Source organism: Dryas octopetala, chromosome 7, assembly GCF_963921425.1.
Source record: "Dryas octopetala chromosome 7, drDryOcto1.1, whole genome shotgun sequence".
Classification (NCBI taxonomy): Eukaryota; Viridiplantae; Streptophyta; class Magnoliopsida; order Rosales; family Rosaceae; genus Dryas; species Dryas octopetala.
Genome location: NC_141372.1, coordinates 17,043,717 through 17,115,805, shown reverse-complemented (window position 1 = coordinate 17,115,805; position 72,089 = coordinate 17,043,717). Strand labels below are relative to the sequence as shown.

General features: G+C 40.4%; 2 protein-coding genes across 2 annotated transcripts; one reads left to right on the top strand and one right to left on the bottom strand.

Annotated features, from left to right (window-relative positions):
* The first annotated feature begins 35,951 nt into the window (after positions 1-35,951).
* On the top strand, positions 35,952-40,513 carry LOC147280149 (exocyst complex component SEC5C-like). Its single transcript, XM_086252140.1, has 6 exons — positions 35,952-36,237; positions 36,596-36,673; positions 36,790-36,846; positions 37,124-37,273; positions 37,658-37,780; positions 40,493-40,513. Exons 1-6 carry the CDS (start codon positions 36,181-36,183, stop codon positions 40,511-40,513), a joined length of 486 nt encoding a protein of 161 aa, XP_086108266.1. The 5' UTR covers positions 35,952-36,180.
* A 2,679-nt stretch (positions 40,514-43,192) lies between these two features.
* LOC147280148 (uncharacterized) lies at positions 43,193-61,754 on the bottom strand. Its single transcript, XM_086252139.1, has 3 exons — positions 60,311-61,754; positions 56,329-57,742; positions 43,193-45,200 (listed from the first exon to the last, which is right to left on the bottom strand). The coding sequence occupies exons 1-3, from the start codon at positions 61,752-61,754 to the stop codon at positions 43,193-43,195; spliced, it is 4,866 nt and encodes a 1,621-aa protein (XP_086108265.1).
* Between the last annotated feature and the right edge of the window lie 10,335 nt (positions 61,755-72,089).

Sequence of the window (72,089 nt, the reverse complement as noted above, 5' to 3'; positions counted from 1 at the left end):
AAAGAATCTTCTAGAGAGAGAAAAAAATTCTAGAAAAATCTGATTTTTTAAACCCAATTTGTCCAATTTTACGAAATTGCCCCTCACTTCAAACGCCCATATCTTTCAAACTGTAACTCGGATCGACACGTGCTACGTGTCTATGAAATCGTGGGATGGAAACCTATCTAATGGACCCAAAGTCAAAATCGAAAGCCCATTTATTTTAAAAGTCAACTTTGTGTTAAGCTTAAATTAAAACAAAAAGAAATAAATCAAAACCCTTTTTATTTTCCAAATAAAATCTCAAATCTTTAAAATACAATTCAACATCCTTTAAAACTTCTTAAAACCATAATTGAATAAAAATTTAAATTTCTAGTGAAAAGAGGGTCGGGTCGTTACAACCTTCCCCCCTTACAAAAATTTCGTCCTCGAAATTTTGTACAAGTACGAAAGATATGGGAATTCCAAACTCGTAACTCCTAATCAAGTTCTTCAATTTGTCCCTCCAAGTACATTCCATCCGTGAAACTTGGCTGAGGAAAAAAAATCTCTCCTTATGTAGTACCTAACTTCTTTGATCCCCACAAATTCGAAGTGAGTTGTCACTATGTCGATATCCAAAGGAAACCTAAATTCTTACTCTAAGCTGTCTTAAGTCCTATCGATCTTGCTAACCCCTCTGCTGCCCACGTGTTAACGTGACCACTCTAAGTCTCATAGCGCTTCCGCTGCGCCACTCTGATTAACTCTTTGAGCTCTAACCATAGCCTATAATATTCAAAATAAAACCTGCTCACACCCTCAAGAATCGTTAATGACCATATCTTCCACACCATTCCTTACTTATTCATGGAAAAAAATAAGTTCTGATCGTGATTTAAGGAGTCACCCTTAAGCTCCCATCATTTTCTTAGAAATTTGCGATGTATTTAGATCCGTTTCGACTCCCATTACCCAGACTTCCATCACATGATGCATAAGTTTCCAAAATTGTCTAATTCCTCATTACGATCCATAAGTCATCATCAATCCATCGAGAAATCACATGCCCCAAGTTAAGAAAGCTAAATTAGTGGAATTACAACAAGTTCAAGCCTACTCTTTTAAATAAAAACATCACTTCATATGTCATGGCTTTGTGATGTCCTTCCCCTTCTAATATCAACCCTTACTTAAATCCAATACTTGGATCTCTTGCTTTCCATATGCCTACCACCTTCTAATTTCTCCTATCATCCCTTTAAGTCACGTCTCTCTCTACTCAAATTCCTTCATTGTCCTCACTAGACTTCCAAAATAAAAACAATTCATTTATCCCTTAATCATTATTATAATATCTTTATCCTAATACACAAGCATTTATCCTTCGTCATCCTAATTGTAAACCATCAAAGTTTAACTAAGCTTCACTGTGTCACATCTTCGATACTTAATCTCTAGGGAAATCTATAATTCTAATAACGTTAAATTCTATAAAATTCCAACTTGATTTCCTCGAATGCGCTTCAAGCGAAATACTGACACATATAACAATATGCTCTCAATTCCGCAGTTACTGATTATCAAAAAGAAATTCTTACGAGTACGACCCAAGTTGTAATACAAGCATACCGCAAACGTAACACTCACGTTAAGCGTATTAAATCTACCCCCATAAACTTACCACACTCTACTTTGAGGTCGGCCACGTCGAGAAGCCATATCTATACTAGCGGAGGAAAACCTTTTTGTACACTGAAGGATGCACAGGAGGGGTGGAGTCTACAGGAGACTTAAAACCCAATGCTCTGATACCAAGTTGACAGGACCGCCCCCGAGTTCCACCCAGAAACCCGAAGGGGTCCTGTGGGAATCCAAAATCAAGGAAAATCCTACTGAAAATTTGGCAGAACCTCCCCTGAAAATGGACTAACCCAAAATTTCAGAACCTGTAAAAAAACACTTCTAAAACATCAACCACCTCTACCACAACAAAAAAATAATGTCTCAGACCCACAACAAGTAATACAATTCTAATCAGAGCATATCTAATCCACTATACACTCATATCTCATTAGTTTATTTATTACAAGGAAAACCTTGATCCTATTATACCAATAAGCTGGAGATGAATAACTCAAATCCCTCGACGTGGTACGATTCGACCTCAGTGATCGCTATTACCTGGGGGAAACGTAAAAATAACACGTGAGAAAACTCTCAGTGAGTGGACAAAATAAACTTCAAAACCTTTCATTTGAAAACCACTTTACAAAACTGCTCGGGCTGAAAAATATCCAATTTGAACTGAAAATGAATATCAATTGAAAACATCTTTGTAATGAACTCTTTCACAACTTAACAAACCTTACATCATGAACATAATTCCAACAAAAAGTTTCTATATAACAATTTCAACTTGAAATTCCTTTTAATCATAGAAAATAATGGGAAGTAATAGAAATGCTGTATCTTATAAAATTTCTAGCTAAAACCTCTTTTGCGTCTTGAACTGATAGAAAATAACTAAAAATATTTTTATCTAATAAACTTTTTAATAAAAACGTTAGCCATATAAGCACCCAATTTACAGGCTCCACCTTGGTACCGTACAAGACCGACGCACCAAGTGGATTGTCCACATAACCTTCCACCCGCACCGTCGCAACGCCGTCATGCGAGTGGACTTAGGGTGTCCCTTGTACCGTCGCAACGCCGTCATACAAGTGGACTTAGGGTGGCCCTTGTACCGTCGAATCGCCGTCGTACAATAAGCCAAAATGTCGTACGTGCATGTAGATTGCCCTTCCACCCGCACCGTCGCAACGCCGTCATGCGAGTGGACTTAGGGTGTCCCTTGTACCGTCGTAACGCCGTCATACAAGAGGACTTACGGTGGCTCTTGTACCGTCGAATCGCCGTCGTACAATAAGCCAATGTGTGGTACGTGCACGTAGACTACCCCCAAAGGGCGAGGCATCCCGGCACACGGCCCAAAGCCTATGTGTGTGCCGTGATGGGTCCCAAAGACCTATCTGTATCTGTACATGTGGATGAGGGTACTTATATGGCGATTGAAAATCGCTCTACCACTTTCTAAAACCATTCTTGTAAATAAATAAAGTCAACGATTTCTTACGCTTTTCACAAATCCTCAGATCATGCAATTAATAAATTGTCTCAAAATAATATAGTTCTTTAAGACCATGAAATCAAATATCAAGCCCAAACATTATAAATTTATATGCTCATCTAATAAATCCAATTAAATGAAAACTCCCGATGGTTGACGCTAAAACCAAATTTAAGATTTTATCTTCCGCATAAACATAAATCTCAATAGATTAAATTGGAAAACAATCATTCGAAAACCATAAACCTTTTAATATCAAAATCAAATTTACCATTCAACAAATCCAAATGAAGCACAAGGCAACAAATAAGAATTTATATCATGAAATTTCATAGAACGTTTATAAAACAAGGTTCACTCACTGTCTGCTCCGAACTATACCGAAACCTTTCCGAAATTGATTCCTTTAGTCTCAATCCTCGTCAATTCCTTCCCATGGTCTAAATCCTATACTTAGCTTCCTCTAACATAGAGCATCAAATCACACAAACAAATCAACAATTATTTAACGGTACTCTACATTAAAAGTCCAATACGTTTCACTCACAATTTAACTACGTAAAAGAACGAAATACCCTTCACGGTGCCATTGCTCGGATACCAAATCCGGCAGCATAACGGCATCGGGAATGAGATTTCCCGAGCCCATGTACCTGTTAAGACCAGACAACCAACAATATACAATAGATTCTTTAACTAACTGTTAAACCACCGAAACGAGCGGCCAACCACCACACACGGTGGCTGCCGGGCCATAAACAACACACAAAAATAACCCCAAAATAGTCACCGAACCTAGAATTAAGCTGCTAGGACCCTAAGGAAGTTGAAAAATACGAAAAACCATCCAACCCGCCGCCACGAGTGGCGGAGCCGACGGTGGCAGCGGCGGCACAAGTCTAGGAATACCCTAATTCAACTCCAAATAATCCTAATTGCATAATAAAACCTTCAATTGCACAAAAATAATTCAATTTCAAGTCCAATTTCAAGAAATTCGAAATATAACAAACACCCTAAAATCAAATTTTAAATCTCTCAGAATTGGATAAACACCTTAGGGGAAAGATAGCCCATACCTCTAGGATCATTTTTGACAACTGGACCGACGGCCAAATCTCGCCGGAAATGGCCGAAAACGGCGGCGGAAACCGGCGGCTGAATTGGCTTCCCGAGCTCATTGCTCCGTCGTGGAGCATCGTCTGAACAAACGGAGCCCATAGTTGGACTCGCCGGGGTGAGAGGAAGAGGACCCAATAGGTCTGGAGTCCCGTCGTCGCCGGAAAATGAGATCGCCGGCGGTGAGCTGTGTTTTCTCTCGGCCGTTCCTGCGCGTGGAAGAGCTCGCCGGTGCAAGGAAGACTCGAGGGAGGATGGCCGGCGGCTAGGGGTCACGTCAGTGGCCTTCGGCCGTCGTGGGTTGGCCGGCGAAGGTGAGTTCTCACCGGAGCTGGCTGTGCGCAGGGAGAGGGAAGAGAAGGCTGAGAGGGAATCGGGGAGAGAGAGATAAAAAGGGGAGAGAAAGAATCTTCTAGAGAGAGAAAAAAATTCTAGAAAAATCTGATTTTTTAAACCCAATTTGTCCAATTTTACGAAATTGCCCCTCACTTCAAACGCCCATATCTTTCAAACTGTAACTCGGATCGACACGTGCTACGTGTCTATGAAATCGTGGGATGGAAACCTATCTAATGGACCCAAAGTCAAAATCGAAAGCCCATTTATTTTAAAAGTCAACTTTGTGTTAAGCTTAAATTAAAACAAAAAGAAATAAATCAAAACCCTTTTTATTTTCCAAATAAAATCTCAAATCTTTAAAATACAATTCAACATCCTTTAAAACTTCTTAAAACCATAATTGAATAAAAATTTAAATTTCTAGTGAAAAGAGGGTCGGGTCGTTACAACCTTCCCCCCTTACAAAAATTTCGTCCTCGAAATTTTGTACAAGTACGAAAGATATGGGAATTCCAAACTCGTAACTCCTAATCAAGTTCTTCAATTTGTCCCTCCAAGTACATTCCATCCGTGAAACTTGGCTGAGGAAAAAAAATCTCTCCTTATGTAGTACCTAACTTCTTTGATCCCCACAAATTCGAAGTGAGTTGTCACTATGTCGATATCCAAAGGAAACCTAAATTCTTACTCTAAGCTGTCTTAAGTCCTATCGATCTTGCTAACCCCTCTGCTGCCCACGTGTTAACGTGACCACTCTAAGTCTCATAGCGCTTCCGCTGCGCCACTCTGATTAACTCTTTGAGCTCTAACCATAGCCTATAATATTCAAAATAAAACCTGCTCACACCCTCAAGAATCGTTAATGACCATATCTTCCACACCATTCCTTACTTATTCATGGAAAAAAATAAGTTCTGATCGTGATTTAAGGAGTCACCCTTAAGCTCCCATCATTTTCTTAGAAATTTGCGATGTATTTAGATCCGTTTCGACTCCCATTACCCAGACTTCCATCACATGATGCATAAGTTTCCAAAATTGTCTAATTCCTCATTACGATCCATAAGTCATCATCAATCCATCGAGAAATCACATGCCCCAAGTTAAGAAAGCTAAATTAGTGGAATTACAACAAGTTCAAGCCTACTCTTTTAAATAAAAACATCACTTCATATGTCATGGCTTTGTGATGTCCTTCCCCTTCTAATATCAACCCTTACTTAAATCCAATACTTGGATCTCTTGCTTTCCATATGCCTACCACCTTCTAATTTCTCCTATCATCCCTTTAAGTCACGTCTCTCTCTACTCAAATTCCTTCATTGTCCTCACTAGACTTCCAAAATAAAAACAATTCATTTATCCCTTAATCATTATTATAATATCTTTATCCTAATACACAAGCATTTATCCTTCGTCATCCTAATTGTAAACCATCAAAGTTTAACTAAGCTTCACTGTGTCACATCTTCGATACTTAATCTCTAGGGAAATCTATAATTCTAATAACGTTAAATTCTATAAAATTCCAACTTGATTTCCTCGAATGCGCTTCAAGCGAAATACTGACACATATAACAATATGCTCTCAATTCCGCAGTTACTGATTATCAAAAAGAAATTCTTACGAGTACGACCCAAGTTGTAATACAAGCATACCGCAAACGTAACACTCACGTTAAGCGTATTAAATCTACCCCCATAAACTTACCACACTCTACTTTGAGGTCGGCCACGTCGAGAAGCCATATCTATACTAGCGGAGGAAAACCTTTTTGTACACTGAAGGATGCACAGGAGGGGTGGAGTCTACAGGAGACTTAAAACCCAATGCTCTGATACCAAGTTGACAGGACCGCCCCCGAGTTCCACCCAGAAACCCGAAGGGGTCCTGTGGGAATCCAAAATCAAGGAAAATCCTACTGAAAATTTGGCAGAACCTCCCCTGAAAATGGACTAACCCAAAATTTCAGAACCTGTAAAAAAACACTTCTAAAACATCAACCACCTCTACCACAACAAAAAAATAATGTCTCAGACCCACAACAAGTAATACAATTCTAATCAGAGCATATCTAATCCACTATACACTCATATCTCATTAGTTTATTTATTACAAGGAAAACCTTGATCCTATTATACCAATAAGCTGGAGATGAATAACTCAAATCCCTCGACGTGGTACGATTCGACCTCAGTGATCGCTATTACCTGGGGGAAACGTAAAAATAACACGTGAGAAAACTCTCAGTGAGTGGACAAAATAAACTTCAAAACCTTTCATTTGAAAACCACTTTACAAAACTGCTCGGGCTGAAAAATATCCAATTTGAACTGAAAATGAATATCAATTGAAAACATCTTTGTAATGAACTCTTTCACAACTTAACAAACCTTACATCATGAACATAATTCCAACAAAAAGTTTCTATATAACAATTTCAACTTGAAATTCCTTTTAATCATAGAAAATAATGGGAAGTAATAGAAATGCTGTATCTTATAAAATTTCTAGCTAAAACCTCTTTTGCGTCTTGAACTGATAGAAAATAACTAAAAATATTTTTATCTAATAAACTTTTTAATAAAAACGTTAGCCATATAAGCACCCAATTTACAGGCTCCACCTTGGTACCGTACAAGACCGACGCACCAAGTGGATTGTCCACATAACCTTCCACCCGCACCGTCGCAACGCCGTCATGCGAGTGGACTTAGGGTGTCCCTTGTACCGTCGCAACGCCGTCATACAAGTGGACTTAGGGTGGCCCTTGTACCGTCGAATCGCCGTCGTACAATAAGCCAAAATGTCGTACGTGCATGTAGATTGCCCTTCCACCCGCACCGTCGCAACGCCGTCATGCAAGTGGACTTAGGGTGTCCCTTGTACCGTCGTAACGCCGTCATACAAGAGGACTTACGGTGGCTCTTGTACCGTCGAATCGCCGTCGTACAATAAGCCAATGTGTGGTACGTGCACGTAGACTACCCCCAAAGGGCGAGGCATCCCGGCACACGGCCCAAAGCCTATGTGTGTGCCGTGATGGGTCCCAAAGACCTATCTGTATCTGTACATGTGGATGAGGGTACTTATATGGCGATTGAAAATCGCTCTACCACTTTCTAAAACCATTCTTGTAAATAAATAAAGTCAACGATTTCTTACGCTTTTCACAAATCCTCAGATCATGCAATTAATAAATTGTCTCAAAATAATATAGTTCTTTAAGACCATGAAATCAAATATCAAGCCCAAACATTATAAATTTATATGCTCATCTAATAAATCCAATTAAATGAAAACTCCCGATGGTTGACGCTAAAACCAAATTTAAGATTTTATCTTCCGCATAAACATAAATCTCAATAGATTAAATTGGAAAACAATCATTCGAAAACCATAAACCTTTTAATATCAAAATCAAATTTACCATTCAACAAATCCAAATGAAGCACAAGGCAACAAATAAGAATTTATATCATGAAATTTCATAGAACGTTTATAAAACAAGGTTCACTCACTGTCTGCTCCGAACTATACCGAAACCTTTCCGAAATTGATTCCTTTAGTCTCAATCCTCGTCAATTCCTTCCCATGGTCTAAATCCTATACTTAGCTTCCTCTAACATAGAGCATCAAATCACACAAACAAATCAACAATTATTTAACGGTACTCTACATTAAAAGTCCAATACGTTTCACTCACAATTTAACTACGTAAAAGAACGAAATACCCTTCACGGTGCCATTGCTCGGATACCAAATCCGGCAGCATAACGGCATCGGGAATGAGATTTCCCGAGCCCATGTACCTGTTAAGACCAGACAACCAACAATATACAATAGATTCTTTAACTAACTGTTAAACCACCGAAACGAGCGGCCAACCACCACACACGGTGGCTGCCGGGCCATAAACAACACACAAAAATAACCCCAAAATAGTCACCGAACCTAGAATTAAGCTGCTAGGACCCTAAGGAAGTTGAAAAATACGAAAAACCATCCAACCCGCCGCCACGAGTGGCGGAGCCGACGGTGGCAGCGGCGGCACAAGTCTAGGAATACCCTAATTCAACTCCAAATAATCCTAATTGCATAATAAAACCTTCAATTGCACAAAAATAATTCAATTTCAAGTCCAATTTCAAGAAATTCGAAATATAACAAACACCCTAAAATCAAATTTTAAATCTCTCAGAATTGGATAAACACCTTAGGGGAAAGATAGCCCATACCTCTAGGATCATTTTTGACAACTGGACCGACGGCCAAATCTCGCCGGAAATGGCCGAAAACGGCGGCGGAAACCGGCGGCTGAATTGGCTTCCCGAGCTCATTGCTCCGTCGTGGAGCATCGTCTGAACAAACGGAGCCCATAGTTGGACTCGCCGGGGTGAGAGGAAGAGGACCGAGTAGGTCTGGAGTCCCATCGTCGCCGGAAAATGAGATCGCCGGCGGTGAGCTGTGTTTTCTCTCGGCCGTTAACCTGCGCGTGGAAGAGCTCGCCGGTGCAAGGAAGACTCGAGGGAGGATGGCCGAGGCTAGGGGTCACGTCAGTGGCCTTCGGCCGTCGTGGGCTGGCTGGCGAAGGTGAGTTCTCACCGGAGCTGGCTGTGCGCAGGGAGAGGGAAGAGAAGGCTGAGAGGGAATCGGGGAGAGAGAGATAAAGAGGGGAGAGAAAGAATCTTCTAGAGAGGGAAAAAAATTCTAGAAAAATCTGATTTTTTAAACCCAATTTGTCCAATTTTACGAAATTGCCCCTCACTTCAAACGCCCATATCTTTCAAACTGTAACTCGGATCGACACGTGCTATGTGTCTATGAAATCGTGGGATGGAAACCTATCTAACGGACCCAAAGTCAAAATCGAAAGCCCATTTATTTTAAAAGTCAACTTTGGGTTAAGCTTAAATTACAACAAAAAGAAATAAATCAAAACCCTTTTTATTTTCCAAATAAAATCTCAAATCTTTAAAATACAATTCAACATCCTTTAAAACTTCTTAAAACCATAATTGAATAAAAATTTAAATTTCTAGTGAAAAGAGGGTCGGGTCGTTACAATGTAAAACCATAGATAAGGGTAAACGGGTAGAATGGGTATAGCACCCCCAAACTTAGGGTTTGGTGTGGGGTAACAAAGAATACGGCTTAAAAAGGCTCAAAATTGGTTACTAAGGATAAAACAAATAATGGGTAGGCTTTTCGGCTATAGGTAAAACAAACATCGCCTAAAATCATCTTCTAAGATTTCTGTAGTTATAAACATGCTTTGCCTAGAATGAGAAGGAAGTTCTAGTTCATTGATTAAAATATATATATATATATATATACATTTCAAGCATTTGATCAAAAACAATGAAATCATACGACTTAAATGACAAGAAAAGAATAAAGTCATGTATAACACTCGCGAAATGAAGGACAAGGCTCAAAATTTTACATGGGTCACATAAGTCTATTCTAAGATGTATATGATTCACTAAATCATGCAAATCACAACTCAAGTTTTTGAAAACAAGACCTAATCACATAGAATCATAAAATAGGTTATGGAACACTATTAGAAGAAGAAGAATACATATCATAAACTCAATGCTAAACATGCTTCTCAATGACTATAAACAATCAATCAACTTGTTGGGGACTCTAAAACCACAATTAAAACAAAAAGACTCAAACTTTTTTTTTATTTGAAAATGATGTTGCAACAAGGTTCTAAGGATTCAATTCCACCATTAGGGTGGAATGAATCTTAGAGAATTGCATTTTGATATGGGTTTTGACACCCTAGGTTTAAAAGCAAAAGAAACAAAACTTTTTTTTTTAAAAAAAAACCTAGAAACCTAAAATTAATGAAATTGCCTTTCCTCCCAATTTAAATGACACATTGTCCCCAATGTGAAATAAATACTAACCAAACATGCTCATTAAAGTAAGGGAATCAAAACAATTATCCAACAAAACCAAAAACAACTAAAACTGGTTCAATGAAGCAAAGATGAAAGAAATCGTGTACTTGGATTGCAAGCATGGCTCAATGAATGCATAGCCACCATGATCCTCAAAGCATAGGCGCGGCCTCCCTGGTTTTCTCTACTCACTCCCTTGATTTTTTCAAAAACTTTGGGTTGACTCCCAAACAGCACTAAGTTTGTACGTCTTCAGCCAGACGTTGCCAAAGCGTTCAAGTTCCAGCTATGTTGCTTGTTGTATGTTTTCATAGAGCAATTATATTAAACCTTTATAACAACTCTAGGTTAACTCGCAAGTGCACGAATCGCGGAGTAGCAAAGCTTGCAAACACGAGGTCGATCCCACAGGGAATTGTACTAGTGTAATGATTACTAACTCAATTAATTTCTATTAAATCAACTCTAACTCACACACGCAAATGGGGGGTTTTGATTGGTTTTTGAGACTAGACTAAACTAACAAATAAGTAACAAAACTTTAAAATAACAAACTAAATTAATTTAGATAAAAACAATGATAAAGAAACACTAAGGGTCAGAATCCACCACTAGCATACCATTCACTTTACAATGTATATTAACAATCAATATATAAACATGTCAACAAAGTTCGTCTACTAAAAGGTTTGGTTAGTTACTTTTAGCAAGTACTCCCCTTACTGTGCATAACTAAGAGCTTCTTAGGCCTCCCTTAGTGTTGTATGTTTTCCTAGAGCAAATTAAATAACCTTTTCTGAGCTCTAGGTTAACTCGCAAGTGCACGAATCGCTAAGTAGCAAAGCTTACAAATACGAGGTCGATCCCACAGGGAATTGTACTAGTGTACGATTACTAACTCAATTAAATTCAATTAACCCAACTCTGACTCACACACGCAAATGGGGGTTTTGATTGGTTTTAAGGCTAAACTAAACAAACAGAGAAATAATCAAACTTTAAAATGATAACTGAAAGATTCAGATAAAACAATAATAAAGAAACACTAGGGGTCAGAATCCACCACTAGCATACCATTCACTCTACCATGGATATTAACAATCAATAGATAAACATGTTGACAAAGTTCGTCTACTAAAAGGTTTGGCTAGTCACTTTTAGCAATTACTCCCCTTACTGTGCATAAACTAAGAGCTTCTTGGGCCTTCCTTAGCCAGTTAACTTGCATGTTCCCTAGTTCTAAGCTAAGGCAGTTGTTACCCATGCAAGAGTCGTTACGATCTGTGAGAGTGACAAACACATAGCGCATGGCTCCAAATTAATGTACTGTATGTCATCTATGATCTCTTTTCTCATGAATATTATCTTAGGATACCCACTTGTTGCCTATTGAAACTATCATCCTTTCGAGCTTATTTAGTTTCACAACATATATCTAGATGCATGCAACCTAAGGTGATCAGTCAAAGATGCGAAACAAATAGATTCAATTTAAACAGAGATCCAAGATTTGTCAACATATAAACAATCAAAATATTAATAATCTATAGTAAAAGTGAACAGCAATGCTAGGGCTTCATCCTAGCCCTAGCCCAATATTCAGCTACACATAATTAAATTCACAAATAAATAATGCATGATTAAAATAATGAAAATAAAAGAAAGGGAGAGAAATCAAGCCGGGGCAGCAAGGTGGAGGTGCGGCTGCAATGGTGGTGCGTAATGGGGCTGCTCGGCCTTGGGCTCCCCGGCGAGGAGGCTGAGGTGTTCGGCAAGGTGGCAGCAAGGTGGTGATGGCGTAGCTGCTGGAGGTGGCTGCGGCTTGGTGGCGCAACTTGGTGGTGGTGGCTGCGGCTTCACTTGATCCTCCTTCTTCAGTTCAGCACAAAATAAAAGAAAGCACACAAGAAAAGGTGGCTGCTAGGTTCGGCCACAAAAGAAAAGAAGAAGAATAAAAAGGAAGGGAGAGAAGGTGGCTGCGGCACAAGAAAAACAGGGGAGAGGGAAGCTGCTAGGGTTTGCGGCAAGAGGAGAGGAGAGAGGCTGCTAGGGCTACGAAAATTAAAAGAAATAGAAGAGAACTTCAGAACAGAACCCCTTTTCTGATTTTTAGAGATATATTTATAGAGGGAAGTGGGGCTGAGATTTCTCTTTCTCTTCAATGTGGGATAAGTGCATTCCTTGCACACCAAGGCTTATAATTTTCGGCCAAGCATGGGCCTTGGGCTGATTTGGGCTCTTTTTGGGCGTAACTCCTTTTTCAGCTCGCGGAACTGCTGCGCTACCTCCACTAAAATGGCCATATCTTGAGCTAGAAAACTCGGAATCGAAATCCGTAAAATTCCCTGCGAAGCTAACATCCGTATCTTCCCAACCATATATGGCATGCTACCTGATTCATTCTGGAGAAGTACAGAATTGCTGTCGAAATTGGTGCTCTGTTTTCCAGGTTTTTGACTTCTTTTTTCAGCTAGGATTCCTTGGGAGGCAAGAACAAGAAAGTGCAGCAGCAGCTAGGGTTAGGAGAGCATTGGGCTTGCGGCAAGGGCTTTGGCTTTGGGCTTAAGTGCCACACGCCAGCCCCCTAGGGTTTCACTTCATGGCTGCCACCTTCTAGCTTGCGCATTGGGCTTCATCTTGGGCTGGTGCATGCATGCATGTATGGCCCCTCAGATTTCGGCATTTGCATAGGCCCATGGCCCACTTGACTTGTTGACTTTTCATAGTTGACCCTTGACTATTAATTTTGACTTCCCATTTTGCCCCTCATTTCCATTTGAATTCGAATTCATTTCTTCCCTCCATTTATTCCCATGGATGTCCACCACCTTCTAGAAGCTTCAGGAACCTTGACTTTGTGGAGTTGACTTTGACCAACATTTCCTAGTGCAACTAGGATTTCTTGTAAATGAGGGATTCTTTATCCATTTCGACTTCTCGTAATGACCATATTGCCCCTGAGGTCTCCTAGTGTCATTAGGACTCCTTTCCCTAGTTGGGTTAGGTTTCCTAGTTCAACCAGGATTTCCTGTTTCAATCAGGATTTTTCATTTCTGGCTCCGCAATGATGGTTCTGGACTTGATGTTTCCTAGTGTGACTAGGAATCCTCATTCGACTAGGATTTCGGCCCCTTTCCTGGTTTGACCAGGATTTCCCTCGTTTTCCTAGTTTGACCAGGAAATGTCTAAAAATGGTCCTTTTGGCTTCTTTTCTCTTCTCTGCTCATTTTATCCTATAAAAACAAAAACAAACTAACAACACACAAAATATCGAGTTCTTGCACTCTGAGTTAGGGAGTTAGTATCATAAAATAGTGTAAAATGAGCACTCAACACACCCCCAAACTTAGATTTTGCTAGTCCTCGAGCAAAAAGAAGAATAAAGAAAAGACTCAAGACAGACTCGAAACATCCCAACACATAACTTCATAAGCACAGCCATAAATAGCATAGTCAAGCAAGATACATATAGAATTTATTCCTCAATCTCTAATAATGCTTCAATTAACATACCTTACCCTCCATGAAGTGTATAGACCATCCTTGACACAAACTCAAGTGTTAGACAAACAAGACCAAATCAGCATACACAAAATAGATTCAACTCCAATTCTCACTAAGACATACTCTCAACAATAAAACGCTCAGATATTTGGTCAATACGTGTACTCAAGTATATGTGAGAGATGATATGATAAACAAATACAAAAAGCTCACATAATAATCATGAAAGAAAGGCACAATGAAACAAAAACACTGATCTCAATAGAAGGAATTAAAATATTTGGAACAGAATCAGTAACCATAAGCTTCCCTTTTATCTAGACTCCACATAATGAACTACAATTCCTCCCAAGATCAAATAGGACTTTTATGTGGGTTGTAATGGAGGCTTAGGTTAGGATAAGGTATTGAAATGAAAGGGAGAACAAAGGGCTACAGACTATGGATTTGCACAAGGAAATCAATAGAGGCATTCTTTGCATAATTTGTACTCATAGCTCAAATTCGAACACCTTTCCACTTCCATCTTTTGAAATCGTCCCTTCCCTTTGATTTTTGATTCTTGATTTTTTTTTTTTTTTTTTTTGAAAGGGAACGACAAACACTCTTAAGCACAATTCATTTTCCTTTTACATCAAGCTACGCATAGACATTTCTTTTCAACCTCACATTTTCACCAACTCCATGCAAATTCATAGGTAAGGTAAACGGGTAGAGGAGTGAAACTTCCCCAAACTTAGGGTTTGGTATAAGGGTAAACAAAGAAAAGGTCATTAGGCTCAAAATGTTTGACTAGGGTTATATGTTGATGTGTTTTCTTAGAATAAAATAAACAATTACCTCATTCTAAGTTTACTCGCAAGTGCACGAATCGCATCAGTAGCAAAGCGTACAAGCACGAGGTCGATCCCACAGGGAATGGTTAATATACAACAAATTAGTGCAAATAATCACTAGAATAACTAAATGGGGGGTTTTGAAAGATGGAAACACACGCACACATCACCACACGCACACACACTTTATTCTATCTTGCAATGTTAATTTTCAGTTTCAAATCAGATAAGCATGCAATAACCATCCAAGGCTAATGACAGTTAATTTGAACACAACATATTAAAGTTTGACAGCTAAAAAGGTTTGGCTAGTTACTTTCTCGCCATTGTTCTCCTAATGCATAAACTAAGAGCTTCTTGGGCCTTCCTTAGCTAGTTAACCTACATGTTCCCTAGTTCAAGCTAGGGCAGCTGTTACCCATGCAGGAGTCATTAAGTTTTATGAGAACGTCAAACATGCACAACATATAAGCTTTGACTATTTCCTTATAGAGGTCGCCCAACCCCACTACCAAGAATAATCCCTTATTCCCTTGTTACTTGTGGTTTAGTGTCTTTGACTATTTCACAGCTAAACCTAACAGATAAACTAGATGCAATTACCCTAAGGTGGCCAGTCAAAGGATGCAAACAACTAGTGACGGGGGTTTTAATAGATAGTGGAAATTTAATACGTGCAAACATCAAACTAACAGACCAAGAGACGGATAAACGATTTGTTAAAGCATACGAATCCATTAATCAACCTACGACTAACATGCAAGATAGAATAACTAACCTACATAATTAAATAAAAAAAATAAAAGAAAACAGAAACTAACAAATAAACAAAGTCCCAATTCATGCTTGCTAACGGAAATCAGAAACGCAAATTAAACAAACTTAAAAGCATAAACTAAACAACTAATTAAATTCAGAACCAAAGCTATAAAAGAAATAAAGAGACAATTAAATAAATCCAGCAAATTAATTAAATAAATTCAGTAGCATAATCCAACAATAAAAGAAGAAACTAGAACAAAAATCAGAAGAGGCAAGGGGAAGAGGCTGCGGCAAGATAAGGAAGGGAAGGCACCTTGCACAAGCAATTGGCTCACGGCTATGGTGAGCTAGGGCTTGCGACTTAGGGGTGTCCCTCCTTGCAGCCACGCCACTTCTCTTTCTCTCTTTACCTTCGGCTAGCTCTCCCTAGAACAATACTAAATTCTGAAATTAAAAACCTAGAACAGAAAAATAAAACAAAGAGAGGAGAGGGATTTCGGCTGGAGGAGGAGAGAATATAATAATGTTCTCTAAAAGTCTGAATGAGGGGATTTAAATAGGAGAAGCCTTCCTTGAGAGGCAAGGAAGAGCAAGTTGCGGCTGGCTAGGGTTTGCTCTCCTAGTGCCTTGCGGCTTCAGCTAGGACTAGCTGATCAGGCCTTGGCGTGATGGGCTGCTCCCTTTTGGGCTTGAGTGGCTCACGCCTAGCCTAGCTAGGGTCCCTCCTTGGTGTTTGGGCTGGTAGTCTTGGGCTTTGGGCTTGCATGTTGGGCTTCCATGTTGGGCTTCAGTAGCTTGCACAAGATGGGCTAGGGTTTCACTCCATGGGCTTCCACCTTGGGCTTGTCACCTTGGGCTTGCGCATGGCCCCTTGTCTTGCTAGGGTTTGCATGGCATGCATGCGCATGCATGGGCTGCCATCTTCCTCCTTGCGTGTGGCTTTTGGGCTGCTAGGGTTTGGGCCCATGCATGTGCATGCATGGCCCACTTGGTTCGGCATCCCTAGGGCCCATGGGCCCTCCACTTTTGACTTCCCATTTTGCCCCTCATTTCCATTTGAATTCAAATTCATTTCTTCCCTCCATTCATTTCCATGGATTTCCACCACCTTCTGGAAGCTTCTGGAACCTTGAAAAACATTTCCTGGTGCAACTAGGATTTCTTGAGAATGAGAGATTCCTTATCCATTTCGACTTCTCGTAATGACCATATTGCCCCTGGGGTCTCCTAGTGTCACTAGGACTCCTTTCCCTAGTTGGGTTAGGTTTCCTAGTTCAACCAGGATTTCCTGTTTGAATCAGGATTTCACATTTCTGGCTCCGCAATGATGGTTCTGGACTTGATGTTTCCTAGTGTGACTAGGAATCCTCATTTGACTAGGATTTCTGCACCTTTCCTGGTTTAACCAGGAAATGTCCCAAAATGGCTTCATTTGCTTCTTTTTCTCATTTCTGCTTCATTTGACCTGAAAACACAAAAACAAGACAAGAAACACAAAATAGCGAGTTCTAACACTCTAGGTTAAGGAATTAGTATCATAAAGTGATGCAAAATGCACATTCATCATTATAACATAGGGTAGACTTTAGGCTATGGGTTAAAACAAACAAGGCCTACTATCATTTCCTAAGATTCATGTAGTTATATCCATGCTTTGAATAGATTAAGAGAGAAGTTCTAGCTCATTGATTCACAATTATATTCCTAGTACTTAATCAAAAGAAAGAATAATGAGATCACAACGACTTTATATGACAAGAAAATATTAGAGTAATGTTAACACTCAAGAATTGAAGTACAGGGCTCAAAAGCTCACTTAGGTCATACAAGTCTACTCTATTAAGTGTATGCATCTCTAAGCATGCAAGTCATCACTTAAGCTCATGAAAACAAGGCCACAAGTCCATAGAGTTGTAAAGCATGTTACGAAACAATACTAGATAAAGAAGAATACATACTATATATACAAGCTAGACATGCTCAAAATAACCATACATAATGAAATCAATTAGTTGGGGACTCAAGACTTAAAACAAACAAAAAGACTCAAAAACACTGTTGCATGCTTCTAAAGATTCGAATCCATCACTACGGTGAATGAAATCTTAAGAACAAATGCATTTTAATGTGGGTTTGATACCCTTAATTTATAACAAAAGTAAAATTTTTTTTTTTTTTTTTTTTTTTTACACACTAAAAACTAAAAATGCATTGCATTCCCCACCCCCAAACTTAAAAGAAACATTGTCCTCAATGTTTAAATGAATGACAAATGTAATGCACAATGTAATGAAAAGAGGAAGGGAAAAACATCAAATAAAACAAAACTAATGAACTGAGCAAAGAGAGGGTGAAAACGTACCTTGGCTAATGTGAAAATGGCTTGCCCACGCATATGTACAAAATCACCTCCTCGTCGTCATCCATCCCTTGGGTTGCCTCCCAAGAAGCGCTAAGTTTCACGTCTTCAGCCAGACCTAGTCTTGTACTAGAAATCAATTTTTTCTTGGTTCAGCTCAAAATCAGGTTCAAGGAAAGGCTTCACACGATGACCGTTAACCTTAAATGTGTTCCCATTCTTCGGATTCTTGAGTTCAACTGTACCATAGGGAAACACTCGAACCACCTCAAAAGGTCCAGTCCATCTCGAACGCAACTTGCTTGGGAAGAGACGTAATCTTGTATCATATAACAACACCTTCCCTCCGACGAAGAATTCTCTTGGACGTAGCTTCTTATCATGGTACCTCTTGGTCCTTTCCTTGTACAACTTAGCATTCTCATATGCGAAATGTCGTATTTCCTCCAGCTCACTAAGTTGCAACTTCCTTTTCTCACCAGCGGCATGAATATCGAAATTGAACTTCTTAATCGCCCAATATGCCTTATGCTCAAGCTCAACTGGTAAATGACAAGCTTTCCCATCTATCAGTCGAAACGGAGACATTCCAATGGGTGTCTTGTAAGCGGTACGATAAGCCCACAATGCATCATTAAGCTTGGTAGACCAATCCTTCCTATTGGCGAGCACCGTTCTTTCCAAAATGAACTTAATCTCACGATTCGAAATTTCCACTTGCCCACTCGTCTGAGGATGGTAGGGAGTAGCCACTTTATGCCTTATTCCATATTTCTTCATCACGGCCTCAAACAGCTTGTTGCAAAAATGCGACCCCCCATCACTAATGATTGCTCTCGGGGTACCAAATCGTGCAAAGATATTGGTCTTAAGGAAATTCAAGACCACTCGAGCATCATTAGTCCTACAAGCGACAGCTTCCACCCACTTAGACACATAATCAACTCCAACCAGAATGTACTCGTATCCAAAAGAAGATGGAAATGGTCCCATGAAATCTATACCCCAAACATCAAAGATCTCAACTTCCAACATAAAGTTCAGCGGCATCTGATCACGAGCAGAAATATTTCCCATCTTCTGACATCTATCGCATGTGAGGTAAAACTGATGACAGTCATGAAAAATAGTAGGCCAAAAGAAACCTGCTTGAAGAATCTTCTAAGCAGTCTTAGTTCCTCCACCATGGCCTCCACATTCTTTAGAATGACACATCTCAATGACATTCCTCTGCTCCATTTCCGGTACACATCGTCTTATCAACTGATCTGATCCATATTTGAACAAATAAGGATCATCCCACACATATTGTCTGACATCATGCAAAAACTTCTTCCTTTGGTAGTGTGTCAGATCATTGGGCAACACTCCACTTGCTAAATAATTAGCTATGTCAGCATACCATGGAGTAGTCAAGATGGCAAAGAGCTGCTCGTCCGGGAATGACTCTCGTAACGGTAGTGTGTCCTCTTCAGACTGTTCCTCATTGACGAGTCTACTCAAATGGTCTGCTACCACATTCTCACACCCTTTCTTATCCTTGATCTCAATATCAAATTCCTGTAGCAACAGAGTCCATCTAATCAACCTCGGCTTGGCGTCTTTCTTATTCAGCAGATACTTGAGAGCGGCATGATCCGTGTAGATGATGATCTTAGACCCAATCAAATAACATCTAAATTTCTCCAAGGCAAAGATCACAGCAAGCAACTCCTTCTCTGTAGTAGAATAGTTCAACTGTGCATCATTCAGAGTCCTGCTTGCATAATAAATCACATGTGGCAGCTTATCGACTCTCTGACCCAAAACTGCTCCAACAGCATAGTCACTTGCATCACACATAAGCTCAAACGGCAAGTTCCAATCGGGTGGCATAATGATCGGAGCGGAGGTGAGTAGCTTCTTCAACTTGTTAAATGCAACCAAGCAATCCTCATCAAACTCGAAATTCACCTCTTTTTGCAATAAGGTGCACAAAGGCCTAGAAATCTTAGAAAAGTCCTTAATGAACCTCCTATAGAACCCAGCATGGCCTAGGAAACTTCTTACTTCCTTAACACTCGATGGAGGCGGCAATCTTTGTATCACATCAATCTTAGCTTTATCAACTTGTATGCCCTCCTTCGAAATCACATGACCCAATACTATCCCTTGTTGGACCATAAAATGACATTTTTCCCAATTAAGCACTAGATTGGCTTCTTGACATCTTTTCAGAACTAAAGACAAATTATCCAGACATGCATCAAAAGACGAACCAAAAACAGAGAAATCATCCATAAATACCTCAATGATTCGTTCCACCATATCCGAGAAAATAGACATCATGCATCTCTGAAATGTTGCGGGCGCATTGCACAATCCGAATGGCATCCTCCTATAAGCAAACGTACCAAATGGACATGTGAAAGTGGTCTTCTCTTGATCCTCGGGTGCAATAGCAATCTGATTGTACCCACTGTACCCATCCAAAAAACAATAGTGACTATGGCCGGCCAACCTCTACAACATCTGGTCGATAAATGGCAAAGGAAAATGATCCTTCCTTGTTCCGGTGTTAAGCTTTCGATAGTCAATACAGACACGCCAATCGGTTTGCGTCCTTTGGGGAACCAACTCATTACGCTCATTCTTCACCACAGTAATACCACTTTTCTTTGGCACTACTTGAACAGGACTAACCCACTTCGAATCACTAATAGGATAAATAATACCAACATCCAACAATTTGATTACCTCATTACGCACAACTTCCTTCAGAGTTGGATTCAGTCTTCTTTGAGCATCACGAGTAGGCTTGGATTCCTCCTCAAGTAAAATTCTGTGCATACACACTGTGGGTGAAATCCCCTTGATATCGGCTATGGTCCATCCCAATGCTAACCGATTTTCCTTCAGAATTCTCAAGAGTCTTTCTTCCTCGCTTGCACTCAAATTAGCTGCAATAATCACAGGCAAAGTCTCATTTTCTCCCAAAAATGCATATTTCAAATGCTCTGGTAACGGTTTCAGCTCCAACTTAGGTGCTTGCTCAATAGAAGGGAGCGTCTTTTGATTCGTAGGCACTAACATTTCAAACTGGTTGAACCACTTATTTCTGAGAGGTCGGGTGCCTTCCAAACGTGTAGGAGTTGCTTCCACGATTTCATCTAATTCACTGGACTCCGGTGTCCCCAAAGCAACCTCCAATGTATCTTCTGCAAGACTAGTTTCGCACACTTCCTCAACCAATGGGTCCAAACTATCAATCCTCAAGCAATCATCCTCCTCCTTTGGATATTTCATTGCACCAAAAACATCAAACTCAACTGTTTCACCAAGAACAGACATTGTCAACTTCCCATTACTCACATCAATCTTGGTGTTCGCTGTGGCCATGAACGGTCTTCCCAATATGATCGGTAGCTCATTCCCTCTAATTGGGGTATCCTCCATTTCAAGAATGATGAAATCAGCGGGCATGATCAAATCTGCTACCCGAACCAGCACATCTTCAACCACACCTTTCGGAACCTTTACTGAACGATCTGCCAATTGAAGAGTAACACTAGTAGGTTTAAGATCTCCTATGCCCAACTGTGCGAAAACTGAATACGGCATCAAATTTATACTTGCTCCCAAATCCAGCAATGCCTTCTCAAACTTATGATCCCCAACCAAACATGAAATCGTAAAACTGCCAAGGTCCTTCAACTTGGGCGGCAACTTTCTTTGGAAAACAGCACTGACTTCTTCACTTAGACACACCTGCTCATGTTCTTTGAACTTCCTCTTGTGTGTGCACAATTCCTTCAAAAACTTGGCATACTTAGGAATCTGCTGAATAGCATCAAGCAAAGGAATGTTGATTTCCACTTTCTTAAACATCTCCAAAATTTCTTTAGCTTGCTCGTCCTTACTCTTCTTCCATTGACGTTGAGGAAAAGGCAATGGAGCTCTTGGAATAGAGGAAGTAATCTCGGCCTTCTTGTTAGCACGCGTAGCAATGTGCATTTCTTGCTTCTTCCTTTCCTCCTATTCCTCATCCTTAACCTTGACTTTATCCCTCTTGTACTTTTCCACTTGTTCAGGATCTAGCATCTCAACTTCATCCTCATTACTTGGATTATCCTCTTGAGTAATGCCCACTTTGTTATCAATCACTTTCCCACTTCTCAAAGTAGTGATTGCTTTGGCCCTATCCTGAATTGGAGTACCCTTTACCACTTTGTCCAAAGTTAAAGTCACTTGTTCCAATTGGGCTTCCAAATTCGAGATAGCTTTAGCTGTGACACTCAACTGCTCCTCAGTCTTATTCATAAACGTCTTAGTATCATTAGACATCGAAGTTGTACTCTGAGCAATGTAGCCATCATGTCCTCCAAATAAGTACTTCGCTGCTCAACAGGGGACTGTACACTCGGTCTAGCTTGAACTCTTTCAACCTCGAAACATGCCTCTCCATGTGATGACCTAGCTTCCTGATTTGCCATCAGAACCTGCATCATCTGCTTAAGCTCAGACATCTCAGCTTCCATAGCTGATTTCTTTTCCACTCTTTTACGTCTATTCCACTGCTGTGAACTCAACGCCAATGTGTCAAAGAGTGTCCATGCTTCCTCAAAAGTCTTCTTTTTCAGTGCTCCTCCACATGTCATATCCACCATATTACGATCTTGATCCAACAGACCCTCATAAAAGTACTCAATCTGCATCCATGGGGCAAAATTATGGTGTGGACACAAAGTCAGAAGCTCTTGGTACCTTTCCCAACTCTCATGAAACACTTCGTCCTCTGATTGTGTAAACCCTAAGATCTGCTTCCTCATGATGATAGTCTTGCTAACTGGATAGAACCTTAGAAGAAACTTAGATGCCAGTTCCTCCCATGTTCTAATAGAAGCGACCTGCAAGGAAAACAACCAATGTTTAGCTTTATCTTTAAGAGAGAATGGAAATAACCTTAACTTTCTTTGATCATCGCTCAACCCCCTCAGCTTGCCAATCTCGCATATCGCATGAAATTCCTTAAGATGCACGTAGGGATCCTCTCCTTCTAACCCATGAAATGATGGAAGAAGTTTGATTGTCCCACTTGAAAGTTCAAAATCAGCTTCCACTTGAGAGTAAGCAATGCACGTTGGTTGAGCTAGAAGTGTTGGAGACGAATAATCACTCAAAGGTATTCTCATCTGAGATGCATTCGGCTGCAAGGTCTCCTCGGCCTCCTCTTCTGATTTCTCCTCTTCGTATGCTTCTTCAGATTCACTTCCTTTCGGCGACACAAGAGTAGGCCTCATCCTTAATGGTGTCCAATTGAGTCTCGGCCTTCCCTTGTACGCACTCAACACCTTTTGGCCTTCTACGCGTGAAAGAGGAGTGATCTTCAAATTTGATTCCTCCATTGTACCTTAGAAACAAGAGAAATCAGTGAGAACCAAAAATAAAAACAGAAAATAAAACCTAACTAAAATGACTTAACTAAAGTTAATTAAACTAGCAATCAACACAAATAACAATTCCCCGGCAACGGCGCCAAAAACTTGTTGTATGTTTTCCTAGAGCAAATTAAATAACCTTTTCTGAGCTCTAGGTTAACTCGCAAGTGCACGAATCGCTAAGTAGCAAAGCTTACAAATACGAGGTCGATCCCACAGGGAATTGTACTAGTGTACGATTACTAACTCAATTAAATTCAATTAACCCAACTCTGACTCACACACGCAAATGGGGGTTTTGATTGGTTTTAAGGCTAAACTAAACAAACAGAGAAATAATCAAACTTTAAAATGATAACTGAAAGATTCAGATAAAACAATAATAAAGAAACACTAGGGGTCAGAATCCACCACTAGCATACCATTCACTCTACCATGGATATTAACAATCAATAGATAAACATGTTGACAAAGTTCGTCTACTAAAAGGTTTGGCTAGTCACTTTTAGCAATTACTCCCCTTACTGTGCATAAACTAAGAGCTTCTTGGGCCTTCCTTAGCCAGTTAACTTGCATGTTCCCTAGTTCTAAGCTAAGGCAGCTGTTACCCATGCAAGAGTCGTTACGATCTGTGAGAGTGACAAACACATAACGCATGGCTCCAAATTAATGTACTGTATGTCATCTATGATCTCTTTTCTCATGAATATTATCTTAGGATACCCACTTGTTGCCTATTGAAACTATCATCCTTTCGAGCTTATTTAGTTTCACAACATATATCTAGATGCATGCAACCTAAGGTGATCAGTCAAAGATGCGAAACAAATAGATTCAATTTAAACAGAGATCCAAGATTTGTCAACATATAAACAATCAAAATATTAATAATCCATAGTAAAAGTGAACAGCAATGCTAGGGCTTCATCCTAGCCCTAGCCCAATATTCAGCTACACATAATTAAATTCACAAATAAATAATGCATGATTAAAATAATGAAAATAAAAGAAAGGGAGAGAAATCAAGCCGGGGCAGCAAGGTGGAGGTGCGGCTGCAATGGTGGTGCGTAATGGGGCTGCTCGGCCTTGGGCTCCCCGGCGAGGAGGCTGAGGTGTTCGGCAAGGTGGCAGCAAGGTGGTGATGGCGTAGCTGCTGGAGGTGGCTGCGGCTTGGTGGCGCAACTTGGTGGTGGTGGCTGCGGCTTCACTTGATCCTCCTTCTTCAGTTCAGCACAAAATAAAAGAAAGCACACAAGAAAAGGTGGCTGCTAGGTTCGGCCACAAAAGAAAAGAAGAAGAATAAAAAGGAAGGGAGAGAAGGTGGCTGCGGCACAAGAAAAACAGGGGAGAGGGAAGCTGCTAGGGTTTGCGGCAAGAGGAGAGGAGAGAGGCTGCTAGGGCTACGAAAATTAAAAGAAATAGAAGAGAACTTCAGAACAGAACCCCTTTTCTGATTTTTAGAGATATATTTATAGAGGGAAGTGGGGCTGAGATTTCTCTTTCTCTTCAATGTGGGATAAGTGCATTCCTTGCACACCAAGGCTTATAATTTTCGGCCAAGCATGGGCCTTGGGCTGATTTGGGCTCTTTTTGGGCGTAACTCCTTTTTCAGCTCGCGGAACTGCTGCGCTACCTCCACTAAAATGGCCATATCTTGAGCTAGAAAACTCGGAATCGAAATCCGTAAAATTCCCTGCGAAGCTAACATCCGTATCTTCCCAACCATATATGGCATGCTACCTGATTCATTCTGGAGAAGTACAGAATTGCTGTCGAAATTGGTGCTCTGTTTTCCAGGTTTTTGACTTCTTTTTTCAGCTAGGATTCCTTGGGAGGCAAGAACAAGAAAGTGCAGCAGCAGCTAGGGTTAGGAGAGCATTGGGCTTGCGGCAAGGGCTTTGGCTTTGGGCTTAAGTGCCACACGCCAGCCCCCTAGGGTTTCACTTCATGGCTGCCACCTTCTAGCTTGCGCATTGGGCTTCATCTTGGGCTGGTGCATGCATGCATGTATGGCCCCTCAGATTTCGGCATTTGCATAGGCCCATGGCCCACTTGACTTGTTGACTTTTCATAGTTGACCCTTGACTATTAACTTTGACTTCCCATTTTGCCCCTCATTTCCATTTGAATTCGAATTCATTTCTTCCCTCCATTTATTCCCATGGATGTCCACCACCTTCTAGAAGCTTCAGGAACCTTGACTTTGTGGAGTTGACTTTGACCAACATTTCCTAGTGCAACTAGGATTTCTTGTAAATGAGGGATTCTTTATCCATTTCGACTTCTCGTAATGACCATATTGCCCCTGAGGTCTCCTAGTGTCATTAGGACTCCTTTCCCTAGTTGGGTTAGGTTTCCTAGTTCAACCAGGATTTCCTGTTTCAATCAGGATTTTTCATTTCTGGCTCCGCAATGATGGTTCTGGACTTGATGTTTCCTAGTGTGACTAGGAATCCTCATTCGACTAGGATTTCGGCCCCTTTCCTGGTTTGACCAGGATTTCCCTCGTTTTCCTAGTTTGACCAGGAAATGTCTAAAAATGGTCCTTTTGGCTTCTTTTCTCTTCTCTGCTCATTTTATCCTATAAAAACAAAAACAAACTAACAACACACAAAATATCGAGTTCTTGCACTCTGAGTTAGGGAGTTAGTATCATAAAATAGTGTAAAATGAGCACTCAACACTTAGCCAGTTAACTTACATGTTCCCTAAGCGGACTTTAGGCAACTGTTATCCATGCAAGAGTCATTACAATTTGTGAGAGTGACAAACATATAGAGCATAGACCCATCCGAATTGTAACCTATGAACATCTATAATCCCTTTTCTCATGAATATTATCTTAGGATATCCACTTGTTGCCTACTGAAACTATCATCCTTTTGAGCTTGTTTAGTTCCACAACATAAATCTAAATGCATGCAACCTAAGGTCATCAGTCAAAGGTGCGAAGCAAATAGAGTCAATTTAAACATAGATCCAAGATTTGTCAACATGTAACAATTGAAATATCAATAATCCATAGTAAAAGTAAACAGCATCGCTAGGGCTTCATCCTAGCCCTAGCCCAATATTTAACTACACATAATTAAATCCATAAACAAACAAAACATAATTAAGACTAGGAAAATAAAAGGGAAGGGAAGAGAGATCAAGCCACGGCAGCAGCAAGGCGGCGAGACAGCGGCATAAGATGATGGTGTGACATCAAGGAGGTGGCGTGATGCACTGCTGCTCGGCCTTGGGCTCCACGGCAAGGCTACTGAGTTGCTCGGTCAGGTGGCAGCAAGATGGAGGCGTGGTTAGGTGGTGGTGGCTGCGGCAAGACTTGCTCCTCCTCCTTCAGTTCAGTGCAAAAATAAAAAGACAAGAAGAAAGATGGCTGCTGCAGAAAAATAAAGAGAGAGAGAAAAATGGTGGTGGCTGCGTGAGAAAAGGAAAAAGAAGAAGAAGAAGCAGCCGCTATGGTTCCTAGGGCTGTGTGAGAAAAAGAAAAGAAGGAGAAGAAGCAGCCGCTAGGGTTCCTAGGGCTGCGTGAGAAAAAGAAAAGAAGGAGAGAGACAGGAAGGGTGTGTGGCAAGGAAGAGGGAGAGAGGGCTAGGGTTTCTGAAAATTGACAGGCGAGAACCCTCTCTTTGAGTTATAAGGATATATTTATAGAGGAGAGTGGGGCTGCAATTTCTATTCCTCTTCAATGTGGGATTGCTGAAACTTAACCTAACGGACCAAGGCCACACTCACTTAAGCCCATATGCATAACCCATCAGCCCCTTGCACAAATAACTAGGCCTTTAACCTTCAGCCCATGCACCAACCACTAGGCTTTAACTTAAGCCCAAGCCGCACCTCTTCATGGATGTTGCGCCCAGCCTAAGCCCAAAAGCTTGGCCGGAACTTGATCTTATCCCTTTGTGCTTTGGCCCATTATCTTCCAGAAGCTTCTAGAACCATTGACTTGTTGACTTTGATTTTTGACCACTTTTCCTTGTCCACCTAAGAATCCTTATCGACTTAGGATTTCTATCTCACTTGCAATTTCACAATTACCATTTTGCCCCTCATGACTCCTATCTTCATTAGGACACCATTTCCTACTCGGATTAGGTTTCCTAGTTCAAAAAAGATTTCCTGCTCCAACTAGGATTTATCATTTATGGCCTCGGATCGTCATGATTCCTTCTTATTCAAGCTTGATCTTTCCTTGTGAGACTAGGAATCCTAGTTTGACTGAGATTCAGCATTTTCTAGTGTGACCAGGATTTCTCCAGTTTTCCTAGTTTGACTAGGAAATGTCTAAAAATGGCTCTTTTGGCTCCTTTGCTCTTCTTTGCTCATTTTATCCTATAAGAACAAAAATAAACTAACAAAACACAAAATGTCGAGTTCTTGCACTCTGGGTTAGGGAGTTAGTATCATAAAATAGTGTAAAATGAGCACTCAATAGTATGCACCGAAATGAGGTTTTTGTGTGTTCTTAACACCAAATGTGGTCCAATCAGTTTAGAACGCTAATCCTAGCATGAGAAAGTGGTTCCCAATGTCTTTCTTGCCATCTGGGAACGTTTTGGTGTAATTAGGATGAAATTGGATCTAGTATGCAGCGAAATAACGTTTTTGAGGGTTCATAACACCAACTGTCCTTCAATAGGTCTCGAACACTAATCCTAACATAAAAAAGTCCTTTGACATGTCTTTCTTGCCAGTCGGAAACGTTTTGGTACAGTTAGAATGAAATTGGACTAAGTATGCACTGAATTGACATTTTCGTGCGTTCTTAATACCAAATGCTGTTAAAAAGTTCTAGAACGGTAATTTTAACATGAGAAAGTGCTTTGACATGACTTTCTTGCCAACCGGAAACCTTTTGGTGCAATTTGGATGGAATTGAACTAAGTATACACATAAATGACATTTTTGTATATTATTAAAACCAAATGTGGTTTAAAAGGTCTAGAACGCTAATCCTAACATGAGAAAGTGCTTCTCTATGTTTTTCTTGCCAACCGGGAACATTTTGGTGTAATTAATGTTGGGTCCTTAAATGTTTGCATTTTAGGCCCTCTATTTTCATGTATTTAGTACTTAGTCCCTATATTTTATGTTATTTATTTGTGTTTTTCTCTTTTGTAGGTGGAAAGCCCATAGGAATTAAATTGATGCAAATCAGCCCATTTTGAGCTTAAATGAATATTTGCTGTTTAAAGGGAAGGCCAAGATCAAGAGAGGGTCCAAGAGCATGACGAAATGGAAGCCCAGCCCAAACCACATAGGAAGTGGCGTGTGTGCTAAGAGAGAAGGGCTGGCCGCGCCTTGCAAGGCTCTCCTTTCCTAATTGGGCTCTAAAAAAATCAGATTTGATATTACCCTAGTTATTTCATTTTAATTCCTGATTTATTGGAGGTTCATTAAGGGGAGGAGATCAGCTACATGGAAGCCCATAAGGACCAGCTACACCTTGCGCAAGAGAGGGAAGCCCTAGGGCCTTGCGCGCACAACTTAAGCCCAAACCCTAGCTGCTGCACATCCTTCTTTCCCAAAACCCTAGCAGCCGCATTTTCCTAGCCTTTAAACCCTAGCTGCCGCACACCCTTATAAATTCATCTCTTTCTCTCATTTTGAGGTTCACACACTTGGGAAAAAAATCAGGAAATAGAGAGAGAGGGGCTGCTGGAGGCGTGAGCTTTCCTTTGGGGTGTTTTCTCTTCTTCTTTTCTTTTCTTGTAATTGTTAGATGAAAAACATGATTTCGTGGCTGTTCTTGTTTTCTAGCATGAACTAATCACGTTTTCTAGGGCCTAGGATTCAGCCCTAGGCCGAATATTCAATGGTTTAGTTATGTAATTGCTGCTTATTTATTTAATTCCATGGATTGATGATTTTGATTTCATTGTTATCATTGTTCTCTAGTTGTTTCTAATCCTTGATTGATCACCTAGGATTATTGCATCTAGAATTTAATCAATTTAGGGTGAGGACAACCAATCAATCCCTAATGTGAGTGATAAACAATCTAGGGCTTAGCAATTGGCTAAAATCTGATTGTGTGAAATCAATTTTAGATCACCTAGGGTAGACGCCATGCACTAGGGATTTAATTGCATTTATTTTCTCATATAAGCTTAATGAATTCTGTTTGTGCATTCCTATGTAGACGCCATGCATAGGTCACATATAGAGTACAAGAACTAGGGTAGATGCCATGCACTAGTTTATACATTTGGGAAATCATGCATTTCATGCTATGCCATAGGTGAATATGCGAATGCATTCATCAATAGGAATTAAAGGTTTCAGAAATTGCACCATGACATTGGATATGAGGTCTAGTGGTAAAGTCCTAGAGTCCTAGTATCATCTATCAATCTATTTTCACAAGATAACTTGCTGTTTCATACTCTTTGCTAGTCGCGCATCTTAGTTTTTGTTTAGGATTAATTTGCTGTTTTCAAGTCATACAAACTCCCTCCCATTCGTGTGTGTGTGCGTGCGGTTTATTTCAAGTGAGCAGCTGCCCTAGGCGTGACAACTTGGGCAGCCACTCGTGTCTTGTTTTCTTGTTTCTTTTTAGCACTCGGATTATCATTTAAAGATCAACAATAGTCCTCGTGGGATCGACCTTGCTTGCCATCTATATTATATATAGATTCGTGCACTGCGAGTATTAAAATTTAAAACGAACAGTTTTTGGCGCTGTTGCCGGGGACTAGATTTGATCTTTGTGACAATCTTAGTGCGTTCTTTTAGTGTTTTTATTTAGTGATTATTTGCTGTTTTCTTTTTCTTAATTTGTTTTCCCTTTGTCCTTGTTCGTGTGCCGTGAGTCATAGTTGTAGGATTGTGTTTAGTTTTTCGTTTTCAACTTGTTTTAGTTTTCTGATTTTCGTATTTATTTAATTACATAGTTTATTTATTTCAAAAAAAAAAAAAAGAGTCCGAAAATTACTTTTCTCTTGTTGTTCAATTGTGGTTCTAACGTGTTTGTCTCTTATTTTGTAGGTACTTGTGCATGTCCCAGCCAGATCCTAACAAGTCAATTGAGGACACTCATTTGGATGAGAGATTAGCCCAAATCAGGTTGTTTTGTGAAAGGAGTAAGGCGGAGTTAGTTCGAGCAGCAACACGTCTACCTTTGCCTTCCCCTACACCATCTCCTACATCTTCATCAAGCTCTCACCAATTTGAAAAAGTTATGGCTGAGGAAGACAACGTGGAACACATGGGGGATCTAGACATCCCGACCATCCCTGCTTCCCCTTCGAGCATTGCCTTGCCACCTGCTGCAAGAAATTATGAGCTCAAATCTTCTCACTTTAATATGCTACCCTCTTTTCATGGTTTACCTAGTGAAGATCTGCTAACTCACCTTAAAGATATATTTAATGCTGTGAGCTTTTTGCCCTTGACAGGTGTGAATGAGAATCAACTCAAGATGAGGGTGTTTCCTTACACTCTGAAGGATAAAGCTAAGTTTTGGCTGAATTCTTTGAAACCTGGATCACTGAGGACTTGGGAGGAAATTGAGAAGAAGTTCCTAGAAAAGTTCTTTTCATCTCAAAAGACGGATATGCTGCGAGATAACATTATGCAGTTTTCTCAACAAGATGAGTCATTCTCAGAGGCTTGGGAGAGTTTTAATACATTGCTACTTCAATGTCTACATCATGGACTTCCTTTGAACTTATTGATGCGCATATTTTATAAAGGACTAACCCTTGCGAGTAGGAATGCTGTGATTAATTTTTCAGGTGGTTCTATCAGGAATAAGACAGCCCAGGAAGCCTCTGACCTCTATGAAGAGATGGCAAGAGAAACAATGCATTCAGATACTAGAGGTAAGTGCGCTGGTGTTAATGAGGTCAGTACTTCTAATAATCTTGCATCTAATGCGCAGATCGCTCGGCTGGAACGCAAGATGGATGTCATACTTGCCCTAAATCAAAAAGCTCCATTATTGGAGGTTTGCGCCATTTGTGCTACACCTGGACATGAAACGATTTCTTGCCCTCATGGTGCCGATTTCCCTGAGTTTGTGCAAGAACAGGCCAACATGCTGAACTCATATAATCAGAGGCCCAGGAATGATCCATTCTCTCCTACTTACAACCCAGGGTGGCGGAATCATCCCAATTTCAGGTGGAGTAATAACCAGAATCAGCAGCAGCCTCAAGGTTCATTTCCACAACATCAAGCACATCAGGGCTATCAACAACAACAGCCTCAGAAGAAGTCCTTGGAAGATTTGATTGCATCCATGGCTCAGAGCACACAGTCTTTCATTCAGAAGTCAGAGACACATATGCAGAAGACTGATAGGGCCATTGCGAATCTTGAGCAACAAATGGGCCAGTTAGCTACCGCATTGAATCAAAGAGAGCCAGGGAGACTTCCAGGGCAAGTGATCATTAACCCCAAGAACAATGAGCAGGTGAATGCAATTACTCTCAGAGGGGGTAAGATAGTTGGGAAAGAGGAGAAAGAAGTTGTGGAGGAAGGTGTCGAGTCAGAAGATGCACTTGAGATCATAGCCGAACCTGTTAAGAGTAACTTAGACTCTTCTGTGCCATCTTCAGGCAACCATGTGGTAGTTCCCAAGGGTTTTCCCTTACCTCAGGTACAATCTGACCCTTCTAAGTTGACTTCTATACATGCTCCTTTTCCTAGCAGGTTGCAGAAGGCTAAGAAAGAGGACCCTCTGAAGGGTGTTATGGAGATATTCAGGAAGGTGGAGATCAATATTCCCCTTCTAGATGCGATTAAGCAAGTGCCAAGGTATGCAAAGTTCCTCAAGGACTTGTGCACGAACAAGAGAAGGTTCAAAGAGTTCGAGACAGTGAAGGTCTCGGAGGAGGTTTCAGCAGTGCTTCAGAGGAAGCTACCTCCCAAGCTCAAGGACCCAGGCAGCTTCACTATCCCTTTTATCATTGGGGATTGTAGGTTTGAGAAAGCTCTCCTTGATTTAGGTGCTTCTGTGAATTTAATGCCATTTTCTGTGTATGAGACTCTAAATTTAGGTGAGCTGAAGGCGACCTCTATGAGTATCCAGTTAGCTGATAGATCAGTTAAGTACCCCAGAGGAATTTTGGAAGATGTACTTGTGAGAGTAGATGGATTGATATTGCCGGCTGATTTCCTAGTTTTGGAAATGGAGGCCGTACCTATGTATGAGGCACAAGTACCCTTGATACTTGGTCGTCCCTTTATGGCCACTGCAGGTACAAAAATTGATGTGCAACAGGGTACACTAACTATGAATGTGCAGGGACAGACCATTGAGTTCAGAGTGTTTGAGGCACTCAAACTACCCAGTGATGAGCACGAGTGCTTTAGGGTGGATGTTATGGATTTGGTTTGTCAACAGGTGTTTAATGTGACTTGTAGCAGTGATCCGTTGGATAGAGCTTTGATTCATAGCCCTATGGCTGTGCATGAGGATGAGCAGGTTGAGAACATTTTGGCTCACTTAGAGGCCGTACCCCGCTGTTCAGGTATGTATATTTCTGCTTTTGAGCCTTTACCTGTTTCTGATACAAAACTTGTACCCTCTGTGTTGCAGGCACCTAAGCTAGAGTTGAAGGATTTGCCTGAGCATCTGAAGTATGCTTATTTGGGTGAGGGAAGCACATTACCGGTGATCATTGCTTCCAACCTCAATGCAGAGGAAGAAGAGAAATTGTTGAGAGTGCTGAGAGAGCACAAAACAGAAATTGGGTGGAGTATTACAGATATCAAGGGAATCAGTCCCTCGAGGTGTATGCACAGGATATTGTTGGAGGATGGAGCTAAGCCGACTAGAGAGGCTCAGCGTAGACTCAACCCAGTGATGAAGGAAGTTGTGCTGAAGGAGGTGCTGAAGTTGCTAGATGTGGGTATTATTTATCCCATATCAGATAGCAAATGGGTGAGTCCGGTGCAGGTGGTTCCTAAGAAGTCTGGTGTTACAGTGGTCAGAAATGATGCAAATGAGTTGGTGCCAACTCGAGTACAGACAGGGTGGCGCGTCTGCATAGACTACAGGAAACTTAGCTCAGGTACTCAGAAAGACCATTTCCCATTACCTTTTATTGATCAGATGTTGGAACGTCTTGCAGGTCATAGCCATTATTGCTTTCTAGATGGGTATTCAGGCTACAACCAGATAGCTATAGCCCCAGAGGATCAGGAGAAGACAACATTTACCTGTCCCTATGGCACTTTTGCCTACAGGCGTGTTCGTTTTAAATTTAATACTCGCAGTGCACGAATCTATATATAATATAGATGGCAAGCAAGGTCGATCCCACGAGGACTATTGTTGATCTTTAAATGATAATCCGAGTGCTAAAAAGAAACAAGAAAACAAGACACGAGTGGCTGCCCAAGTTGTCACGCCTAGGGCAGCTGCTCACTTGAAATAAACCACACGCACACACACACGAATGGGAGGGAGTTTGTATGACTTGAAAACAGTAGATTAATCCTAAATAAAAAACTAAGATGCGCGACTAGCAAAGAGTATGAAACAGCAAGTTATCTTGTGAAAATAGATTGATAGATGATACTAGGACTCTAGGACTTTACCACTAGACCTCATATTCAATGTCATGGTGCAATTTCTGAAACCTTTAATTCCTATTGATATTCAGCATTCGCATATTCACCTATGGCATAGCATGAAATGCATGATTCCCCAAATGTACAAACTAGTGCATGGCGTCTACCCTAGTTTGGTACCCTAAATGCAACCTAGGCATGGCATCTACCTAAGAACGCAGCAAGGTCCATTAACACACAAATGAGATTATGAATGCAAATAAAACCCTAAGGCATGGCGTCTACCTTAGGTGCTTTAGTATCGATTTCACACAATTAGAATTCAGCCAATTACTAAATCCTAAGTTGTTTATCACTTGTATTAGGGGCTGATTGGTTGTCCTCACCCTAAATTGATTAAATTCTAGATGCAATAATCCTAGGTGATCAATCAAGGATTAGAAACAACTAGAGAACAATGATAACAATGAAATCAAAATCATCAATCCATTGAAAATTCGGCCTAGGCCTGAATCCTAGGCCCTAGAAAACGTGATTAGTTCATGCTAGAGAACAAGAACAGCCGCGTAATCATGTTTTTCATCTAACAATTACAAGAAAAGAAGAAGAAGAAGAGAAAACATCCCAAGGAGAGCTCACGCCTCCAGCAGCCCCTCTCTCTCTATTTTCTGATTTTTTCCAAGTGTGTGAACCCCTAAAATGATAGAAAGAGATGTATATATAAGGGTGTGCAGCAGCTAGGGTTTTGGGAAGGAAGGATGTGCGGCCAGCTAGGGTTTTCAAGCTAGGAAGATGCGGATTGGGCTTGGCTTCTTGGGCTTAAGTGACTTGCGCAAGGCCCTAGGGTTTCCCTCTCTTGCGCATGGTGTAGCTGACCCCTATGGGTTTGCATGTAGCTGATTTCCTCCCCTAATGGGCCTCCAATAAATCAGGAATTAAAATGAAATAAATCAGGTTTTATCTAATCTGATTTTTAGAGCCCAATTAGGAAAGAAAAGCCTTGCAAGGTGCGGCCAGCCCTTTTCTTCTAGCAACCACGCCACTTCCTATGTGGTTTGGGCTGGGCTTCCATTTCTTCATGCTCTTGGACCCTCTCTTGATCTTGGGTTTCCCTTTAAACAGCACATATTCATTTAAGCTCAAAATGGGCTGATTTGCATCCATTTAATTCCTATGGGCTTTCCACCTACAAAAGAGAAAAACACAAATAAATAACATAAAATATAGGGACTAAGTACTAAATACATGAAGATAGAGGCCCTAAAATGCAAACATTTAAGGACCCAACAAATTCCCCCAAACTTAACCTTTGCTAGTCCCTAGCAAAACAAAACAAAACTACACTAAGACTCCAAACACAACCTAACCGTCCAACAAAAATCTCAGGTATGCTTGATCATTCATAACTCAATCAAATAGATTACATACTAGTTCCAGAGATTACCAAATGCCAACATTAACTCACAATCAACAAGGTTAAGCATCATGTGCGTAAGACAATATCAACATAGTTTTCAATCTGAACTTTCAAGCAACTTGAGTAATCACAAGCAACTAGTGTCACTTCAATTCTCACAAAGATAGTCACTCACAAAATAAAGTACTGAGATATTGGTTAAATAGTGATTCACTCAAAACGCATATGTGAGCGAGTTTATGCATACAAATTCAAATTACTCACATATTTGTAACACTACAAGAATATTGTCAATAGATATCACCTATTTTATATCAGATTTGAATGTGACTGATATTATAAAACTTATAATATCAGATAATTTTTTAGCTGATTTCTAAACTCTATTAGATATCACATGGTTTTTTTCAACTGATATATAATATTTTCATTTTTCTAAGAACTTATAAAGACATTAGTATAAATTGTTAACTGATATCTTAAAACAACACTTATAATTTTTTATCCTAACACTGATATGTAATGTATTTTTTCTGACTTAAATTTTTTTGTCCTACTCCCAAGTCCCAACACTTAGACATATACAGATATACTAAAAATTAAAAACCTAGGTCTATCTCTCAGCTCACTTCTCTCTCTCTCTCTCTCTCTCGCCGTCGCCTCCTCCTCCTGCCCCTTCTCCCTCTGGTCTCCGTCTCCTCCAACACCCAGCCAAGGACCCGATTCGAACCCTAAATGTGTCAAACCCATTTCCAGCGATCCATCGTTTCAGACTCGATCTCACTCTGAGTCTCTCAAAGCTCAGACACGCCCCCGCGTACGCCTCCCTAATCTGCTCGCTCGATCTACCCAGTCGCCAGTGGCGGCCATTGCCTTGGTCGCTCATGAAGCATCACCCCTTCTCCGACTTTGGGTTGCGGCGTCGATTGGAGGTTCGAAAAGTATGTGGGTTTCCATTCTCTGTCTTCTAATTCTGTTAGTTTAGGTTTCTAAATTTCTTCAATTTAAAGGGATTTCTTAAAGTTAGGGTATATATTCCTTAAATTTCCGAGATCATGGGGCACGATTGAGGTTAGGGAAATTACTTCCTTCGGTTTTTCTTCAATTTGAAGGTTTTAATATTTATCAGTTCCATGAATTTCCCACATCAATTTTGGGTATGAAAACGGGGTTGTGGCTTGGTTTTGGGATGGGTCTGTGGCTGGGTTTTTAGTTGATATGGGTTCAAGTTATGACATACTTTCTATCATCTCCTGTGAAACTATGGTTATTACTTAAACTGCTCTGTTTTTATCTCAGGCAAATTTGATCAGAACCGCTGCCTCAAACTATTTGTTGGATTCTTGTGTTCAATGGGGAGCAGCACCTGCTGTAAAAGTGAGAAACTAATGAATTTGGCATTTTTGTAGTTGTATTTTCTTTCCCAGTCAAAAATTTATCTAGAATGTGGTACTGTCTCCTAAGGAGTCATTTTATATGACTGTATCTTGCAGGGTGTGCGTGATGCTGCAGTAGAGTTACTGCACACTTTGGTAGCTGTACATGCAGAGGTACTTGGTGCAAGCTTAGTGTTTATATTTATGCTAACATCATTCTTAAAGCCATATTACCATGATATCATGGTAAGTTTTTTTTTTTTCCGATGAAAAATTGAAATGAAAATGATATCATGGTAAGTTGTCTGCTTGAATGAGCATGTACATATTATGTTTCTTTCCTTTTTGTTTCTGTTTTTTTATTAATTGGTTATGCATATATACAATATCATCTTCATGGCTCTAACTTTTGGTTCAATAATACTTAAAGAATGCAATGTCCTCCTAGCAGGTTTTTTCTGGTGCTAAGCCCCTATTGGACAAGACACTTGGAATTCTTGTGGAAGGTCTAATTGATACTTTTATTAGCCTGTTCCATGAAAACAAAACGAAAGAGTTTAGGTCACTTGATGCAAATGGTTTCTGTCAGCTAATGCTTGAGGTAAAAGATCATGTTCCATCCTTGAAAGTAGAAATTGTGTATCAAGTTGATGATTTAGAAGTTACAGATGGCTGTGGTGGTGAATGATAATAAATGATTGTTACTTCATATTCCTTGGGGTTCTCGATCAAAGGCTTGCTGTGAAATAGCAAGTTTTGTTCTGAATGCAACCAATTTGACAAGATCTTAATAGTTAACACCACCTATCTACCCTCCCTTCCAAACAAAACAAAAATGATATAAAAGAAAGCTAGGGTGATGATAAATAGAGAGTAAGCTTTCATGGGATTTCTCGTTGAAAGTGAATGTGTCATTACATCATAAATGATGCTATAAATATAGTTACTGAGTTCCTAAGACATTTTCTCTGTGTATGTACTGCAGCTTGAGTACTTCGAGACCATTTTGAACCCATATTTTACACCTGATGCAAGGGAGTCTCTCAAGTCTTTACAAGGGTTGCTTCTGGATAAAGCCACTGAGAGTGTGACTGAAAATGTGCCAAATGTAACCATGTCACTGTTGATGTGTTTTCTTAGAACAAAACAAACAATTACCTCATTCTAAGTTTACTCGCAAGTGCACGAATCGCATCAGTAGCAAAGCGTACAAGCACGAGGTCGATCCCACAGGGAATGGTTAATATTCAATAAATCAATGCAATTAATCACTAGAATAGCTAAATGGGGGGGTTTTGGAAGATGGAAACACACGCACACATCACCACACGCACACACACTTTATTCTATCTTGCAATGTTAATTTTCAGTTTCAAATCAGATAAGCATGCAATAACCATCCAAGGCTAATGACAGTTAATTTGAACACAACATATTAAAGTTTGACAGCTAAAAAGGTTTGGCTAGTTACTTTCTCGCCATTGTTCTCCTAATGCATAAACTAAGAGCTTCTTGGGCCTTCCTTAGCTAGTTAACCTACATGTTCCCTAGTTCAAGCTAAGGCAGCTGTTACCCATGCAGGAGTCATTAAGTTTTATGAGAACGTCAAACATGCACAACATATAAGCTTTGACTATTTCCTTATAGAGGTCGCCCAACCCCACTACCAAGAATAATCCCTTATTCCCTTGTTACTTGTGGTTTAGTGTCTTTGACTATTTCACAGCTAAACCTAACAGATAAACTAGATGCAATTACCCTAAGGTGGCCAGTCAAAGGATGCAAACAACTAGTGACGGGGGTTCTAATAGATAGTGGAAATTTAATACGCGCAAACATCAAACTAACAGACCAAGAGACGGATAAACGATTTGTTAAAGCATACGAATCCATTAATCGACCTTCGACTAACATGCAAGATAGAATAACTAACCTACATAATTAAATAAAACAAATAAAAGAAACAAAACAGCAACAAATAAATAAAATCCCAATTCATGCTTGTTAACGGAAATCAGAAACGCAAAATTAAAGAAATTAAAAGCATAAACAAATGGAACTCAGCAACATGAATTGAAAGCAATAAAGAGATAACTAAATAAAATCAGATTGCAAAGATTAAATAACAACTAACTAAAATCAGAACCAAAGCTATAAACTAATTAAATTCAGAAACTTAAATTAAATAAATTCAGAAACCAATATCCAACATTAAATCTGAAACTAGAAGGAAAAAGAAAGCAAAAACCAGAGGTGCAAGCACATGGGGGCTGCGGCAAGGAGAGAGGAAGAAGGAGGCACCTAACACAAGCAATTGGCTCACGGCAAGGTGAGCTTGGGCTTGCGGCAGCAGGTGGTTCTTCCCTCTCACTTGTCACGCCACCCTCTCTCTAAGTCTCTCTCTGAATTCGGCTCACCTTACAAGAGAAATAAAAGCTGAAAATAAAATCCTAAAACAGAAAAATAAAACTAGGAGGGGGAGAGGTTTCGGCTGAACTAGGAGGAGAAAAAGTGTGTTAAAAAGTCTGAATGGAGGGGGTTTAAATAGGAGAAGCCTTCCTTGAGAGGCAAGGAAAAGCAACTTGCGGCTGCTAGGGTTTGCTTTCCTAGTTCCTTGCGGCATCAGCTAGGGCTGGCTGCTCCTTGGGCTTGCGGCATGGGCTGCTCCCTTTGGGCTTGAGTGGCTCACGCCTAGCCTAGCTAGGGTCCCTCCTTGGCTCATGGGCTGGTAGTCTTGGGCTTTGGGCTTGCATGTTGGGCTTCCATGTTGGGCTTCAGTTGCTTGCACAAGATGGGCTAGGGTTTCACTCCATGGGCTTCCATCTTGGGCTTGTCACCTTGGGCTTGCGCATGGCCCCTTGTCTTGCTAGGGTTTGCATGGCATGCATGCGCATGCATGGCTGCCATCTACCCCCTTGCGTGTGGCTTTTGAGCTGCTAGGGTTTGGGCCCATGCATGTGCATGCATGGCCCACTTGGTTCGGCATCCCTAGGGCCCATGGGCCCTCCACTTTTGACTTCCCATTTTGCCCCTCATTTCCATTTGAATTCAAATTCATTTCTTCCCTCCATTCATTTCCATGGATGTCCACCACCTTCTGGAAGCTTCTGGAACCTTGAAAAACATTTCCTGGTGCAACTAGGATTTCTTGAAAATGAGAGATTCCTTATCCATTTCGACTTCTCGTAATGACCATATTGCCCCTGGGGTCTCCTAGTGTCACTCGGACTCCTTTCCCTAGTTGGGTTAGGTTTCCTAGTTCAACCAGGATTTCCTGTTCGAATCAGGATTTCACATTTCTGGCTTCGCAATGATGGTTCTGGACTTGATGTTTCCTAGTGTGACTAGGAATCCTCATTTGACTAGGATTTCTGCACTTTTCTTGGTTTGACCAGGATTTCACTCGTTTTCCTGGTTTGACCAGGAAATGTCCCAAAATGGCTCCATTTGCTTCTTTTTCTCATTTCTGCCTCATTTGACCTGAAAACACAAAAACAAGACAAGAAACACAAAATAGCGAGTTCTAACACTCTAGGTTAAGGAATTAGTATCATAAAGTGATGCAAAATGCACACTCATCAGTCACCCTCCAATAAAAGGGGCAGGGGACTTTCTTCTGGCAGTGGGTTCTCCTTTTGGTGTCTTGTCACCTTTGCACTTCTTTAACAAGTAGATAATATTCTCTTTGTAAATATATGTTATGTTTTCGGTACTTCTTGATTGATATTTATCTATTCTTTTTCTTTAACTGTTTTGATATTATCATCAATCACAATGCAGTCTGACTATATACAATATTTTTCTCTTTGTAATTATGCAGGTGGTAGAGTTAGGATCATGATAACATGACATATGAGGTTTGTTTTATATACCGTATCTTGCTATCATTCATTGTTAATCTGGCTTCTTCAATATTCAATCAAATTCTTTATTCCTTGGCGTGAAAGACATTACAATTAATTATTTTTTCAATAGAAGCTTAATGTACTATATGATCTTGTCTTTCTTTTATGACAATCTAGTTGTACAGGTTCTTTATGACAATCTTGTCTTCCTTTTATGACAACTTGGTTGTATTAAATAAAATAGCCTAAAGTTGTAAATTTTCATTATAATAGAAAGTATAGCACCACCTTTACGTACATGTTCCAACCACAAATTAAAGGCCGTCTCCTCTCCTCCTCTACATGTAGAAGTTAAAGCAAACTATATTTTCTTTCCTTGTGTGTATTGTTGTGATTTTGTTTTAAATCTTGGACCATTTGTTCAGTATATTAGCCAATAATATTAAAGACCATTGCATTATGCTTTTGCAGGTCTAGTGTTCATGAGAAGAGCTTATGTATATTTAGTCTCAATCAACACAACTTTAAGATGTGAATGATTCTACTCCACTAGCTAGATGAAGTTGTCAGCTTTTGTATCTTCAAATTAGTACCATCAGTAATACCTTAGTAATTCTTTATGTATTTCCTTAACTATAGAACTATTTGTTGGATATTATATTGTAATCCCTTTTTGGGTACTTTGAATGTTATTGGTGCTTAAAATATGAAATATATGGGAATGGAAGATTTTATACTTGCACAAATTTCAGGCCATTTCAAAATACAGGCACAATTGTATTTAATTCATTGATATCCTTTTTAGGTGAAAAAAAACTAATATATATCATACATTCCAAATCATTTTTAATCTAAAAACTGAAATGTTATGTCATTTTGATATCAGATTCTCTCTCAGCCTTGATATATAAACAATATTTAGATATCAGAGTATGTTTCATACCTGATATTGATATCGAGATTACATATCAGATTTTATCATATACCTGATATTGATACCAAGATTTTAAATCATATTCTACCTCAAACCTGATATTGATATCATGGTTTTATATCATATTCTACCTCAAATACGATATGTATTGATCAGAACTATTGATATTCGGATTTTATAGATATCAGTAATAATATCAAAAATGATATATAAACAATGTTTACATATCAGTTTAAAACTGATATCTAAAATGTGAACATTAGATATCACGACGCGCTATATCAGGCGGCTACCTAAATAGATATCAGTCCACGACTGATATCTATCGACATTTTTGTTGTAGTGTAAGAACGAAAGCACAAGTGAAAGAATAATGATCTCATGAAAGATACCAAATACCCGAAATCAAATCAAAATACAATATGCTTCCATCCCATCTAATCTCCACATTAAGACTACACTTCACCTAAGATCATATAGGACTTTTACATATGGGTTGTAATGGGGCTAACGGTGAAGGGTTTTAACAAGAAAGGTATGGAAAACACAAAGACTTAAGGGAACCATAGAGAATCAGGTTTTACGTTGTCATTTCATTCTTATACACTTTGGCAACAAGGCTTGCATTCTTGAATTTGCACACTTGTGATACACATGCCTACCCTTTTCATTTTTTTTTATTTTTTTTTTATTTTTATTTTTTTCTATTTTCTTTTGGGCACGGCAACATATTCAATTCCTTTTCTTTTCTTTTCCACATTATTCCCAAGCCTTGCACACAAATGAACAATTATCCTAAACCAGTTCTCTACAATCTCTTAAGTATGGGTAGATACACACAACGGAAAGGTACTTCCCCCAAACTAGGGGCTGGCACGGGTAACATGGTTAAGAAACAAAAAGGCTGACAAGGCTCAATAGGGCAACTAGGGGTATAAATGAACACAAAAAGGATGGCTAGAATGGCGCAAAAGAGACAAAGAAGGCCTAAATCATTTCCTAGGTTCCATGTAGTTACAACATGCTTCAATTAAATTGAGATGGAAGTTCTATCATTTGATTTAAAATGATGCACATTTCAAGCATTTGATCAAGTGAAAAACAATGAGATCATGTAAACTCTAGATATTCAATGAACGCATGGAGTATTAGTATATAACCCTCAAAACAGAAGAATTAAAGCTCGAATCTCACAAGGGGTATATAAGTTCACTAGAAGCCTAGATCATACAAGCATGCAATCATTTTCAGTCTAAACTATACCGGCATTGTAATCCACACAAAGATAGCTTAAATATGCTCAAAATGAGTTATATGTCAAAAGAATAATCAAAAGAACTGGTTTCATCAATTCGACCAAAGTATGCAAGATCAAAGCATTTGCAATTCATCATAGTGATGGAAAGGAACCTAAAAGACACAAAAACAAAAATATTTTTGGTATTTTTTAAAAAATTTGAACGAAAATTGTAAAACCTAAACTCTTCCCCCAAACTTAAATGAAACATTGTCCTCAATGTTTCAAGCTAAGCATGCAATGAATCACTCAAGTTAGGAAGAAAGATACTCTAACAACCTAGAAACACACCACAACCAACAAAACAAACTAAAGGAAAGCACAAGGTTAAGAACTCCCTGATGTCCATGCAAACAGCTATAGGGCATGTTTCTTCTCTCCAAATATTGGGTTGCCTCCCAATCAGCGCTAAGTTTAGAGTCTTCAGCCAGACTTGGCAGTATATCATGCTAATGGAACAGGATCCTCCAAGAGCATGTTCTCTTCCGAACGCTCCATATTAGCCTCCAAGTAATGCTTAAGCCGATGGCCATTCACCTTGAATGTATTCTTTGTCTTTGGATTGCAGACCTCCACTGCACCATAAGGGTAAACATTAGTAACAGTAAATGGACCATACCATCGAGAACGAAGTTTACCTGGAAAGAGTCTGAGGCGAGAATTGTAAAGTAAGACTTTTTGACCAACTTCGAAATGTTTACTCAAAATGGCCTTGTCATGGTAGGCCTTAGTCTTGTCTTTGTAAATCCTAGAACTCTCATAAGCCTCATTCTTGAGTTCTTCCAACTCACTCAATTGTAGCTTCCTATGGTCACCTGCCTCGTTCATCTTAAAATTGAAATGTTTAATAGCCCAATATGCTTTATGCTCTAATTCGACAGGTAAATGACATGGCTTACCAAAAACCAACCTGTACGGGGACATACCAATGGGAGTCTTATACGCTGTACAATAAGCCCATAGAGCATCTAAGAGGCGATCTGACCAATCTTTCAGGGAGGGGCTCACAGTCTTCTCCAAAATTTGCTTAATCTCCCTATTACAGATCTCAGCCTGTCCACTTGTCTGGGGGTGATAAGGTGTAGAAACCTTATGCTTGATACCATATTTGCTCAGCAAGGCCGCAAATAACCTGTTGTTGAAGTGAGATCCTCCATCACTAATAATAGCTCTGGGAGCGCCAAATCTTGCAAAAATGTGATCCTTAAGAAATTTGAGGACAACTCTAGAATCATTAGTCTTGGATGGAATTGCTTCAACCCATTTCGACACATAATCAACCGCAAGCAAGATATACAAATAACCCTTGGAAGACGGAAATGGGCCCATGAAATCAATGCCCCAGACATCAAAAATCTCAACAATAAGAATGGGGTTAAGAGGCATTTGATTTCGTGAAGAAATGTTACCCAACTTTTGGCACCTATCACAAGTGGTGCAGAATGTATAAGCATCCTTGAACAAACTAGGCCAGTAAAAACCACATTGCAACACTTTTAGAGCCGTCTTCTTTGCTCCACCATGTCCTCCACATGCATCAGAATGACAAAAAGTTAGTATAGACTGAAACTCAGATTCTGGCACACACCTTCTGATGATCTGGTCGGGGCACCACTTAAATAGATATGGATCATCCCATATATAGTACTTAGCCGTGCTGATGAGCTTCTCCTTCTGAGCTCTCTGTATATCACTTGGAAGTTCTCCTGTAACAATATAATTGACAATATCAGAGTACCAAGGAACATAAACAGACAATGAGAACAACTGCTCATCTGGGAATCGCTCATTCAGAGGGAGGATGTCCTCCTCTGCAGTAGAACTGTGCACCAATCGACTAAGGTGATCCGCCACCACATTCTCTGAGCCCTTCTTATCTTTGATCTCTAGGTCAAACTCCTGGAGCAACAAAATCCATCTAATCAGCCTGGGCTTCGCATCTTTCTTCTGTAGAAGGTACCTAAGCGCTGCATGATCAGAAAATACAATCACTTTAGTTCCAATCAGATATGACCTGAATTTTTCTAAAGCAAAAATGACAGCCAAAAGCTCCTTCTCTGTGGTGGAATAATTCAGCTGGGCATCGTTGAGAGTCCGACTGGCATAGTAGATAACATGTGGTATCTTGTTCACTCTCTGCCCTAACACAGCTCCCACAGCATAATCAGAAGCATCGCACATCAGCTCAAATGGCAAACTCCAATCAGGAGGCATAATGACTGGAGCTGATGTGAGAAGAGTCTTCAATCTGTTAAATGCGGCTAGACACTCCTCATTGAATTCAAACGGCACCTCCTTGGCCAACAATCTACTCAAAGGCCGAGCTATCTGGGAAAAATCCTTAATGAACCGCCTGTAAAAACCTGCATGACCAAGAAACGATCTCACATCCTTAACTGTCAAAGGTGGTGGAAGATTACTTACCAGATCAACCTTGGTGTTGATGTGTTTTCTTAGAACAAAATAAACAATTATCTCATTCTAAGTTTACTCGCAAGTGCACGAATCGCATCAGTAGCAAAGCGTACAAGCACGAGGTCGATCCCACAGGGAATGGTTAATAAGCAACAAATCAATGCAATCAATCACTAGAATAACTAAATGGGGGGTTTTGGAAGATGGAAACACACGCACACATCACCACATGCACACACACTTTATTCTATCTTGCAATGTTAAGTTTTCAGTTTCAAATCAGATAAGCATGCAATAACCATCCAAGGCTAATGACAGTTAATTTGAACACAACATATTAAAGTTTGACAGCTAAAAAGGTTTGGCTAGTTACTTTCTCGCCATTGTTCTCCTAATGCATAAACTAAGAGCTTCTTGGGCCTTCCTTAGCTAGTTAACCTACATGTTCCCTAGTTCAAGCTAAGGCAGCTGTTACCCATGCAGGAGTCATTAAGTTTTATGAGAACGTCAAACATGCACAACATATAAGCTTTGACTATTTCCTTATAGAGGTCGCCCAACCCCACTACCAAGAATAATCTCTTATTCCCTTGTTACTTGTGGTTTAGTGTCTTTGACTATTTCACAGCTAAACCTAACAGATAAACTAGATGCAATTACCCTAAGGTGGCCAGTCAAAGGATGCAAACAACTAGTGACGGGGGTTCTAATAGATAGTGGAAATTTAATATGCGCAAACATCAAACTAACAGACCAAGAGACGGATAAACGATTTGTTAAAGCATACGAATCCATTAATCGACCTACGACTAACATGCAAGATAGAATAACTAACCTACATAATTAAATAAAACAAATAAAAACAGAAACTAACAAATAAACAAAGTCCCAATTCATGCTTGCAAAAGGAAATCAGAAACGCAAATTAAACAAATTTAGAAACATAAACTAACAACTAATTTAAAGTGCATGAATTAAATGAAATCAGAAACGTAAAGTACACAAGATTAAATGCATGCACGAATTAAAATGAGCAACATAAAGTAATTGAAACCAAAAGACAAATTAAATAAATTCAGAAACTTAATTTAATAAATTCAGTAGCATAAACCAATAATTGAAATAGAAACTAGAAGGAAAAGAAAACAAAAATCAGAGGTGCAACAAATGGGGGCTGCGGCAAGGAGAGAGGGAGAAGGAGGCACCTAGCACAAGCAATTGGCTCACGGCAAGGTGAGCTTGGGCTTGCGGCAGCAGGTGGTACTTCCCTCTCACTTGTCACGCCACCCTCTCTCTAAACCTCTCTCTGAATTCGGCTCACCTTACAAGAATAATAAAAGTTGAAACTAAAACCCTAAAACAGAAAAATAAAACTAGGAGGGAGAGAGTGATTTCGGCTGGAGGAGGAGAGAAAAAAAGTGTTCCCAAAAGTCTGAATGGAGGGGGTTTAAATAGGAGAAGCCTTCCTTGAGAGGCAAGGAAGAGGAAGTTGCGGCTGGCTAGGGTTTGCTCTCCTAGTTCCTTGCGGCATCAGCTAGGGCTGGCTGCACCTTGGGCTTTCGGCATGGGCTGCTCCCTTTGGGCTTAAGTGGCTCACGCCTAGCCTAGCTAGGGTCCCTCCTTGGCGCATGGGCTGGTAGTCTTGGGCTTTGGGCTTGCATGTTGGGCTTCCATGTTGGGCTTCAGTTGCTTGCACAAGATGGGCTAGGGTTTCACTCCATGGGCTTCCATCTTGGGCTTGTCACCTTGGGCTTGCGCATGGCCCCTTGTCTTGCTAGGGTTTGCATGGCATGCATGGCTGCCATCTACCCCCTTGCGTGTGGCTTTTGGGCTGCTAGGGTTTGGGCCCATGCATGTGCATGCATGGCCCACTTGGTTCGTGATGAGTGTGCATTTTGCATCACTTTATGATACTAATTCCTTAACCCAGAGTGTTAGAACTCGCTATTTTGTGTTTCTTGTCTTGTTTTTGTGTTTTCAGGTCAAATGAAGCAGAAATGAGAAAAAGAAGCAAATGGAGCCATTTTGGGACATATCCTGGTCAAACCAGGAAAAGTGCAGAAATCCTAGTCAAATGAGGATTCCTAGTCACACTAGGAAACATCAAGTCCAGAACCATCATTGCGGAGCCAGAAATGTGAAATCCTGATTCGAACAGGAAATCCTGGTTGAACTAGGAAACCTAACCCAACTAGGGAAAGGAGTCCTAGTGACACTAGGAGACCCCAGGGGCAATATGGTCATTACGAGAAGTCGAAATGGATAAGGAATCTCTCATTTTTAAGAAATCCTAGTTGCACCAGGAAATGTTTTTCAAGGTTCCAGAAGCTTCCAGAAGGTGGTGGACATCCATGGAAATGAATGGAGGGAAGAAATGAATTTGAATTCAAATGGAAATGAGGGGCAAAATGGGAAGTCAAAAGTGGAAGGCCCATGGGCCCTAGGGATGCCGAACCAAGTTGGGCCATGCATGCACATGCATGGGCCCAAACCCTAGCAGCCCAAAAGCCACACGCAAGGAGGTAGATGGCAGCCATGCATGCGCATGCATGCCATGCAAACCCTAGCAAGACAAGGGGCCATGCGCAAGCCCAAGGTGACAAGCCCAAGATGGAAGCCCATGGAGTGAAACCCTAGCCCATCTTGTGCAAGCAGCTGAAGCCCAACATGGAAGCCCAAGACTATCAGCCCATGCGCCAAGGAGGGACCCTAGATAGGCTAGGCGTGAGCCACTCAAGCCCAAAGGGACCAGCCCATGCCGCAAGGCCCTAGTCAGCTAACCCTAGCTGAAGCCGCAAGGCACTAGGAGAAGGAAAACCCTATGCAGCCGCAAGTCTCTTCCTTGCCTCTCAAGGAAGTCTTCTCCTATTTAAACCTCCTCATTCAGACTTTTAGAGACACTTTTTATTCCTCCTAGGTTCAGCCGAATTCTCTCTTCTCTCTCTTAGTTTTATTTTGCTGATTTAGGTTTTTAGTTTCAGACTTTCATTCTTGTAAGGTGAGCCGAATTCAGAGAGAGGTTTAGGAAGAGGGTGGCGTGACATTGAGAGGGAAGGATCACCCGCAGCCGCAAGCCCTAGCTCACCTTGCCGTGAGCCAATTGCTTGTGCTAGGTGCCTCCTTCTTCCTCTCTCCTTGCCGCAGCCCCCATGTGCTTGCACCTCTGATTTTTGCTTTCCTTTTTCCTTCTAGTTTCAGATTTATTGTTGAATAATGGTTTCTGAATTTATTTAATTTAAGTTTCTGAATTTAATTAGTTTATAGCTTTGGTTTTATTTAATGCATGTTTCAGATTCTAATTAGTTTATATTTGTCAATCTAGTTTAGTTGTGGTTCTGATTTTAATTAGTTCATGCATTCAATCTTGTGTACTTTACGTTTCTGATTTCATTTAATTGATGCACTTTAAAGTAGTTGTTTAGTTTATGCTTCTAGGTTTATTTAAGTTGCGTTTCTGACTTCCGTTAACAATCATGAATTGGGACTTTGTTTATTTGTTGCTGTTTTGTTTCTTTTATTTGTTTTATTTAATTATGTAGGTTAGTTATTCTATCTTGCATGTCAATTGTTGGTCGATTAATGGATTCGTATGCTTTAACAAATCGTTTATCCGTCTCTTGGTCTGTTAGTTTGATGTTTGCACATATTAAATTTCCACTATCTATTAAAACCCCCGTCATTAGTTGTTTGCATCCTTTGACTGGCCACCTTAGGGTAATTGCATCTAGTTTATCTGTTAGGTTTAGCTGTGAAATAGTCAAAGACACTAAACCACAAGTAACAAGGGAATAAGGGATTATTCTTGGTAGTGGGGTTGGGCGACCTCTATAAGGAAATAGTCAAAGCTTATATGTTGTGCATGTTTGACGTTCTCATAAAACTTAATGACTCCTACATGGGTAACAGCTGCCCTAGCTTGAACTAGGGAACATGTAGGTTAACTAGCTAAGGAAGGCCCAAGAAGCTCTTAGTTTATGCATTAGGAGAACAATGGCGAGAAAGTAACTAGCCAAACCTTTTTAGCTGTCAAACTTTAATATGTTGTGTTCAAATTAACTGTCATTAGCCTTGGATGGTTATTGCATGCTTATCTGATTTGAGACTGAAAATCAACATTGCAAGATAGAATAAAGTGTGTGTGCGTGTGGTGATGTGTGTGTGTGTTTCCATCTTCCAAAACCCCCCATTTAGTTATTCTAGTGATTATTTGCACTGATTTGTTGTATATTAACCATTCCCTGTGGGATCGACCTCGTGCTTGTACGCTTTGCTACTGATGCGATTCGTGCACTTGCGAGTAAACTTAGGATGAGATAATTGTTTATTTTATACTAAGAAAACACATCAACAAGTTTTTGGCGCCGTTGCCGGGGAATGGTGTCTAATATCAATGAATTGGTGTAATTAGTCATTAGAATTAGGTTATATTAGCTAGATTTCAGTTTTTGTTAATTTTTAGTTTTTAATAAATGCCATGCCTTTATATGCATTCTTTCTACTGATTATGTGTTTTCTCTTGATTGGGTGTGTTTTATGAACCCTGAACTTGTTGCAAGGTTGGAGAGGCTTAAGGACGAAGCTTTAGGTACATCTCAAGGCAGCCCTCTACCTAGCGCATCAGATTCGAGTAGTGAGGATATTGGAAGCGTCGAAATGGCTGAAGCAAATGAGAATGTGCCGCAGCCCTTGAGTCACTTTTCAGCACCCTCGCTGTCCACTCAACAAAAGGGGAAATTGCCAAGTCAGCCCATCGTCAACCCGAAGAATGAGGAGCATGTGAATGCTATTTTGAGGACTACTCCAAGAAAAAGAGTTAGAGTGGTCAAGACTAAGGAGGTGATTGAGATCATGGATAGTGAGGAAGAGGAGGATCCAGAAATGATAGAGGAGAAAGCTGATACACGTGTGATTCCCCTCATTCCGGACATTGACATTACTAAGTTTCCAGCAACCATGAGGGAGTTGAAGTCTATTGAGAAGAAGGTTGAGGAGCAGGGGCATAGTCACAACGTTCCTAGGGAGATTTGTGGTTATCCCTTTGCATCTTTTCCAAGCAAGAAGAAGGATCCAGGCTCGTTGGTCATACCATGCAGCATAGGGGAGCATAAGATCGCCAATGCCTTAGTTGACAATGGCTCAGCTATCAATGTTATGCCGCTGGTTGTGTTCGAGAGGCTTGGATTTAAGGAGGCTGATTTGCAACCATTTGATGTGGACATTCGCTTCGCCAACTCTTCAGCCCAAAAAGCTTGTGGTATGCTTGTGGATGTTTTGGTTAAATGTCGTAAATTACTAATCCCCTCTGATTTCATAGTGCTAGATGTGCCGAGAATTCCGGGCGACGTCTCTATTATTCTTGGGAGACCATTTTTGTGCACCTCTAACATGGAGTACAAAGCATTGGAGAGCGTCATGACAATTCGGCACTACGCCAAGCGAGAGTTGTATGTGCTCACTTCCGAGATGCCAGAAAACGAGGAGGTCACTTTTTATGGAGAGGAGAAGTCCGAGATGGAGAGCTTCCTCAGTTCGATCCTAGGGAATGCCGAGAGTAGCAATGGCAAGAGGAAGAGGAAAGGACGTAAGTAAAGGAGATGGCAATGTCAGGCTGAAGACAGAAAAACAAGCGCTTATTGGGAGGCAACCCAAGTTTTTGTTTCGAATAATGGAGGAGAAGTCATTGAGGACCAAGGAGGCCGCGCCTACCCTTGGAGTGTCCACGCTTGCGTATGCAAGTAAACAGTTTCTTTATTTCGCTTCATAAGACAATTGTTTCATTTTGGTGTGTTTTTGTGATTTTGGATGTTTGCAATTTCCCGTTTCGCTTAATTTGATCATTCTTGCATTTATTTCACATACATTGAGGGCAATGTATCATTTAAGTGTGGGGGGGAAGGGCAATTGTCATTTGTTAGTGTTTTTAGGTTAGAACAAGTGTTTAGAGTGTTTTAAGTGTTTTTGAGCGTTTTTAGAAAAAAAAGAAAAAATTTCGTTTTTAGTGTTTTTAGGTTAGGAAAAAACTTTTTCTTTTGTTTTTAAACTTAGGGTGTCAAAACCCACATCAAAATGCACGTTTTCGTTAGATCTCATTCACCTTAGTGATGGATGTGATTCTTTTGAAGTGTGCGACATCGTTTTAAAAACAAAAAGTTTTTGAGTCATTTTGGTTGTTTCAGGTCGTTTTGAGTCCCCAACTAATTGATTTGAGTGTGCATGGTTGTTATGAGCATGTTTTAGTATTGTGTGTATATTTGGTGTTCTTTTCATTCTAATAGTGTTCCATAACATATCTTGCAATTCTATGTCATTTGGCCTTGTTGATATGAATTTAGGTTGTGATTAGCATTACTAATGATTATATGCATAATAGAGTAGACTTGCATGACCTAAGTGAGCTTTTGAGCCCTGTTCTTCAATTCTTGAGTGTTGCGCGCCACTCTGATTCTATCATTGTCATATGAGTCGTTGTTTTGATCTCATTGTCTTTCATTTGGTCATTTGCTTGGAATATGCATAATCTTGAATCAATGAGCTAGAACTCTCTTCTTGTGTACACAAAGCATGTGGTATATGCATAACTCTTGAGAAATGAATTTAGGCCCTGTTTGTGTACCCCATAGCCTGAAAGCCTACCCATTACATGTTTTATCCTTAGTTACCCATTTTGAGCCTTTTAAGCCGTTTTCTTGGTTACCCCATACCAAACCCTAAGTTTGGGGGTGTATACCCTCTTTTACCCGTTTTACCCTTTTTATGGTATTGCAAGTTGTTTATATGTTGATTGAGGTGGAAAAGAAGTGAAAATGCATAGCTTATACAAAAATGTGTCATAAAAGTATGTATACCGTGCCCAAAGAAAAGAAAAAGAAAAGAAATCAAAGAAAAGAGATGGGACGGTTTCAAAAGAAGAAAAAAATGAGCAAAAAGAGTTCAAAGTAAGCTATGAAGTGCAAAGAAGCAAAGTGTACCTCAGAATGTTCTAGTGATGCTTGCAATCCCATGAATTTAGACCTTTGTGTTTCCTTTTCATTTCAATACCTCATCCTAGCCTAAGCCTTCATTATAACCCTATTAAAGCCCTAGCTGATCTCAAGAGGTGTGTATTATACTTATGTGGAGTCTATTTAAGAAGGGAGCCTATGGTTATTGATTCTATTTCAAGCATTTGTATTCCTTTCATGAGATCAGTATTTCTTTCTAAAAGGTGCCTTTATTTCATGTGAGCTAATTGTTTTTGTTACATATTTCCTCTCACATATACTTTTGAGTGCACATATCAACCCAATTCTTGAGTGTTTATCATTGAGAGTATGCCATAGTGAGGATTGGAGTTGAATCTATTATGTATGTATTGATTTAGTCTTGTTTGTCTAATACTTGGATTTGTGTCAAGGATGGCCTATATGACAATAGAGGAGCGAGGTATGTTATTTGAAATGTTATTAAAATTTGGAGAATACAATTTATATGCCTTGCTTTCTTATGTGATTAATGGTTGTGCGCATGAATTCAGTTGTTGGGATGTTGGAGTCAGTTTTGAGTCTTTTCTTTCCTTTATTTGCTCGAGGACTAGCAAAATCTAAGTTTGGGGGTGTGATGAGTGTGCATTTTGCATCACTTTATGATACTAATTCCTTAACCCAGAGTGTTAGAACTCGCTATTTTGTGTTTCTTGTCTTGTTTTTGTGTTTTCAGGTCAAATGAAGCAGAAATGAGAAAAAGAAGCAAATGGAGCCATTTTGGGACATATCCTGGTCAAACCAGGAAAAGTGCAGAAATCCTAGTCAAATGAGGATTCCTAGTCACACTAGGAAACATCAAGTCCAGAACCATCATTGCGGAGCCAGAAATGTGAAATCCTGATTCGAACAGGAAATCCTGGTTGAACTAGGAAACCTAACCCAACTAGGGAAAGGAGTCCGAGTGACACTAGGAGACCCCAGGGGCAATATGGTCATTACGAGAAGTCGAAATGGATAAGGAATCTCTCATTTTTAAGAAATCCTAGTTGCACCAGGAAATGTTTTTCAAGGTTCCAGAAGCTTCCAGAAGGTGGTGGACATCCATGGAAATGAATGGAGGGAAGAAATGAATTTGAATTCAAATGGAAATGAGGGGCAAAATGGGAAGTCAAAAGTGGAAGGCCCATGGGCCCTAGGGATGCCGAACCAAGTTGGGCCATGCATGCACATGCATGGGCCCAAACCCTAGCAGCCCAAAAGCCACACGCAAGGAGGTAGATGGCAGCCATGCATGCGCATGCATGCCATGCAAACCCTAGCAAGACAAGGGGCCATGCGCAAGCCCAAGGTGACAAGCCCAAGATGGAAGCCCATGGAGTGAAACCCTAGCCCATCTTGTGCAAGCAGCTGAAGCCCAACATGGAAGCCCAAGACTATCAGCCCATGCGCCAAGGAGGGACCCCTAGATAGGCTAGGCGTGAGCCACTCAAGCCCAAAGGGACCAGCCCATGCCGCAAGGCCCTAGTCAGCTAACCCTAGCTGAAGCCGCAAGGCACTAGGAGAAGGAAAACCCTATGCAGCCGCAAGTCTCTTCCTTGCCTCTCAAGGAAGTCTTCTCCTATTTAAACCTCCTCATTCAGACTTTTAGAGACACTTTTTATTCCTCCTAGGTTCAGCCGAATTCTCTCTTCTCTCTCTTAGTTTTATTTTGCTGATTTAGGTTTTTAGTTTCAGACTTTCATTCTTGTAAGGTGAGCCGAATTCAGAGAGAGGTTTAGGAAGAGGGTGGCGTGACATTGAGAGGGAAGGATCACCCGCAGCCGCAAGCCCTAGCTCACCTTGCCGTGAGCCAATTGCTTGTGCTAGGTGCCTCCTTCTTCCTCTCTCCTTGCCGCAGCCCCCATGTGCTTGCACCTCTGATTTTTGCTTTCCTTTTTCCTTCTAGTTTCAGATTTATTGTTGAATAATGGTTTCTGAATTTATTTAATTTAAGTTTCTGAATTTAATTAGTTTATAGCTTTGGTTTTATTTAATGCATGTTTCAGATTCTAATTAGTTTATATTTGTCAATCTAGTTTAGTTGTGGTTCTGATTTTAATTAGTTCATGCATTCAATCTTGTGTACTTTACGTTTCTGATTTCATTTAATTGATGCACTTTAAAGTAGTTGTTTAGTTTATGCTTCTAGGTTTATTTAAGTTGCGTTTCTGACTTCCGTTAACAATCATGAATTGGGACTTTGTTTATTTGTTGCTGTTTTGTTTCTTTTATTTGTTTTATTTAATTATGTAGGTTAGTTATTCTATCTTGCATGTCAATTGTTGGTCGATTAATGGATTCGTATGCTTTAACAAATCGTTTATCCGTCTCTTGGTCTGTTAGTTTGATGTTTGCACATATTAAATTTCCACTATCTATTAAAACCCCCGTCACTAGTTGTTTGCATCCTTTGACTGGCCACCTTAGGGTAATTGCATCTAGTTTATCTGTTAGGTTTAGCTGTGAAATAGTCAAAGACACTAAACCACAAGTAACAAGGGAATAAGGGATTATTCTTGGTAGTGGGGTTGGGCGACCTCTATAAGGAAATAGTCAAAGCTTATATGTTGTGCATGTTTGACGTTCTCATAAAACTTAATGACTCCTACATGGGTAACAGCTGCCCTAGCTTGAACTAGGGAACATGTAGGTTAACTAGCTAAGGAAGACCCAAGAAGCTCTTAGTTTATGCATTAGGAGAACAATGGCGAGAAAGTAACTAGCCAAACCTTTTTAGCTGTCAAACTTTAATATGTTGTGTTCAAATTAACTGTCATTAGCCTTGGATGGTTATTGCATGCTTATCTGATTTGAGACTGAAAATCAACATTGCAAGATAGAATAAAGTGTGTGTGCGTGTGGTGATGTGTGTGTGTGTTTCCATCTTCCAAAACCCCCCATTTAGTTATTCTAGTGATTATTTGCACTGATTTGTTGTATATTAACCATTCCCTGTGGGATCGACCTCGTGCTTGTACGCTTTGCTACTGATGCGATTCGTGCACTTGCGAGTAAACTTAGGATGAGATAATTGTTTATTTTATACTAAGAAAACACATCAACAGTTCGGCATCCCTAGGGCCCATGGGCCCTCCACTTTTGACTTCCCATTTTGCCCCTCATTTCCATTTGAATTTAAATTCATTTCTTCCCTCCATTCATTTCCATGGATGTCCACCACCTTCTGGAAGCTTCTGGAACCTTGAAAAACATTTCCTGGTGCAACTAGGATTTCTTGAAAATGAGAGATTCCTTATCCATTTCGACTTCTCGTAATGACCATATTGCCCCTGGGGTCTCCTAGTGTCACTCGGACTCCTTTCCCTAGTTGGGTTAGGTTTCCTAGTTCAACCAGGATTTCCTGTTCGAATCAGGATTTCACATTTCTGGCTCCGCAATGATGGTTCTGGACTTGATGTTTCCTAGTGTGACTAGGAATCCTCATTTGACTAGGATTTCTGCACTTTTCCTGGTTTGACCAGGATTTCACTCGTTTTCCTGGTTTGACCAGGAATTGTCCCAAAATGGCTCCATTTGCTTCTTTTTCTCATTTCTGCTTCATTTGACCTGAAAACACAAAAACAAGACAAGAAACACAAAATAGCGAGTTCTAACACTCTAGGTTAAGGAATTAGTATCATAAAGTGATGCAAAATGCACACTCATCACTTGGCCTTATCCACCTCTATCCCTCTACTGGATATGACATGGCCAAGAACAATACCCTGTTGTACCATAAAATGGCACTTCTCCCAATTCAAAACCAAATTGCATTCCTGGCATCTTTCTAAAACCAAAGCAAGATTATGGAGGCATTTATCATAAGAAGAACCAAATACACTGAAGTCATCCATAAATACCTCTATTATATGCTCCACCATATCCGAAAAAATGCTCATCATGCATCGCTGAAAAGTACCTGGAGCATTGCACAAGCCAAAGGGCATGCGCCTGTAGGCAAAAGTGCCATAGGGACAGGTAAATGTCGTCTTCTCCTGGTCCTCTGGGGCTATAGCTATCTGGTTGTAGCCTGAATACCCATCTAGAAAGCAATAATGGCTATGACCTGCAAGACGTTCCAACATCTGATCAATAAAAGGTAATGGGAAATGGTCTTTCCGAGTACCTGAGTTAAGTTTCCTGTAGTCTATGCAGACACGCCACCCTGTCTGTACTCGAGTTGGCACCAGCTCATTTGCATCATTTCTGACCACTGTAACACCAGACTTCTTAGGAACCACTTGCACCGGACTCACCCATTTGCTATCTGATATGGGATAAATAATACCCACATCTAGCAACTTCAGCACCTCCTTCAGCACAACTTCCTTCATCACTGGGTTGAGTCTACGCTGAGCCTCTCTAGTCGGCTTGGCTCCATCCTCCAACAATATCCTGTGCATACACCTCGAGGGACTGATTCCCTTGATATCTGCAATACTCCACCCAATTGTTGTTTTGTGCTCTCTCAGCACTCTCAACAATTTCTCTTCTTCCTCTGCATTGAGGTTGGAAGCAATGATCACCGGTAATGTGCTTCCCTCACCCAAATAAGCATACTTCAGATGCTCAGGCAAATCCTTCAACTCTAGCTTAGGTGCCTGCAACACAGAGGGTACAAGTTTTGTATCAGAAACAGGTAAAGGCTCAAAAGCAGAAATATACATACCTGAACAGCGGGGTACGGCCTCTAAGTGAGCCAAAATGTTCTCAACCTCCTCATGCACAGCCATAGGGCTATGAATCAAAGCTCTATCCAACGGATCACTGCTACAAGTCACATTAAACACCTGTTGACAAACCAAATCCATAACATCCACCCTAAAGCACTCGTGCTCATCACTGGGTAGTTTGAGTGCCTCAAACACTCTGAACTCAATGGTCTGTCCCTGCACATTCATAGTTAGTGTACCCTGTTGAACATCAATTTTTGTACCTGCAGTGGCCATAAAGGGACGACCAAGTATCAAGGGTAATTGTGCCTCATACATAGGTACGGCCTCCATTTCCAAAACTAGGAAATCAGCCGGCAATATCAATCCATCTACTCTCACAAGTACATCCTCCAAAATTCCTCTGGGGTACTTAACGGATCTATCAGCTAACTGGATACTCACAGAGGTCGCCTTCAGCTCACCTAAATTCAGAGTCTCATACACAGAAAATGGCATTAAATTCACAGAAGCACCTAAATCAAGGAGAGCTTTCTCAAACCTGCGATCCCCAATGATACAAGGGATAGTGAATCTGCCTGGGTCCTTGAGCTTGGGAGGTAACTTCCTCTGAAGCACTGCTGAAACCTCCTCAGAGACCTTCACTGTCTCGAACTCCTTGAACCTTCTCTTGTTCGTGCACAAGTCCTTGAGGAACTTTGCATACCTTGGCACTTGCTTAATCGCATCTAGAAGGGGAATATTGATCTCCACCTTCCTGAATATCTCCATAACACCCTTCAGAGGGTCCTCTTTCTTAGCCTTCTGCAACCTGCTAGGAAAAGGAACATGTATAGAAATCAACTTAGAAGGGTCAGATTGTACCTGAGGTAAGGGAAAACCCTTGGGAACTACCACATGGTTGCCTGAAGATAGCACAGAAGAGTCTAAGGTACCCTTAACAGGTTCGGCTATGAACTCAGGTGCATCTTCTGATTCGACACCTTCCTCCATGATGAGTGTGCATTTTGCATCACTTTATGATACTAATTCCTTAACCTAGAGTGTTAGAACTCGCTATTTTGTGTTTCTTGTCTTGTTTTTGTGTTTTCAGGTCAAATGAAGCAGAAATGAGAAAAAGAAGCAAATGGAGCCATTTTGGGACAATTCCTGGTCAAACCAGGAAAACGAGTGAAATCCTGATTCAAACAGGAATTCCTGGTCGAACTAGGAAACCTAACCCAACTAGGGAAAGGAGTCCTAGTGACACTAGGAGACCCCAGGGGCAATATGGTCATTACGAGAAGTCGAAATGGATAAGGAATCTCTCATTTTCAAGAAATCCTAGTTGCACCAGGAAATGTTTTTCAAGGTTCCAAAAGCTTCCAGAAGGTGGTGGAAATCCATGGAAATGAATGGAGGGAAGAAATGAATTTAAATTCAAATGGAAATGAGGGGCAAAATGGGAAGTCAAAAGTGGAGGGCCCATGGGCCCTAGGGATGCCGAACCAAGTGGGCCATGCATGCACATGCATGGGCCCAAACCCTAGCAGCCCAAAAGCCACACGCAAGGAGGTAGATGGCAGCCATGCATGCGCATGCATGCCATGCAAACCCTAGCAAGATAAGGGGCCATGCGCAAGCCCAAGGTGACAAGCCCAAGGTGGAAGCCCATGGAGTGAAACCCTAGCCCATCTTGTGCAAGCTACTGAAGCCCAACATGGAAGCCCAACATGCAAGCCCAAAGCCCAAGGCTACCAGCCCATGCGCCAAGGAGGGACCCTAGCTAGGCTAGGCGTGAGCCACTTAAGCCCAAAGGGGGAAGCCCATGCCGCAAGGCCCTAGTCAGCTAACCCTAGCTGAAGCCGCAAGGCACTAGGAGAAGGAAAACCCTATGCAGCCGCAAGTCTCTTCCTTGCCTCTCAAGGAAGTCTTCTCCTATTTAAACCTCCTCATTCAGACTTTTAGAGAACACTTTTTATTCCTCCTAGGTTCAGCCGAATTCTCTCTTCTCTCTCTTAGTTTTATTTTGCTGATTTAGGTTTTTAGTTTCAGACTTTCATTCTTGTAAGGTGAGCCGAATTCAGAGAGAGGTTTAGGAAGAGGGTGGCGTGACATCAAGAGGGAAGGATCACCTGCTGCCACAAGCCCAAGCTCACCTTGCCGTGAGCCAATTGCTTGTGCTAGGTGCCTCCTCCTTCCTCCCTCCTTGCCGCAGCCCCCATTTGTTGCACCTCTGATTTTTGTTTTCCTTTTCCTTTTAGTTTCTATTGTTATTGTTGGATCATGTTACTGATTTTATTAAATTAATTTGCTGGTTTAATTCAGTTGTCTTTTTATTTATTTTATAGCTTTGGTTCTGATTTTAGTTAGTTGTTATTTAATCTTTGCAATCTGATTTTTATTTAGTTATCTCTTTATTGCTTTTAATTCATGTTGCTGATTTCCTTTTGTTTACGCTTTTAGTTTCTTTAATTTCGCGTTCCTGATTCCATTTAGTTTATGCACTTTAAATTAATTGTTTAGTTTATGTTTCTAAGTTTGTTCAGTTTGCGTTTCTGATTTCCGTTAACAATCATGAATTGGGATTTTATTTATTTGTTAGTTTCTGTTTTCTTTTATTTGTTTTATTTAATTATGTAGGTTAGTTATTCTATCTTGCATGTTAATTGTAGGTCGATTAATGGATTCGTATGTTCTAACAAATCGTTTATCCGTCTCTTGGTCTGTTAGTTTGATGTTTGCGCATATTAAATTTCCACTATCTATTAAAACCCCCGTCACTAGTTGTTTGCATCCTTTGACTGGCCACCTTAGGGTAATTGCATCTAGTTTATCCGTTAGGTTTAGCTGTGAAATAGTCAAAGACACTAAACCACAAGTAACAAGGGAATAAGGGATTATTCTTGGTAGTGGGGTTGGGCGACCTCTATAAGGAAATAGTCAAAGCTTATATGTTGTGCATGTTTGACGTTCTCATAAAACTTAATGACTCCTGCATGGGTAACAGCTGCCCTAGCTTGAACTAGGGAACATGTAGGTTAACTAGCTAAGGAAGGCCCAAGAAGCTCTTAGTTTATGCATTAGGAGAACAATGGCGAGAAAGTAACTAGCCAAACCTTTTTAGCTGTCAAACTTTAATATGTTGTGTTCAAATTAACTGTCATTAGCCTTGGATGGTTATTGCATGCTTATCTGATTTGAAACTGAAAATTAACATTGCAAGATAGAATAAAGTGTGTGTGTGTGTGTGGTGATGTGTGCGTGTGTTCCATCCTTTCAAAACCCCCCATTTAGTTATTCTAGTGATTAATTGCATTGATTTATTGTATATTAACCATTCCCTGTGGGATCGACCTCGTGCTTGTACGCTTTGCTACTGATGTGATTCGTGCACTTGCGAGTAAACTTAGAATGAGGTATTTGTTTATTTTATTCTAAGAAAACACATCAACACTCCACCACTTCTTTCTCCTCTTTCCCAACTATCTTACCCCCTCTGAGAGTAATTGCATTCACCTGCTCATTGTTCTTGGGGTTAATGATCACTTGCCCTGGAAGTCTCCCTGGCTCTCTTTGATTCAGTGCAGTAGCTAACTGGCCCATTTGTTGCTCAAGATTCGCAATGGCCCTATCAGTCTTCTGCATATGTGTCTCTGACTTCTGAATGAAAGACTGTGTGCTCTGAGCCATGGATGCAATCAAATCTTCCAAGGACTTCTTCTGAGGCTGTTGTTGTTGATAGCCCTGATGTGCCTGATGTTGTGGAAATGAACCTTGAGGCTGCTGCTGATTCTGGTTATTACTCCACCTGAAATTGGGATGATTCCGCCACCCTGGGTTGTAAGTAGGAGAGAATGGATCATTCCTGGGCCTCTGATTATATGAGTTCAGCATGTTGGCCTGTTCTTGCACAAACTCAGGGAAATCGGCACCATGAGGGCAAGAAATCGTTTCATGTCCAGGTGTAGCACAAATGGCGCAAACCTCCAATGATGGAGCTTTCTGATTTAAGGCAAGTATGACATCCATCTTGCATTCCAGCCGAGCGATCTGCGCATTAGATGCAAGATTATTAGAAGTATTGACCTCATTAACACCAGCGCACTTACCTCTAGTATCTGAATGCATTGTTTCTCTTGCCATCTCTTCATAAAGGTCAGAGGCTTCCTGGGCTGTCTTATTCCTGATAGAACCACCTGAAAAATTAATCACAGCATTCCTACTCGCAAGGGTTAGTCCTTTATAAAATATGCGCATCAATAAGTTCAAAGGAAGTCCATGATGTGGACATTGAAGTAGCAATGTATTAAAACGCTCCCAAGCCTCTGAGAATGACTCATCTTGTTGAGAAAACTGCATAATCTTATCTCGCAGCATATCCGTCTTTTGAGATGAAAAGAACTTTTCTAGGAACTTCTTCTCAATTTCATCCCAAGTCCTCAGTGATCCAGGTTTCAAAGAATTCAGCCAAAACTTAGTTTTATCCTTCAAAGTGTAAGGAAACACCCTCATCTTGAGTTGATTCTCATTCACACCTGTCAAGGGCAAAAAGCTCACAGCATTAAATATATCTTTAAGGTGAGTTAGCGGATCTTCACTAGGTAAACCATGAAAAGAGGGTAGCATATTAAAGTGAGAAGATTTGAGCTCATAATTTCTTGCAGCAGGTGGCAAGGCAATGCTCGAAGGGGAAGCAGGGATGGTCGGGATGTCTACATCCCCCATGTGTTCCACGTTGTCTTCCTCGGCCATAACTTTTTCAAATTGGTGAGAGCTTGATGAAGATGTAGGAGACGGTGTAGGGGATGGCAAAGGTAGACGTGTTGCTGCTCGAACTAGTTCTGCCTTACTCCTTTCACAAAACAATCTGATTTCAGCTAATCTCTCATCCAAATAAGTGTCCTCAATTGACTTGTTAGGATCTGGCTGGGACATGCACAAGTACCTACAAAATAAGAGAGAAACACGTTAGAACCTCAATTGAACAACAAGAGAAAAGTAATTTTCGGACTCTTTTTTTTTTAAATAAATAAACTATGTAATTAAATAAATACGAAAATCAGAAAACTAAAACAAGTTAAAAACGAAAAACTAAACACAATCCTACAACTATGACTCACGGCACACGAACAAGGGCAAAGGGAAAACAAATTAAGAAAAAGAAAACAGCAAATAATCACTAAATAAAAACACTAAAAGAACGCACTAAGATTGTCACAAAGATCAAATCTAGTCCCCGGCAACGGCGCCAAAAACTGTTCGTTTTAAATTTAATACTCGCAGTGCACGAATCCATATATAATATAGATGGCAAGCAAGGTCGATCCCACGAGGACTATTGTTGATCTTTAAATGATAATCCGAGTGCTAAAAAGAAACAAGAAAACAAGACACGAGTGGCTGCCCAAGTTGTCACGCCTAGGGCAGCTGCTCACTTGAAATAAACCACATGCACACACACACGAATGGGAGGTAGTTTGTATGACTTGAAAACAGTAAATTAATCCTAAATAAAAAACTAAGATGCGCGACTAGCAAAGAGTATGAAACAGCAAGTTATCTTGTGAAAATAGATTCATAGATGATACTAGGACTCTAGGACTTTACCACTAGACCTCATATTCAATGTCATGGTGCAATTTCTGAAATCTTTAATTCCTATTGATGAATGCATTCGCATATTCACCTATGGCATAGCATGAAATGCATGATTCCCCAAATGTACAAACTAGTGCATGGCGTCTACCCTAGTTTGGTACCCTAAATGCAACCTAGGCATGGCATCTACCTAAGAACGCAGCAAGGTCCATTAACACACAAATGAGATTATGATTGCAAATAAAACCCTAAGGCATGGCGTCTACCTTAGGTGCTTTAGTATCGATTTCACACAATTAGAATTCAGCCAATTACTAAATCCTAAGTTGTTTATCACTTGTATTAGGGGCTGATTGGTTGTCCTCACCCTAAATTGATTAAATTCTAGATGCAATAATCCTAGGTGATCAATCAAGGATTAGAAACAACTAGAGAACAATGATAACAATGAAATCAAAATCATCAATTGTTGAGTGCTCATTTTACACTATTTTATGATACTAACTCCCTAACTCAGAGTGCAAGAACTCGATATTTTATGTGTTGTTAGTTTGTTTTAGATTTTTATAGGATAAAATGAGCAAAGAGGAGAAAAGGAGCCAAAAGGACCATTTTTAGACATTTCCTAGTCAAACTAGGAAAACAAGAGAAATCCTGGTCAAACCAGGAAAGGGGCCGAAATCCTAGTCGAATGAGGATTCCTAGTCACACTAGGAAACATCAAGTTCAGAACCATCATTGCGGAGCCAGAAATGAGAAATCCCGATTGGAACAGGAAATCCTGGTTGAACTAGGAAACCTAACCCAACTAAGGAAAGGAGTCCTAGTCACACTAGGAGACCCCAGGGGCATTATGGTCATTACGAGAAGTCGAAATGGATAAGGAATCCTTCATTTACAAGAAATCCTAGTCACACTAGGAAATGTTGGTCAAAGTCAACTCTACAAAGTCAAGGTTCCAGAAGCTTCTAGAAGATGGTGAACATCCATGGGAATAAGTGGAGGGAAGAAATGAATTCGAATTCAAATGGAAATGAGGGACAAAATGGGAAGTCAAAGTTAATGGTCAAGGGTCAACTATGAAAAGTCAACAAGCCAAAGGGGCCATGGGCCTATGCAAATGCCGAAATCTGAGGGGCCATGCATGCATGCATGCACCAGCCCAAGATGAAGCCCAATGCGCAAGCTTGAAGGTGGCAGCCATGAAGTGAAACCCTAGGGGGGGCTGGCGTGTGGCACTTAAGCCCAAAGCCAAAGCCCTTGCCGCAAGCTCAATGCTCTCCTAACCCTAGCTGCTGCTGCACTTTCTTGTTCTTGCCTCCCAAGGAATCCTAGCTGAAAAAAAGAAGTCAAAACCCTGGAAAACAGAGCACCAATTTTGACAGCAATTCTGTACTTCTTCAGAATGAATCAGGTAGCTTGCCATATATGGTTGGAAAGATACGGATGTTAGCTTCGCAGGGAATTTTACGGATTTCGATTCCGAGTTTCCTAGCTCAAGATATGGCCATTTTAGTGGAGGTAGCGCAGCAGTTCCGCGAGCTGAAAAAGAAGTTACGCCCAAAAAGAGCCCAAATCAGCCCAAGGCCCATGCTTGGCCGAAAATTATAAGCCTTGGTGTGCAAGGAATGCACTTATCCCACATTGAAGAGAAAGAGAAATCTCAGCCCCACTTCCCTCTATAAATATATCTCTAAAAATCAGAAAAGGGGGCTGTTCTGAAATTTGTTTTTCTTCTCTTTTATTTTTCGAAAACCCTAGCTAGTGTTTCTTCCTTGTCCTAGCCGCAGCACCCTCTCTCTCTTGTTCATCTTGTGCCGTAGCCACCATCTCCTTCTCTCTTTTTATTTTTTCTTCTTTTCTCTTGTGGCCGAGCACCCCAGCCCCTCTCATTGTGTTTCTTTTATTGTGTGCTGAACCGAAGAAGGAGGAATCATTGAAGCCGCAGCCACCACCACTAAGTTGCGCCACCAAGCCGCAGCCACCAACGTTAGCCACGCACCACCACCTTGCTGCCACCTTGCCGAGCATCTTCACCTCTTTGCCGTGGAGCCCAAGGCCGAGCAGCAGCCCAATCACGCCATCACCTTGCAGCCGCACCTCCACTCCATCATTCGTGGCTTGATTTCTTCTTCCCTTTCTTTTATTTTCATTGTTTTAATTATGCATTATTTATTTGTGAATTTAATTATGTGTAGCTGAATATTGCGCTAGGGCTAGGATGAAGCCCTAGCATTGCTGTTCACTTTTCCTATGGATTATTAATATTTTGATTATTTACATGTTGACAAATCTTGGATCTCTGTTTAAACTGAATCTATTTGTTTCGCATCTTTGACTGATCACCTTAGGTTGCATGCATCTAGAATTATGTTGTGAAACTAAATAAGCTCGAAAGGATGATAGTTTCAATAGGCAACAAGTGGGTATCCTAAGATAATATTCATGAGAAAAGAGATCATAGATGACATACAGTACATTAATTTGGAGCCATGCGCTATGTGTTTGTCACTCTCACAGATCGTAACGACTCTTGCATGGGTAACAGCTGCCTTAGCTTAGAACTAGGGAACATGCAAGTTAACTGTCTAAGGAAGGCCGAAGAAGCTCTTAGTTTATGCACAGTAAGGGGAGTAATTGCTAAAAGTGACTAGCCAAACCTTTTAGTAGACGAACTTTGTCAATATGTTTATCTATTGATTGTTAATATCCATAGTAGAGTGAATGGTATGCGAGTGGTGGATTCTGACCCCTAGTGTTTCTTTATTATTGTTTTATCTGAATCTTTCAGTTATCATTTTAAAGTTTGATTATTTCTCTGTTTGTTTAGTTTAGCCTTAAAACCAATCAAAACCCCCATTTGCGTGTGTGAGTCAGAGTTGGGTTAATTGAATTTAATTGAGTTAGTAATCGTACGCTAGTACAATTCCCTGTGGGATCGACCTCGTATTTGTAAGCTTTGCTACTTAGCGATTCGTGCACTTGCGAGTTAACCTAGAGTTGTTAAAAAGGTTTATTATAATTGCTCTAGGAAAACATACAACAATGAGTGTGCATTTTGCATCACTTTATGATACTAATTCCTTAACCTAGAGTGTTAGAACTCGATATTTTGTGTTTCTTGTCTTGTTTTTGTGTTTTCAGGTCAAATGAAGCAGAAATGAGAAAAAGAAACAAATGGAGCCATTTTGGGACATTTCCTGGTCAAACCAGGAAAACGAGTGAAATCCTTGTCAAACCAGGAAAAGTGCAAAAATCCTAGTGGAATGAGGATTCCTAGTCACACTAGGAAACATCAAGTTCAGAACCATCATTGCAGATCCAGAAATGTGAAATCCTGATTCGAACAGGAAATCCTGGTAGAACTAAGAAACCTAACCCAACTAGGGAAAGGAGTCCTAATGACACTAGGAGACCCCAGGGGCAATATGGTCATTACGAGAAGTTGAAATGGATAAGGATTCTCACATTTTCAAGGAATCCTAGTTGCACCAGGAAATGTTGGTCAAAGTCAACTCTACAAAGTCAAGGTTCCAGAAGCTTCTAGAAGGTGGTGGACATCCATGGAAATGAATGGAGTGAAGAAATGAATTTGAATTCAAATGGAAATGAGGGGCAAAATGGGAAGTCAAAAGTCAAGGGCCCATGGGCCTTAGGGATGCCGAACCAAGAGGGGCCATGCATGCACATGCATGGGCCCAAACCCTAGCAGCCCAAAGTCCATGCGTAAGGAGCAAGATGGCAGCCCATGCATGCGATGCATGCCATGCAAACCCTAGCAGCCAAGGAGTCCCATGTGCAAGCCCAAGATGCAAGCCCAAGGTGGAAGCCCATGGAGTGAAACCCTAGCCCATCTTGTGCAAGCCACTTCAGCCCAACACATGCGAGCCCAATGCACATCAAGGTCCAAGACCAGCAGCAAGCTACAAGGAGAAGAAACCCTAGCAGCCGCATGTTTTCTCTTCCTTGCATCTCAAGGATTGAACCTCTATATATATCCCCTTAATTCAGAACCCTAGGGACCTCACTTGATACTTCTTGCACCAGCTGAATTCTCCTTGCCTCTAGTTTATTTTTCTGTTTTAGGTTTTTTTAGTTTCAGCTTTTAATTTGATTATTGTGAGGGTTAGCCGAAGGGTGAGAGAGAGAAAAGAGTGGCGTGGCTGCAAGGAAGAGCAACCCTAAGCTGCAAGCCCTAGCTCACCATAGCCGTGAGCCAATTGCTTGTGCAGGTGCCTCTCTCCCTTGTCTTGCCGCAGCTCCTCTTGTTGTTTTCCTTCACTTTTCGTTCTAGTTCTCTAGTTTATTATTGGTTTCTGAGTTTATTTAATTTATGATTCTGATTTTCTTTAGTGCATGGTTCTGATTTCAATTAGTTTATGCAATTTAATTTAGTTGTTTAGTTTATGCCTTTAGTTTTGTGTACTTTGCGTTGCTGTTTTTATTTATTTAATTTAATTATGTAGGTTAGTTATTCTATCTTGCATGTTAGTCGTAGGTCGATTAATGCATTTGCATGTTCTAACAAATCGTTTATCCGTCTCTTGGTCTGTTAGTTTGATGTTTGCATGTATTAAATTTCCACTATCTATTAGAACCCGTCACTAGTTGTTTGCATCCTTTGACTGGCCACCTTAGGGTAATTGCATCTAGTTTATTTGTTAGGTTTAGCTGTGAAATAGTCAAAGACACTAAACCACAAGTAACAAGGGAATAAGGGATTATTCTTGGTAGTGGGGTTGGGCGACCTCTATAAGGAAATAGTTAAAGCTTATATATTGTGCATGTTTGACGTTCTCATAAAACTTAATGACTCCTGCATGGGTAACAGCTGCCTTAGCTTGAACTAGGGAACATGTAGGTTAACTGGCTAAGGAAGGCCTAAGAAGCTCTTAGTTTATGCATTAGGAGAACAATTGCGAGAAAGTAACTAGCCAAACCTTTTTAGCAGTCAAACTTTAATATGTTGTGTTCAAATTAACTGTCATTAGCCCTGGATGGTTATTGCATGCTTATCTGATTTGAAACCGAAAACTTAACATTGCAAGATAGAATAAAGGGTGTGTGCGTGTGGTGATGTGTGCGTGTGTTTCCATCTTCCAAAACCCCCCATTTAGTTCTTCTAGTGATTAATTGCATTGATTTGTTGTTTATTAACCATTCCCTGTGGGATCGACCTCGTGTTTGTACGCTTTGCTACTGATGCGATTCGTGCACTTGCGAGTATACTTAGAATGAGATAATTGTTTATTTTGTTCTAAGAAAACACATCAACACTTTCTACTGCTAGAATTTGCGTTCTAGACCTATTGAACGACATTTGATGTTAAGAACTTACGAAAACTTCATTTCGGTGCATACTTGGTCTAAGTTCGTCCAAATTGCACCAAAAGTTGACCGGTTGGCAAGAAAGACATGCTGAAACATTTTCTTATGTTTGTATTATCGTTCTAGACTATTGAACCACATTATGTTTTAAGAACGCACGAAAACATCATTTTGTTGCATACTTGGTCTAATTTCGTCCAAATTGCACCAAATGGTTCCCAGTTGGCAAGAAAACCATGGGGATGCATTTTCTCATGTGTGGGATAAGCATTCTAGACCAGTTGAATCACATTACGTGTTAAGAACGCCCGAAAAGATCATTTCGATGCATACTTGTTCCAATTTCATCCAAATAGCACCAAAATGTTCCCGGTTGGCAAGAAATACATGGGGAAACACTTTCTCATGCTAGGAAAAGCATTCTAGACCTATTGAAAGAGAATTTCGACCAAATTGCACCAAATTGTTCCCAGTTGGCAAGAAAACCATAGGGATGCATTTTCTTATGTGAGGGATAAGCATTCTAGACCTATTAAATCACATTTCGTGTTAAGAAAGCACGAAAAGATCATTTCGGTGCATACTTGGTCCAATTTCATCCAAATAGCACCAAAACGTTCCCAGTTGGCAAGAAAGACAAAGGGAAATACTTTCTCATGTTAGGATAAGCGTTCTAGACCTATTGAACCAGATTTGGTTTTAGGAACATACAAAAACTTCATTTTGATGCATACTTGGTCTAAATTCGTCCAAATTGCAGCAAATCGTTCCCGGTTGGAAAGAAAGACATGGGGAAACGCTTTATAATGTTAGGATTAACGTGCTAGACCTATTGAACTACATTTGTGTTAAGAACGCACAAAAACATCATTTTGTTGCATACTTAGTCCAATTTCGTCGAAATAGCACCTAAACATTCTTGGTTGGCAAGAAAGACTGGGAGAAACACTTTCTCATGTTAGGATTAGCGTTCTAGACCTATTTAACGACATTTGATGTTAAGAACTCATGTAAACATCATTACGGTGCATAGTTGGTATGAGTTCGTTCAAATTGCACCAAAACGTGTCTGGTTGGCAAGAAAGACAGGGGGAAACACTTTCTCATGTTAGGATTAGCATTCTAGACCTATTGAACGACATTTGATGTTAAGAACTCAAGAAAACTTCATTTCGGTGCATAACTGGTCTAATTTCGTCCAAATTGCATCATATTGTTCCTAGTTGGCAAGAAATACATGGGGAAACACTTTCTCATGTTAGGATTAGCGTTCTAGACCCATTTAACCACATTTTGTTTTAAGAACGCAAAAAAATGTCATTTCATTGCATACTTGGTCAAATTTCGTCCAAATTGCACCAAATTGTTCTCGGTTGGGAAGAAAACCATGAGGATGCATTTTCTTAGGTGAGGGATTAGCATATTAGACCTATTGAATCACATTTCGTGTTAAGAACGCACGAAAACATCATTTTTGTGCATAGTTGGTCCAATTTCCTCCAAAAAGCACTAAAACATTCCCGTTTTGCAAGAAAGACATGGGGAAACACTTTCTCATGTTAGGATAAGCGTAATAGACCTATTGAACCACATTTTGTTTTAAGAACTCACGAAAACTTCATTTCGGTGCATAGTTGGTCTAATGTCGTCCAAATTGCACCAAATAGTTCCCTGTTGGCAAAAAAACCATGGGGATGCACTGTCTCATGTTATGATTAGTGTTCTAAACCTATTGAACCACATTCGGTATTAAGAACGCACGAAAACGTCATTTTGTTGTATACATGGTCCAATTTCGTCCAAATTGCACCAAATAGATACCGGTTTGCAAGAAAGACATGGGGATGCACTTCCTTATATTAGGATTAGTGTTCTAGACCTATTGAACCACATTTGGTGTTAAAAACGCACGAAAACGTCATTTCGGTGCATACATTGTCTAATTTTGACCAAATTGCACCAAATTACGTGACCAGTTTGCAAGAAAACCATGGGGATGCACTTTCACATGTTAGGATTAGCGTTCTAGACCTATTGAACCACATCGTGTTAAGAATGCACGAAAACATCATTTCGGTGCATGCTTGGTCCAATTTTGTCCAAATTGCACCAAAAAGTTCCCAGTTGGCAAGAATCACATAGGGAAATGCTTTCTTTTGTTAGGATTAGTGTTGAATGTTTTCTTAGAACAAAATAAACAATTATCTCATTCTAAGTTTACTCGCAAGTGCACGAATCGCATCAGTAGCAAAGCGTACAAGCACGAGGTCGATCCCACAGGGAATGGTTAATACACAACAAATCAATTCAATTAATCAATACAATAACTAAATGGGGGGTTTGAAGAGATGAAAACGCACGCACACTTCACCACACGCACACACCCTTTATTCTATCTTGCAATGTTAAGTTTTCAGTTTCAAATCAGATAAACATTCAATAACCATCCAAGGCTAATGACAGTTAATTTGAACACAACATATTAAAGTTTGACTGCTAAAAAGGTTTGGCTAGTTACTTTCTCGCAATTGTTCTCCTAATGCATAAACTAAGAGCTTCTTGGGCCTTCCTTAGCCAGTTAACCTACATGTTCCCTAGTTCAAGCTAAGGCAGCTGTTACCCATGCAGGAGTCATTAAGTTTTATGAGAACGTCAAACATGCACAACATATAAGTTTTGACTATTTTCTTATAGAGGTCGCCCAACCCCACTACCAAGAATAATCCCTTATTCCCTTGTTACTTGTGGTTTAGTGTCTTTGACTATTTCACAGCTAAACCTAACAATTAAACTAGATGCAATTACCCTAAGGTGGCCAGTCAAATGATGCAAACAACTAGTGACGGGTTCCAATAGATAGTGGAAATTTAATACATGCAAACATCAAACTAACAGACCAAGAGACGGATAAACGATTTGTTAAAGCATGCAAATCCAATAATCAACCTACAACTAACATGCAAGATAGAATAAATAAACCTACATAATTAAAATAGAAAAGAAAATCTGAATAATATAAATAAATTCCCAATCCATGTTGTAAATCAAATTAATTAAACAAAACAATTAAAAACTAGAATTCCAAAATAAAAACAAAGAGAACATCCTTAGAGAATGGCAGCGGCGGCGGCACAAGGTGGCAGCGGCTTGACTCCTTCCTCCTCCTTCAGTTCAGCAGAAAAATAAAGAAAGAGAGATGATGGTGGCTGCGGCAAGGGAAGAGAAATAATGGGGGCTGCTAGGGTTCCTAGGCTGCGTGAGAAAAGAAAGAGAAAGAAAGGAGGCTAGGGTGTGCGGCAAGAAGAGAGAGAGACTAGGCTAGGGTTTCTGAAATTTCAGAGAGAGCTCCCTCTCCTTGAGTTATAAAGATGTATTTATAGAGGAGAGTGGGGCTGAGATTTCTCTTTCTCTGCAATGTGGGATAAGTGCATTCCTTGCACACCAAGACTTATAATTTTCGGCCAAACATGGGCCTTGGGCTGATTTGGGCTCTTTTTGGGCGTAACTCCCTTTTCAGCTCGCGGAACTGCTGCGCTACCTCCACTAAAATGACCATATCTTGCGCTAGAAAACTCGGAATCGAAATCCGTAAAATTCCCTGCGAAGCTAACATTCGTATCTTTCCAACCATATATGGCATGCTACCTGATTCGTTCTGGAGAATTACAGAATTGCTGTCGAAATTGGTGCTCTATTTTCCAGGGTTTTGACTTCTTTTTCAGCTAGGATTTCTTGGGCTTTCTCTTTGTAGGCGTGATGGGCTAGGGTTTCCTTGGGCTTTGGCATGTGGGCTGCATGACTTGGGCTCTAGAGTTGGCGCATGGCTTGCATGGCATGCGCATGCATGCATGGGCTGCCACCTCACCATTCTTGTGGATTTCGACCTCACCTAGACCCAAAGCCCAATTGACTTCATGACATGATATGGTTGACCCTTGACCATTGACTTTGACTTCCAATTTTACCCCTCTCTCCCTCTTGGATTCGAATTCATTTCTTCCCTCCATTTGATTACATGGATATCCACCACCTTCTAGAAGCTTCTGGAACCTTGACTTGATTGAGTTGACTTTGACCAACCTTTCCTAATCCAACTAGGATTTCTTGTAAATGAAAGATTCCTTATCCATTTTGACTTCTCGTAATGACCATATTGCCCCTGGAGTCTCCTAGTGTCATTAGGACTCCTTCCCCTAATAGGGTTAGGTTTCCTAGTTCAACCAGGAATTCCTGTTCCAATCAGGATTTCTCATTTCTGGCTTGACAATGATGGTTCTGGACTTGATGTTTCCTAGTGTGACTAGGAATCCTCATTTGATTAGGATTTCAGCTCTTTTCCTGGTT

Coding starts and splice junctions, on each gene's coding strand:
- LOC147280149 (XM_086252140.1), top strand. CDS start 36,181: ATGAAGCATCACCCCTTCTCCGACTTTGGGTTGCGGCGTCGATTGGAG. Junction 36,674..36,789: donor GAGCAGCACCTGCTGTAAAA/GTGAGAAACTAA, acceptor TGTATCTTGCAG/GGTGTGCGTGATGCTGCAGT. Junction 36,847..37,123: donor TGGTAGCTGTACATGCAGAG/GTACTTGGTGCA, acceptor TCCTCCTAGCAG/GTTTTTTCTGGTGCTAAGCC.
- LOC147280148 (XM_086252139.1), bottom strand. CDS start 61,754: ATGTCCCAGCCAGATCCTAACAAGTCAATTGAGGACACTTATTTGGAT. Junction 57,743..60,310: donor TGCAATTACTCTCAGAGGGG/GTAAGATAGTTG, acceptor TGCTATCTTCAG/GCAACCATGTGGTAGTTCCC. Junction 45,201..56,328: donor CCAACTCGAGTACAGACAGG/GTGGCGTGTCTG, acceptor TTTTGTTCTAAG/AAAACACATCAACACCAAGG.